The sequence below is a fragment of the Nicotiana tabacum genome, chromosome 3 (genome assembly GCF_000715075.1).
Source record: "Nicotiana tabacum cultivar K326 chromosome 3, ASM71507v2, whole genome shotgun sequence".
NCBI lineage: Eukaryota > Viridiplantae > Streptophyta > Magnoliopsida > Solanales > Solanaceae > Nicotiana > Nicotiana tabacum.
Window position 1 is genome coordinate 54,797,909 of NC_134082.1, and position 72,089 is coordinate 54,869,997.

General features: G+C 39.8%; 2 long non-coding RNA genes across 4 annotated transcripts; one reads left to right on the forward strand and one right to left on the reverse strand.

The window, feature by feature from the left end:
* Positions 1-7,291: 7,291 nt before the first annotated feature.
* On the forward strand, positions 7,292-37,759 carry LOC142179437 (uncharacterized). 3 transcript variants are annotated; one of them, XR_012707552.1, is made up of 4 exons: positions 7,305-7,979; positions 13,070-23,946; positions 36,402-36,469; positions 37,485-37,759. It is a non-coding gene; the product is annotated as an uncharacterized LOC142179437 (long non-coding RNA). The 3 variants fall into 3 exon arrangements; XR_012707551.1 differs by having other exon boundaries at positions 7,310-22,317; positions 22,450-23,946; XR_012707550.1 differs by lacking the exon at positions 36,402-36,469 and having other exon boundaries at positions 7,292-23,946.
* A 1,221-nt stretch (positions 37,760-38,980) lies between these two features.
* On the reverse strand, positions 38,981-40,648 carry LOC107767886 (uncharacterized). The gene is made up of 3 exons (XR_001644011.2): positions 40,501-40,648; positions 39,335-39,409; positions 38,981-39,123 (listed from the first exon to the last, which is right to left on the reverse strand). It is a non-coding gene; the product is annotated as an uncharacterized LOC107767886 (long non-coding RNA).
* Between the last annotated feature and the right edge of the window lie 31,441 nt (positions 40,649-72,089).

Genomic DNA, 72,089 nt, shown 5'->3' on the forward strand with positions numbered 1-72,089 from the left:
ATCACTATTGAAATAAAAATATGCGAAAGTTGTGAAATCCTTGATGTGATGAAATAATGTTGAAAGGGGAAAAGGAGAGATTTTGGAGTTTGTTTGACTTTGGTTGTTCCTTTCATGTGCATTTGATTGTTGATTCTATTACTGTTTGTTATCTGTGTATTTCTTGATTTTACTTGGGGTAAAGTTTGTTCATACATACCAGTACAATTCAAATGTACTGACATCCCTTTTGTCGGGGGCGCTACATTCGTGTTATGATTATAGGTGGTTCCATAACAGGTACTGCATCCCACCGACAGTAGCACTCTTTCACCTCCAGTCAGCTGAATTGGTGAGCCCCTTTCCTCTCGGGGCCTTGCGTGGCTCATGCCGCTTATCCTCCCAAAAATTTTATTTTGGTATTTGCGTAAGGTATAGCCGGAGCCTTGTTACCGGCAAGTATTGTAACACTCTTTTGTATCTCTAGAGGCTCCGTAGACAGGAAATGTGGGTTAGGTACTTATGTATTTTGGGCAGTATAACTTGTAAACCAAGCTAAGTAACTATGTATGTTATGTAAATCTCGTAAGAATATGTTTAAATTTATAAATGACTATTTCACTTGGTTAATGGGTAATGGAAACGCAGGGTATCACGCGGAATAGGAAAGGCACCCAGGTCTGCTTGGCTAGGGGCTACCCGGTCGAGTGTCGTTCGCGCCCCTCGGTTTTCGGAGTGTGACAGAACCTGACAATCCTAATTCTGCAATTAGTTCTAAGGCATATTTTCTTTGGCAAAGAAGGATTCCCATTTGTGATATGCACACCCCTATTCCTAGGAAGTATTTCAGAGTTCCTAGGTCCTTCATCTTGAAATTGTTCTATAGAGTGTTCTTGGCTTCCTGAATGAGACCACTACCATCACCTGTAATGAGAAGGTCATCCACATACACAAGTATTATAACCTGTCTGTTGTGCTTCATAAGGGTGAATAGAGAATGATCATGCTTTATTTGTATGAAATCAGCCTGTATGAGTGCATTAGTGAGCTTAAGATTCCACTGCCTAGATGCTTGTTTAAGGCCATATAAGGATTTGAGTAGTCTATATCTTGTGTTCCCATTGGCTACCAAATCCAAAAGGTAGTTGCATGTATACCTCTTCCTCACGGTCACCTTGAAGAAAGGCATTTTGAACAACCATCTGAAACAATGACCATTTATTCATAGCTGCTAATGAAATCACAGTCCTAATGGTTACCATTTTGACCACAGGAGAGAATATTTCTTGATAGTCCAACCCTTCTTGTTGGCTGTATCCTTTAGCAAACAATCTATCTTTGTATCTCTCTATTGTTCCATCTGACCTATGCTTGATTTTTTATACCCATTTGCAACCAATAGAACCTTCGCCTTTGGGAATAAGAACCATCTCTCATGTCTTGTTGGTTACTAGTGCATCTATTTCAGCTTGCATAGCATATATCCATTTCCGATCCTTTATTGCCTGATGATAGGATATAGGTTCAACATCTGTTGTCACTGCAGAAAGATACTCTAATAGGCAGTGCTCAATGTGTCATACCCTAGATAGTTGGACATAAGATATATGTAAGAAGAATAAGAAGGCTTCACAGTTTGGCAGATGTAATCCTTAGTCCAGACTAGTGGTTTAGATCCTCTCCTGGTTCTCTTGAGTTGCATATGTGACACTTCCTCATTTGTCACCTCTGTTGACTGGTCTGATTGCTGAACTAGAATCTCCCCATCACTATTGTTGGATAAGTCATCCAACTGAGGCATTGCATCTTTATTTTCAGCATGTAGTTGTCCTATTTCTTGAGCATGAGCTTACATTTCCTGAATAAGAGTATATTTTTGTTGAGATGTATGTTTTTTTATTGTGTACTATCTAGTTGTTTCAAAGAACAATTGAGGACTTCTTCCTTCTTCATCATCATGAATGTGCATACATCCTGTCTAAATGTAACATCCCTGCTGACAAAAAATTTCTTGTCCTTGAGATTGTATAACTTGTACCCTTTTTGGATGCTGAATATCCCATATGGACTGTTGTTATTGCCCTAGGTAGAAGTTTATCATTCTGGTTGGTGACTGTAGCAAAACAAAGATAGTCAATAACCCTTAGGTGAAGTAGTGAAGGTGATGATTTGTGGAAGACCCTATAGGATGACTTGCCACCTAGTATAGAGGATGGCAACCTATTTATCAAGTATATTAGGATATAATCTCCCTATAAATGTAGTGGTATACCTCCCTGAAACCTCAATGGTATTGCTTACTTCTAAGATATGCCTGTGTCTCCTCTCCACCATTCTATTCCGTTGTGGAGTGTGTGAGCAACTACTCTGATGTAATATGTTGTCACGACCCTAACCCGGAGCCGGTCGCAATGGGCGCCTCTCGTGAAGACAAGGCCAGCCGACACTTCCCATTTTACGATTATTAACAATTAAGCATTTAAGAAACGGTCTAAATATGATAAAATAAATTCGAAATAACAATGATAACATAAATACGCGGAAGAACACCCATACACAGCCCTAACCGGGGTGTCACTAGTCATGAACATCTATAAGTCATAATACAAATCCACTAAGTCAATAAACTAGTACAGATGTCTGAAAAGTGGTAGAAGTGATAAAGGAGTGGAGGCACGGGGCTGCGGACGCCAGCAACTACCTCGTGAACTCCGAATGTCCTCCTGAAGCTGGAGGGATCAGTACTCGAGAGTGGAACCAGCTACGCCTGAATCTGCATACATGGTACAAGGAGTAAAGTGAGTACTCCAACTCAGTGAGTAACAAATGTAAATAACGACTGAAAGTAAGAAAATACGTAAGGTACAAGGCATTCTATAATGAAGCATTAAAACCATTTAAAAGAAGTAAACCAGTGAAAAGTTAAGCAACAATCCTTTTTCAACAAGTAAATAGGTAATTGACAAGTAGTTAAGGTAAAGTAAACAAATAGAAATTCGCCCCTCGGGCACAGTATCAATAAATCCCCCCCTCGGGAAACATCTCAAAACAATACTAGCCCCGCGGGCTCAATCTCACATCACAATGGGTACCCGCGCTCACTGGGGGTGTACAGACTTCAGGAGGGGCCCCTTACGGCCCAAGCGCAATATCAAGCCAACTCGTGGCATCATCACTAGGCCCTCCGCCTCATATCAATCAAGCCACCTCGTGGCGTACATATCTCAGGCCATCGGCCTCGTAATTAGTATCAAAAGTTTCCTCACAATATAGGCCCTAGGCCTTACTCAGTCAAAAATCCTCAGCCACTCTGGCAGTAGTAAAACATGTTTCTCAGCCCCAAAATATCATTTAAAAGATCATTTAAGTGTTAAAACATAGTAAACATGGTTGAGTACGAAAACAGTAAAATATAACATGACTAAGTTCAAGTATAAAGTCAAAATAGTGAGAAAATACCAGTAAAAATCCCCGAAGGGTTCAAATAGTTGTCACAAGGCCCAAATATGGCATTCAACCCAAATAATAATGATAACAAATAGATTTCAGTCAAATACGCCGTAAAATTACCAATCGAGATGGACTAAGTCATAATCCCCAATAGTGCACGAAACCACGCTCGTCATCAAGCGTGTGACTCACCTCAATATAGCACTACGATGTGCAATCCGGGGTTTCAAACCCTCAGAGCATCATTTACAATCATTACTCACCTCGAACCGGTCAAATCTCTAGCTCGCGACGCCTTTTCCCCTTGAATCAGCCTCCACTCACATCGAATCTATCCAAAATCTGAACGAGAACGTCAAAATATGCTAATGGAACGAACCCCAAGCGAAAATAATCAATAAAAGGCACAAATCCCGAAATTACCAAAACTCGACCCCTGGGCCTACATCTAGGAATTCGAAAATTTCCACATCAACGGAATCCTTATCCTCTCACGAGTCTATACATATCAAGAACACTAAAATCGGAGTTCAAATGACCCCTCAAATCCCCATTTAGAAGCCTCTTAAACTCAAACCCTAATTTCCAATTTTTCTTCCTTAATCTCCACTAAAACCATGATTAAACAAATGGAAAAATGATCTTAAACCCAAGTAATTAAGCTTAGGGAACTTACCTAATTGATATCCTTTGATTCCTCTTGAAATCTTATTCCTTATCCTCTTTACCGTATTCAAAATTGATAACCTTAGCAAAATTTTGCGAAGAAGACAATTTATACCTTCTGCCTAGACCTTTTCGCATCTGCGGTCCCATACCCGCTTCTGCGGTACTGCAATTGCGGTTCAACGTCCGCTTCTGCGGAATCACTTAAGTTCCCATCCATCCGCATCTGCGGTTCCTCGCCCGCATCAGCGACATCGCAGATGCGGTTCTCCTAGCCGCTTCTACGGTCCCAGTCAAACATACCTCTGGTCGCTTATGAGGCCACTCTCTCGCATATGTGGCGCCGCACCTGCAGTCCCCAATCCGCAGGTGCGAAAATACCAGAAGCAGTAATTCAGCAACAACAACAACAATCCAAACTTCCCGTTAACCTTCCGAAATCACCCTGAGGCCCCCGAGACCTCAACCAAAAGCACAAACATATCCTAATACCTTATTCGAACTTGTTCCAATCATCATAACACCTCAAACAATATCAAATCACCCAAAACACACCGGATTTAAGACAAAATTTCAAAAATATTCTGAATCCTACTTTTGATCATAAACCCAACCAAACCACATCCGAATGACCTGAAATTTTGCAAACACATCCCAAATGACACGATGGAACTATTGCAACTCTCAGAATTCCATTCCAACCCCTATAGCAAAATCTTGCCTATCAATTGGAAATCGCCAAAATCTCAACTTCGCCAATTCAAGCCTAAATCAACTTCGAACATACAAAACTCATTCTGATTGCACTCCGAAGTCATAAATCACCTCCCGAAGCTAACTGGACCATCAGAACTCACATCCGAGCCCTCTAACACATAAGTCAACATTTGATTGACTTTTCCAACTTAAACTTCCTTAAAAGAGACTAAGTGTGTCAAACCTTACAAAAATCATTCCGAATTCGATCCAACTAACCTGATACCACAAAACACGGATAACGAAGCATAAATAAATAGAAATGGGAAAAACGGAGCTGTAACTCATGAGACGACTGGTCGGGTCGTCACATCTTCCCCAACTTAAACAAACGTTCGTCCGCGAACGAATCAAGAAACAACTTGAAGCCTCAAACATGTGAGGATATCTGTTCTGCATTCCTGCTCGGTCTCTCAGGCAGCCTCCTCCAAGGGCCGACCTCTCCACTGCACTTTCACTGAAGCTATATCCTTTGACCTCAAGTTTCGAACCTGACGACCCAAAATAGCTACTAGCTCCACATGGTAAGTCAAATCATCATCCAACTGAACCGTGCTAAAAACCAAAACATGAGATGGATCGCCGACATACTTTCGGAGCATAGAAATATAAAATACTGGATGCACACTGGACAAGCTGGATGGCAAAGCAAGCTCATAAGACACCTCCTCAATCCTCTGAAGCACCTCAAAAGGCCCAATGAACCGAGGACTCAATTTTCCTTTCTTCCCAAATCTCATAACACCTTTCATGGGCGAAACCATCAACAGAACCTTCTCACCAACAATGTAGGACACATCTCGAACCTTTCTGTCAGCATAACTCTTTGGTCTCGACTGCGCTGTACATAACCTCTCCTAAATCACCTTCACCTTCTCCAAAGCATCCTGCACCAAGTCTGTCCCCAATAGCCTAGCCTCACCGGGCTCGAACAAACCATCTGGAGATCTACACTGCCGCCCATACAAAGCCTCGTATGGAGCCATCTGAATACTCGAATGGTAGCTATTGTTATAAGCAAACTCTGCGAGCAGTAGAAAATGATCCCATGACCCTCCGAAATCAATGACACAAGCACGCAACATATCCTCCAATATCTGAATAGTGCGCTCGGACTGTCCGTCCGTTTGAGAGTGAAAAGTTGTGCTCAACTCAATATGAGTACCCAACTCTCGCTGCACAGAACTCCAAAACTGCAAAGTAAACTGAGTGCCCCTATCTGAAATGATGGAAACTGGGATACCATGCAAACAAACAATCTCCCGGATATAGATCTCTGCCAACTGCTTTGAAGAATAGATAGTACACATAGGAATGAAGTGCGCGGACTTGGTCAGCCGATCCACAATCACCCAAATAGCATCGAACTTTCTCAAAGTCTGTGGAAGTCCAACAACAAAGTCCATAGTGATCCTCTCCCACTTCCACACGGGAATATCCATCTACTGAAGCAAGACACCCGGTCTCTGATGCTCATATTTCACCTACTGACAATTGAGATGCCGAGCCACAAATCCCACAATATCTTTCTTCATTTTCTGCCACTAATAGTTCTGCCTCAAATCCTGATACATCTTCGTGGCACCCGGATGAATGGAATACCGCGAGCTATGGGCCTCCTCTAGGATCAATTCCCGAAGCCCATCCACATTGGGCACGCAAATCTGGCCCTGCATCCTCAACACCCCATCATCACCGATGGTCACATCTCTGGCATCATCATGCTGAACTCTGTCCTTAAGGACAAGCAAATGTGGATCATCATACTGGCGCTCTCTGATGCGAATTTATAAGGAAGACCTGTAGACATGTAATTTTTGACCCTCCCCGAAATTTTATACCTTTTAGCGCTTAGATATTAGTTTTAGGTCTAACAGTACTATTTTGAATATTTTAAACTTTTTTGCTTTATTTTGTCTTAAAAATAAACTTTATTTTCCAGACCCCACTTGTGGGATTTTACTGGGTCGTTGTTGTTGCTTGTCTTAAAAATAAAAACTACAAAACTATTTTCCTTTATTTTAGCTCATTGGTTTTGACTATCAACTTTTAATTTTTCTTATTTTTCATAAAATCGAAAAAAAACGATAGTAATCAAGTTTTTTTAAAAAAATAAATTACATATTTTTATTTATTTTGATTTTAAGTTGTACATATGCACTAAACATTGAGTAATATTTTATATTTTCTTTAATATAGTAATGTTAGTCTTTCTTTTAAAACATTAGATAATTAGTAGTGTTTTACTTAGCTATTTTGTCTAAAAATAAAAAGAGAAGGAAATGATCAATTAACCAACTCACATGGCATACTACAATCAAATCCTTTTTACCTTTCAATCTACAATGACACACTCCACTTACTTTATTTTTCCATAAATTATTTTTATTTTAGACATAATCAATACAGACGGTGCACTCTTAATTGTTTTATCTTTATTTGTCTCACTTCATCAACACTCTACACATTTTTATTTTTATAAAAGCATACTCCATTTTTATGAAAGGGGACCACACATCGTTTTGGATTTCTTGCAACTTCCTCCAAGCAAGAAGAATGGATAATGGGGACAAGACTTTGACAGGAAGGGGGGATTTTTGGTAAAAAGAGAGAGTGAGTGGAAGACAATAGAAAAATTAAGCATTATTTGGGGCACAATAAAGAGAGATCAACGACAGAGATGGGGGACGGGAGAGGAGGGGAAAAAATGGGACAGTCTTGGAGGGTCTTTTTGGAGAAAAGTAGAAGAAGAAATTGGGGTTTTGGGATTCCTGCACTTCTTTGGATTTTTATTCTAGTCATTTTTCATATATATATATATATATATATATATATATATATATAAAATCAGTCCTTCTTAGTTTGAATCTGATTCCTAGTTCGACAAAAACAAAAAAATTTATCGTTTTCAGTAGTATTTTGATTCTCTTTCATGGAGATCAACGGAGGCATCGTGGAGTTGAAGTTGTAGTTCGAGATTTTTGCCAAGGTCGTTTTGAAGTCATTCTTCGTTTGTCGTTCGGGTTCCTGTTCGAAGTTCTTGTTCTTGTTTGCGATTCACTTCAAGTCCTCGTCGCTGGACTTTCTTGTTCTCGCTTCTGGAATTAATTGAAATCGTGAACATCCAGGTTCATTTCTATTCTATTTCTCTTATTTGATCTTGCCTATTGTGAATTAAAACTGATTGGAAGAGCTATTTTAGGATGGGTTTAAATTATATGAACTATAAATGGATGTTGATTTCTTGCTCTGAGATTTTTAGACACTAGTATTAATTTTAGAAGTTATTTTAAGCTCATTAGGATCATTCTTGAATATTCTCCATATTGTTGAGTTCTTCCATGCTTTTGATTCCAACGTATGGATTCATGTGTTTGTTAGGAATTTGAACTATGAAAATGCATATGTTAAGTGTCATTAGATTAAATGTTAGTATTGCCTCAGACTTCTTCTTTTGAAAATGGAGTATGTGTGGAGAAATTTGACTTGCATTCTCTGTGATTACAAAAGAAAAATGAACAAAATTAATTTACTTATTCTCTCTTGATGCCATTTATTTGAGATGGAAATTATGCTAAGTTCGTGTGTTATCGTGCATTTAGTTGCTTCCTCCTTAGGGATTCTAGGTGCTAAGTGTCATTTAACTGACCCCATATGCTAATGAATCGTCAAGATTGTTGCACTTGGTTATAGGATTTAAGTGAGGTACTTTGAAATGATTGCTTTGAGCTATGTGAAATTATTTGTCTAGAGATAGTTGGAGAATTTTGGAGAATATAATGAGTTTTCTTTGTGAAAATTATTCATCCAGCTAAGCATCTAATGTATAAAGACTGTGATTGTGCGAGCTAAGGGAGCAATACGAGTGTCATGTAGTTGGCAGAAGAGGGATTAGTAGAATACTTGAATAGCTCTTACCATATTTTTATTTACTCTCCCTTTATTTTCCTTGTTTCGTTAATTTTCTTTCCTTCACGTTGCGTGTTGTTGTTTTCTAATGTTTTGGATGCAACATGTGTCTATTGATGATTGAAATGTACCGTGGAGTTGGGATTTTAAAGAAACAGAATTGAAATTTGAGAGCTACACATTAACTATTTCTTTTAATTGTTCTAATCGCTAGGAGCATGCTTAGGCCGACTACATCCGGGTAGGCAAACTTTAGGATTTTTGTTAATTTTGAGGCGAGAGGTCGTTCCCTTAGTTAAATTTATCCAGGGAATACCCCGAAGGATTTGTACATATTTTATTTTGAGGAATGCCCCGTAGTACTATGTAATTGGAGGTTATGGCGAACATCGTAGAAGAAGTAGCGTAGGATAATTCAGAACTTTAATTTTTCTTCTTTTGATTTTCTTTATTAGGTGGGGATGACCTCGAGCCTCTTGTGTGTTAATATTTTCATTTCTGTATTTATTACCTCAATTCGAATATTTTAAAAGCTAACTTGATCATGTACGCAACCGTGATTTTTACGGGACTTGGGAAGTGCCTAACACCTTCTCCCCGAGTCAAATGAACCCCCTTACCCAAGTCTCTGGTATAGACTTAGCTTTGGATTCCAAAGTGTTTTAAAGGAAAAATCATTTTTTTCTTGAAACGGTAACCTGACACACCGAAATTCAAAGTCAGGTGACGACTCTGAGTTATTCCCTTTTAAACACATATATTTGTTACTTTCGAATTTGAAAACCCTTTTAAGCTTTACAAATCTTTTTTATTATTTATTAAGAGGGTTAATGAGGTTGTGAAAAAAGGGGTGTAACATCTCTGGCGACTCTGCTGGGGAACTTTGCAGTTTCGAGCTGATACTATGATCTTGTTGGATTTTTAGAATATTTTGTTGAGGTTTTTATTTATTTTTTAGTATTTGTTGTATTTGATTTTTATTTTTGTGTTTTTTATTATTTACTAGTTGTTTGTGTGTTTACAGTTTTTTCTTTTTTTGTTACTGCTTTATAACTGTCATCAGTTACATAACCTCGAGTAAATTCTTTCTACAACAAGCATCAGAGTACGCGTCGCGTACACGAACTCTTTGTTGAGTCACCCTTAGGAGAGGGGTCGTCAGACGTATGGAGTGGGTGGAAAGCTTGAGCAACCACCATCAACCATACGCTCCCCCAAATTGCCTTGTTAGAAATCCCAAACATAGGCCAGCCTTTAGATCATGCTTATTTGCATCATGTCATTTACCTAGCAGGGCTCGGTCCCAGGCACTGTTTCCCTTTATAGGAGGCCTATCCAAATTATGTCAAAACTAGCCCATGGCCCAAAAGGACATTCAATCATCCCTATGTGATACATGTTGCATCTTTGAGGGTAGAAAGGCCATTTGGCGGACTGATATTTGGGAAAGATGGCGAGGTATAAAATGAAGCAAGTAGGACACAATTATTTTTCTTCTTATACAACTTTTTCAAGAAAAAAAAAGCCAAAATATGAAAAATAAAAAATCCAAAAAGATTTTGCACTTTCCCATCATTTTCCAAAAAAAAAAGGAAAAAAAAAGAAAATCCAAAAAGATTATACATTTTTCATCATTTTTTTTTTTCAAAAAGACAAAAATATAGTTTTTCCAAATTAATTGCATTTTTTTTAAAAAGCTTTCTCTCATGTCTCATCTTCCCGAACTACGCATACCTGATTCTCATCTTTCGGGGCATGATACGTAGTCAACCTACATAGGGTCCGGTCTTCCTAGTGAGTCTTAGTTCTTGGCTTCGGGGGTCGTAGCCAAATCTTGCATGTCTAGCCACTTTGGCCACATCGGCCATACTTGCAAAATGGGGTCATTTTCGCGAAAGTGGTTCAGTGATCCATATCTTAGAATTTTAGTATACAACTAAGTATCCCGTTCCTTTAAGGCTCATCCTTGTCGTGTTTGCGTCCCTAACCACATTTGGCCATATCGGTCGCTTTTGCAAAATGGGTCATTTCTGTAAAGTAATTCTTAAGGCAATAATTGTTGGGATTTTGAAGCTGTATAACCCGTAAATGGGGTATTTTTCATGCATTAGAGGGTCCACTTTGTCAAGTTTGCACTAATAACCACCCTCGGCCACTTAGGACATTTTGTAAAAAATAGTCTAATCGTATCTTCCATCTGTCCACTAGGAAGTATTGTGGCGTCGCATAGTGTCTTGAGTCACTAACTATGTTTTCTTCATTCTGGTATGGACCCACTAATTCGATCCAAAGTGTTGATGGTAGTAAAAATTCTGAGGAAGTTGGTCAGGTGGTGGAAAATATTTTCATTGTTAGAACAACACGAGCTAATGAATAAGTTGGGCACCCTCATTTCGCTTCTTGATATTACACGCCGCCCGGATTTAGTGGAGGCGATGTTGACCTATTGGGACTCGCAAAACATGTTTTTCAGATTTGGGGAGTGTGAGATGACTCCTACCTTGGCAGAAATGTCTGGTCTCACTCGCCTAAGCTACATAGGTAAAGACATGATACTTCCTCGAGATCACTCTAGGACAAGATTTCTCAGCGACTTGGGCTTGAAAGACAATAAGCATTTAGGATGCCTCGAGCAGTCCTGGATATCCTTGTATTATTTGTTTGCTAGATTTGGACCACGGGATAGTTTTGACGTCTTTTGGGATGAGTTTTGCACAACCAAGGCAAAATGGCAAAGACACCGACTCGAAGCTTTCAGCCTTGCTATGTTGGGATTATTGGTGTCCTTTAGATGAGAGGCACATTAGCACCTGTCTACAATTAGTGGTGATGGCACTATTTCATGAGAAGCAGCGCAGAACTATTACCGTTGTGCCAATGATCTTAGCAGAGTTGTATCGAGCCCTGAGTGAGGTTAGGGGAGGTGTCAGGTATTTTGATGGAAGTAACCTTTTGCTGCAATTGTGGATGATGGAGCATTTACACACCGCTTCCTTACTTTGTCCCATCGATCGTGCCTTGAGGGATCGAGTGGAATGCATTGAGCGTAGGATGAAGTCTCCTAAGTTTACATGCCCAGTAGGAGTCATAGCTTAGATTGAGTTCTTGGTTTGAGGACAAATGGGAATGTTTTGTGGGCTTACCTTTGGCTACCTTTAGATGAGATTTTGGTAGGATGTCGCATGCAGCCTTTCTTGGTGTTGATAGGACTTAAGTGTGTCAGGTCGTACACTCACATTAGGGTGATGCGACAGTTGGGCAGGAGACAAGAGGAGCAGCCAACTCTGAATCTTCAGAGGCACATCATGAATTTTAGTAGAAAGGCGCCCGACGAAATCAAGTACGTGCAATACTGGAACAATGCAAAGAGGATGAAGAAAAATACATTAGTATAGGACATTGGTTGGCCCGAGTGTACTTAGGAGTATTTGATTTGGTTGCAGTCCATCCTACCAGGGGTCAGCACCCCATTGCCGGCACAGCTTAGAGGTCGGGCAGTTTAGACAAATGATTTTTAGGAGACTTAGGATCAGGATCCTTAGGGTAAGCTTGAGTTGATAAAGTCTCAGCTAGCGGGATTGGCACCAAACATGGAGCAGCATAGCCAGTATTTATTTAGGGTCAGCTTTCAGGAGGCGGGGGCACACACCCGGGTCTTTATTCCCAGCATCGGTGTATCTTTACAACGCATGTTGTAGAGTTTGAGCATGACGGACATCCCAGGACCATCCCAAGCGGGGGCATCATATACAGGAGCTACTTGAGGATTCTTTTTATATGTTTTGTGTTTGTTTATGTTGTCGTTATCTTCTAGTCTTGTAGTACTGAGTCATGTAGATAGTGTCAAAGTCCGTCGTAGTGTAGTCGAGTCTGTTAGTCTTATATTATTGTACTTCCCATTTTGTATTTTGAAAACCAGAAAAACATTTAAATGAAAATTCCAAAAAAAAAAGATTTTTATTTAGTTTACCTTTTCACCAATTTTCTGGGACTACGCTTGGTCTGATTCATGTGGAACATGAATACATATGCAACCCACATCGGGTTCGATCGAATCATTTTTAAAGTTAAAGAAAAAGAGACGGATTTGTGGGGTGCGAGGAAAGAGTGATTAAGCAAAAGAAAAGGATTGAGAAAATTGAAATGAGCAAATTGGGATGATACCATATGACCTTATGACCCTCAAAGCCATTTTAGAATTGTTAATTGTTGCTATGTGAATTGCACACAATGTGATATTATTATGCCCTAACACTAATATGTTGGCTTTGTTTTGCTACTTTTGGCTTTGTTTCACTATCAACTCCAGGAAGGTGGTTAGTTTGTTGGCACTCTGGCAAGTCATCCATACAACACTAGGTCAAAGAGCAAGACAATCATGACTAGCAAAGAATTGGGTGCAGGTTTTGTTGATGCATCAAGAAAGATTATGGAATCAGAATCTGAGTTGAATGAAGAGGTTCAAAGGTTGAAACAGCAGATGTCAGATATGTATCAAGCTTGGATAGTGGGCATCCTCCATCCTAATTTCCCACTATCTGCACTGAAAACTCTGTTACCATCGCACCACTATCACAAGGCCAGATTCCCACCACTACTGATTTTTCCCCACAATATGCTCCAGGATTTACCCCTTATCACAACTACCCTAGCACCTTTTCCCAACCTTTCCCTGCTCCACTAGCCAAAACAACCTCATATCCCACTCCAAATTCCACTCCTATTTTTGTAGCCCCTCCACAAGCTGCTATCCATCGATCTTCTAGTGAACCCACATTCAAAATCCCTGATGCCCAATCCTATGCTCCTGAACCAACTTTCAAGGTATCGAATCCTTATAGCTATACCCATCACTTTGAGCCTCTTGTTGAAATTGAGAAGCCCACTAAGAATGTGGAGAAAGATGACATATTCAGGAAGGTGAAGAGTTTAGAGCAATCTTTAAGGAACATGCAAGGGATAGGAAACCAAGTAAGTGTGTCTTACAAGGACTTGTGCTTTTTCCCTGATGTCCAACTGCCCGCTAGGTTCAAGATGCCAATATTTGATTTGTATGATGGACATGGAGATCCCGTGGCCCATTTGAGAAGTTATTACAGTAAGATGAGAGGTGCTGGCAGGAAGGACAAGCTTTTAATGGCCTATTTCAGTCAGAGTTTGAATGGGGAAACCCTCGAATGGTATACATGTCAAGATGCTAGCAGGTGGTATACATGAGAAGATATGACTCAGTCCTTTGCTCGACATTTTCAGTATAATATCGATATTGTCCCGGATCGCCTATCTTTGAACAAGATAGAAAATAAGTTTAATGAAAGCTTTAGGGAATACAGACTTAGATGGAGAGAACAAGCTGCCCTGGTCAATCTTCTGATGGAAGAAGACGAAATGGTCAAGTACTTTCTTCAGGCACAAGAGCCTACTTACTTTGGCCACTTGATATCAGCCATGGGCAATCCTTTTAATGACGTGGTAAAAATGGGAGAGATGGTGGAAGAAGGACTAAAGTCAAGCAAGATCATGAGCTATTCCTCCATAAAAGCAACTACGCAGGCAATCCAAAATGACACAGGAAGTTTTTCGGGGAAGAAGAAAAAGGATGATATCGCTATGGTTGAATTTGAACCATGGCGTGGACCAAGGGTTTCACCTCACCAGTACACTCAGCCTCGATCCGAACCTCGAGCCTACACTCAAGCTCCATATAATGCACCCCAACATTATTTCCCACCACAAGAACCTCAATACTCAGTCAGACCACACCAATATCATGTCCACCATGCGCATTCATATGCTCAACCCCCTCTTTATCCGCAATGGCGTGCTCCAACTCCACAAAATCCTTATCCACCCTCACAACCATACCGAAACCATACTGGTAAAAGCTTTCAGCCAAGGCCAATCATCATGCCCCAGGGCACGACACAGAGAAGTGTTGGCATTTAAAGAGAGCAGTCCAAGAGCTTATTGCTACAAATCAAATTGTAGTCCAGAGCCCGGAAGCGCCAAATATCAACCAAAATCCTTTGCCAGCCCATGTAGAGACACATATGATCAAAATAATTCGTAAAGATTGAGAACCCAAGAATTCTTCTAAGTCCATCATGATGATTCATGCTAGTGAAAGTAATCCAGTTAAGGCTCTAGATTCTACAAAAGTGACTCCCTTGACAGGTGAAGGGGTGACAGAAAAGCTAATCACGCTCAACGTGAAGCCACATGTGTTGGTAGTGAAAGGGATTCCGAATGATGTGGGATCAAGTCAAGAAAAGCTGAAGGTGGTCATGCCAAGAATCCAAAAAAAGCCTATCATAGTCGTGGAAAGGGCCCGTATTACCCCTATTGTTATTAAACCAGTGACCCGGTTGCTGATGGTTGATATAAAGGTTGTCCCATGGAATTACAAATGGGTGATAGTGACATATAAAGGGAAAGAAGAAGGGGAAGACATCAATGAAACTGAAGGACTGACTCGTTCTGGGAGGTGTTTTACCATGGAAGAATGAAGGAAGGCCAAGCCGTTCAAAGATAGTCAAATTCCAGTGAAGAATCCAGTCACCGAAGAAGAGGTTGAAGAGTTCCTGAAAAAGATAAAAGTGCAAGACTATTCCATTGTGGAGCAATTAAGAAAAACACCAGCTCAGATATCTCTTTTGTCTTTACTGATACATTCAGATGAACACTTCAAAGCCCTAATGAAGATTTTGAATGAGGCACATGTTCCTGATAAGATCACAGTGAATCACTTGGAAAAGATTGCTAACAAGATCTTCGAAGCAAATAGATGACCTTCTCAGATGATGAGCTTCCTATGGAGGGTACAGAACACAATCGAGCTCTTTATCTGACGGTGAAGTGCGAGGAGTCAGTTGTCTCGAGGGTACTGGTTGATAACAGTTCTAGTGCAAATATATGTCCTTTGTCTACTTTACAAAAGTTAAAAATTAGTATAGAAAGAATCCACATGAATAGTGTATGTGTTCGAGGCTTTGATGGGGGAGGCAAAGATTATGTCGGTGATATAATGATCGAATTGTTGATAGGGCCAGTCAAGTTCACTATGGAGTTTCAAGTGTTAGATGTGTTTGTCTCCTACAATTTGTTATTGGGCAGACCTTGGATACACACGACTAAGGCAATCCCATCTTCTCTGCATTAAATGGTAAAGTTCGAATGGGACGGGCAAGAAATAGTAGTGCATGATGACGAGGACATATCTGCTTATAATGACCTGTTTGTTCCCTTTATTGAAGCTGAAGATGATAAAGGACCTTGGGCCTACAAAACTTTCGAAACAATGTCTGTTGAGAAGATTTCTGAGGGTGAATGCATTCCAGGTCTGGGGCTATCCTCAACATCCGTCATGGTTGCAAATGAAATGTTGAAGAATGGTTTTATGCCGGGTAAAGGTTTGGGTTCATCTCTACAGGGTATCGTGCATCCAGTGTCCCCACGTGAAAATTTTGGCACATTTGGTTTTGGATTCACACCAAAGGAGAGGGATGTCAAAATGGCTAAAAACAGAAACAGAAGGTATGGTCACTACCCAAACCTATTCCACACATCTCCAAGTCTTTTGTCAAGCCAGGGGCCACAAAACGTCCAATATCATCAGTTCCGAAACCTATAGTTGATGTTGATGAAGAGATTATCAAGAGGTTCCAGCGTCTGTCTGATGAGGTTAATATGGTAGAAATTGAGGAAAGTTCTAGTAATGCAGATGTGTAGCTCGTTGGGCCAAATGTGAAGCTTAGTAATTGGGAAGCTACTCCACTCTCCACCCGGAAGGAGTTTTGGTATTTTGCTTTGTTTTCTTTTATGTTATTTGGGTTATTCCAGGGTTGTAATTCAAATTTTTATTTTTCACTTGTTTTGATGTTCAAACCCTTCTATCTTTTTATTTTCAATGAAAAACAACTTTTTGTTCTCCGCTATTCCTAATAGGGTTTCATTTTGTCGTGTACAGTTCTTTTTATGCTGGTTCTAATGACATGACATGCATGAGGATTTTTCAGCCAAGTCTTAAAAGCCAATCTAATTCTAAAATAATAATCCAAGAAGTGGAGTATGCTGATGAAACAGAATATGATGGAGAAGCAACATTTGAGGAAATCAGTAAAGAGCTAAAACATTTTGAAGAAAAACTAAGCATAATTTGAATGAAACTAATTAAGACTGACATGAGTGTGAAGATCAAAGAAGAAATCATAAAACAGCTTGATGCAAAGGTCATTCGGGTCACTTGATATCTCACTTGGTTAGCTAATGTTGTGCCAGTATCAAAGAAGGATGGTAAGACCAGGGTATGTGTCGATTACCGTGATCTTAACAAAGAGAGCCCAAAGGATGATTTTCCATTGCCGAACATTTACATTCTGATCGATAATTGTGCCAAGCATGAGATTGGGTCTTTTCTGGATTGCTACATGGGATATCACCAGATCTTGATGGATGAGGAATATGCAGAAAAGATAGCGTTTATCACGCCATGGGGAACCTATTGCTATCGGTTAATGCCATTTGGTTTGCAGAATGCTGGGCAACTTATATGAGGACGATGACTACCATGTTTCATGATATGATACATAAGGAGATTGAGGTTTATGTAGATGATATGATCATATAGTCAAAGAAGCAGTCTGACCATGTCAAGGACTTGAGGAAGTTTTTCCAAAGGCTCCGCAAATACATCCTCAAGCTTAATCCAACGAAATATGCATTTGGTGTACCCTCTGGGAAACTACTGGGATTTGTGGTTAGTAGATGTGGTATTGAGCTGGATCCGTCAAAGATCAAAGCCATCTAAGAGTTACCGCCGCCAAAGAACAAAACTGAAGTGATGAGTTTGCTTGGAAGGTTAAATTACATCAGCAGGTTTATTGCTCAGCTCACGACAACCTGTGGACCCATCTTTAAGCTGCTAAAGAAGAATGTTGCAGTCAAGTGGACTGACGAGTGTCAAGAAGCATTTGATAAGATTAAGAGGTACCTGTCAAACCCACCTGTGTTGGTCCCACCAAAGCCTCGGAGACCTTTAATTATGTACTTGACAGTCTTGGATAATTCTTTTGGCTGTGTATTGGGTCAACATGACATCACGGGAAAGAAGGAGCAATAAATCTATTATCTCAGTAAGAAGTTCACTCCCTATGAGGTTAAGTACACTCTGCTTGAGAGGATATGTTGCGCCCTGACTTGGGTGGCACAAAAGTTGAAGCATTATCTTTCGTCCTACACTACTTACCTCATTTCTCATATGGATCCTCTAAAGTATATCTTTCAGAAAACTATGCACACAGGAAAACTTGCAAAGTGGCAAATTTTACTCACACAATTTGACATCATCTATGTGACTCGGACCGCGATGAAAGCTCAAGACTTGGCCTACCATTTGGCCGAGAATCTAGTAAATGAAGAATATGAGCCATTAAGAACTTATTTTCCTGATGAAGAATTAATGTATGTTGATGAGGTTGACCATGATGAAAAGCCAGGTTGGAAGCTCTTCTTTGATGGAGCTGCTAACATGAAAGGTGTCGGAATAGGGGCGACACTCATTTCTGAAACAGGGCAACACTACCTTGTGATAGCCCAGCTTCGATTTTATTGCACCAACAACATGGTTGAGTACGAAGCATACATTCTGGGTTTGAGGTTAGCTGTAGACATGGGAGTCCAGGAAGTACTAGTTCTGGGAGATTCAGATTTGTTGGTTTACCAGATTCAAGGAGAATGGGAGACTCGGGACTTGAAGCTCATACTGTACCGACAGTGTCTGCATGATCTTTGTCAACAATTCAAGTCAGTAGAATTTAGACATATTCCCAGGATTCATAATGAGATTGATGATGCTTTGGCTACCCTGTCATCAATGTTACATCATCCGTACAAAGCTTATGGCGACCCCGTGCATATCCAAGTTCGTGATCAACATGCTTATTATAATATGGTTGAAGAGGGAATTGATGGCGAACATTGGTTCCATGATATCAAGGAATACATCAAGTCGGGGGTATATCCAGTACATGCCACAGGTGATCAAAAGAGAACCATCCGACGTCTGGCTAGTGGATTTTTCTTGAGTGGAGGAATCTTGTACAAGAGGACTCCAGATTTGGGACTGCTGAGGTGCATAGATGCAAAAGAAGCTTCAACTATCATGGCCGAAGTGCATTCTGGAGTTTGCGGGCCGTACATGAATCGGTATGTCTTGGCAAAGAAGATACTTCGAGCATGTTATTACTAGTTCACCGAGGAACGAGATTGCATCAGCTTTGTTCGCAAATGTCATCAATGTCAGGTGCACGGTGATTTGATTAATTCTTCACCATCTGAGTTGCATACAATGTCTGCACCTTGGCCATTTGTTGCTTTGTGCATGGATGTCATTGGACCAATTGAGTCGGCAGCACCGAACGGGCATAGGTTTATTCTGGTGGCCGTTGATTACTTTACCAAGTGGGTCGAAGCTATAACTTTCAAGTCCGTGACCAATAAGGTAGTGGTGGATTTTGTTCATTCAAATATCATTTGTCAGTTCAGAATTCTCAAGGTGATCATCACAGATAATGCTGCCAACCTCAATAGTCATTTGATGAAAAAGGTATGCAAACAGTTCAAGATTATGCATCGAAACTCCACTTCGTACCGTCCCAAGGTGAATGGAGCTGTTGAGGCTACTAACAAGAACATAAAAAAGATACTTCGTAAAATGGTGCAAGGTTCTAGGAAATGGCATGAAAAGTTGACTTTTGCCTTACTGGGTTATCGCACCACTGCTCACACTTCAGTGGGTGCAACTCCTTTTTTGCTGGTCTATGGAACTGAGGCAGTTATACCTACTGGAATTTGAGATTCTATCCCTTCGGATCATTGTAGAAGCTAAAATTGATGTTGATGATTTGGTCAAAACCCGGCTAGAGTAGTTGAGTTTGATTGATGAGAAAAGGTTGGCTGCAGTAGGTCATGGTCAATTGTATCAGAAGAGAATGACAAGAGCATACAACAAGAAGGTGCATCCTCGAAAATTCGAAGTGGGTCAGCAGGTATTAAAATGCATCCTTCCTCATCAGGCTGAAGCTAAAGTCAAGTTTTCCCCAAATTGGCAGGGGTCGTTCATGGTGACAAGAGTGTTGCCCAATGGTACTTTGTATTTAACATATAAAGAAGGAAAATGTGTAGATATGGATATCAATTGTGATGTAGTCAAGAGGTACTATGTATGAGTTCTTCGCTTATTTTCATTCGCATTTTGTACTTGGCATGTTCAAAGTTGAAATGACGAAGGCATTTTGTTCTGCTACCCAAACACTTTTATTCTTTGTTATCCCTTTTGAGCCTTATTTATTTTCTTTCATACCCCTGTTTCGGAATCAGGAGTAGAATTAGAAAAAAAGTGAAAAAAATGAAAAATAGAAAAATGAAAAAAAGGGAAAGGAAAAAATAGAAAAGAAATAAAGAAAAAAAGAGAAAAAAATAAATAAAAGAAAAGCAACAAAAACAAACAACTTTTGTTTGAACTACGTTCGCCCTGATTCCTTTCAAGGATACGTAGGCAATCTTACACGGTTCGGTCCCTTCAAAATAATAATCTAAAATTCCCCAGACCAAAATAAACTGGGGCAGAAGTTTTGGTTTTCCAAAAGATCTGATTCCGAAAGTTGTAATTTTGAACCCTTTTCATTTTAAATTATTTTGAGCCTTCATGTTACCCTTTCTTTCTAGCCTTGTCCAAAAGCCTACATTACAGTCCAAAGAAAGACCTTCCGATCTATCTTTGAGGATGCCAAGTCAGGCGAGATAGAGGTATGATTTACATCATTGGTAACACTTTGTTCATGGGCACAAATGAAAAATGAATAAAATGAGAGAGTCTTATTGGTGAAAACTCTTACGAGCACCGTAAGGCGATGGTGAGCTGAGAAAAAGTTTAAAATGAGAGAGTCTTATTAGTGAAAACCCTCGCGGGCAGTGTAAGGCGATGGTAAGTTGAGAGATGAAGAAATGAGAGAGGCTTGTTGGTGAAAACCTTTCGGGGCACTACAAGTCGAATGAAGCTCATGACGTTACAGAGAAATTGGATCATTGAAAGCTCGATTTTGAAATATGAAGAGATGATATGAACTGAAAATATGATTGGTTGGACGGATTAGGCTGATCAATCCGAAATGCATGTCATGATCATTGGAGTCAGCCACTTCACTCAGATAAGTCTTTTTCTCCCATTCTTCTTCACACAATCATCTTTGTTCAAAATTTTCCTTCATTCCTTTTGTCAAAAATAACTTCACTATGCCTTACGGTGACATGATGAGTCTTTATGAGTCTCTTTCGAGTCAGCCCTTGTTGAACAAGCAGGAAAAGATCCCAAAGCCTACTACCAGCTTTTAAATTGCACAAAGCGGAGTTTGACCAAGTACATCACAAGTGACATGATTTAGAATGAGCAGTATGGTAATAACTGAAGTTCATGTGGTAAGGTGATTCTGGAAATTTGAGAAAATACAAAGGTTTAGCAACTTTCAGAATGAAAACACAATGCAACAAGAGAGTATAAGTGATTCAGGCTATTCAGAGATTTTGTGGTCCAGTTTCAATCAAAAGGTCAAAAATTCTTTGTTAGCCCGAAGCAGCTAATCAGAATGAAGCATGGTAGTGGCAGAAGCAACCTTCAGCAAGGATGCCACAAACTATCCGCCACATTTTTAAACTAACAAGATTTTCTTTGTTTGGAAACAGGGACAAGAACTTTTGTTTGTTTTACATGAATCCTCCATGAGGAAAGCCTGTTCCAGGTAAGTTTAGTTTTAAGTTTTCAGGACCCTACTGGATAATGGGATTTAGTTTCAAGTTTTTAGGACCCTCCTGTATAATGGGATTTAGGTTTTATGTTCTCAGGACCCTCCTGGATAATGGGATCAGGCTTTAAGTTTTCAGGACCCTCATGAATAATAGGATTTGATTTAAATTTTCAGGACCCTCCCGGAAAATGGGATTCAACTAACACTCACAAATGTTCCTGGTACAAACTGGGGCAGAAAATTTTCTTTATTTTGTCTATTTTGTTGTGATTGCAGGCGCCACCTGGAGAATGAGAGAATTTATTTCAGTTTTAAATTAGTGGCAGGTGCCCATCTAGAGAACGAGGGAATTCTTTTCAGAGTTACTTTCAATTATCAAATTCAAGAAGCATTAGGAGCCCGCTTGAAGAATAGGGTCAACTTTTAATTTTCAAGTTCAAGTCAGAGAAGCATCAAGCGCCCACCTGCAGAACGAGAGAATTCATTTCAAAGTTTTATGTCAGTAGCAGGTGCTCACCTGGAGAACGAGGGAATTCATTACAAGTTTAAGTCGGTCGCAGGCACCCACCTAGAGAATGAAGGAATTCATTTCAGTTTTAAGTCAGCCGCAGGCGCCCACCTGGAGAACGAGGGAATTCATTTCAAATTTACTTTCAATTCTCAAATACAAGAGGCATTAGGAGCCCGCCTAAAGAACAGGGTCAACTTCCAGTTTTCTTCAAATTCAAGTCAGCATGATGCTCACCTGAAGAATAAGGTGAATTTTCAATTTCATGTTTAAGGATCAAATGGGGATTCAAGGAAGATTCGAGACAAGAAGTTGATAGGACCTTGTATTTATCTTTTATTTTTGCTGTATATTTTTCTTTTAATTTTGATGCAATGGCAGGAACCGCGGACCGAAACTTCGACGGCACCTCAACCGGCCCTCCACCTTGGTAGTCCATCGCTCTTCTCACTTCTAAACTACACATGACCTGATTCCTCTATAGCCAAGGATATGTAGACAGCTCAAATACTAGGGCTCGGTCACATTATCCTTTCTTTTAGTTTTTGGTCTCTCCTAATAAGGATCGGGTCAAAAACCTGTCTCGTCGTTCTTTGTCTGAAATCTCTTCGTGTTTCCAATCTAAGAGGGGCAGCTATAGACATGTAATTTTTGACTCTCCCCGAAATTTTATACCTTTTAGTGCTTAGATAATAGTTTTAGGTCTAACAGTACTATTTTGAATATTTTAGACTTTTTTGCTTTATTTTGTCTTAAAAATAAAAACTACAAAACTATTTTCCTTTATTTTAGCTAATTGGTTTTGACTATTAACTTTTAATTTTTCTTACTTTTCATAAAATTGAAAAAAAAAACGATAGTAAGCAAGTTTTTAAAAAAAAAAATTACATATTTTTATTTGTTTTGATTTTAAGTTGTACATATGCAGTAAACATTGAGTAATATTTTATATTTTCTTTAATATACTAATGTTAATCTTTCTTTTAAAACTTTAGATAAGTAGTAGTATTTTACTTAGCTATTTTGTCTAAAAATAAATAGAGAAGGAAATGATCAATTAACCAACTCACATGGCATACTACAATCAAATCCTTTTTACCTTTCAATCTACAATGACACACTCCACTTACTTTATTTTTCCATAAATTATTTTTATTTTAGACATACACAATACACACGGTGCAATCTTAATTATTTTATCTTCATTTGTCTCACTTCATCAACACTCTACACATTTTTATTTTTATAAAGCATATTCCATTTTTATGAAAGGGGACCACACATCTTTTTGGATTTCTTGCAACTTCCTCCAAGCAAGAAGAATAGATAATGGGAACAAGACTTTGAGAGGAAGGGACAATTTTTGGGAAAAAGAGAGAGTGAGTGGAAGATAATAGAAAAGTTAAGCATTATTTGGGGCACAATAAAGAGAGGTCACGAACAGAGATAGGAGACGAGAGAGGAGGGGGAAAAATCGGACAGTCTTGGAAGGTCTTTTTGGAGAAAAGTAGAAGAAGAAATTGGGGTTTTGGGATTCCTACACTTCTTTGGATTTTTTTATTCTAGTCGTTTTCATATATATATATATATATATAATTCAATCCTTCTTAGTTTGAATCTGATTCCAAGTTCGACAAATACAAAAAAAATTATCGTTTTCAGTAGTGATTTAATTCTCTTTCATGGATATCAACGGAGGCATCGTGGAGTTGAAGTTGTAGTTCGAGATTTTTGCCAAGGCCATTTTGAAGTCGTTCTTCTTTTGCCGTTCGGGTTCCTGTTCGAAGTTCTTGTTCTTGTTTGCGATTCACTTCAAGTCCTCGTCGCTGGACTTTCTTGTTCTCGCTTCTGGATTTAATTGAAATCCCGAACATCCAGGTTCACTTCTATTCTATTTCTCTTATTTGATCTTGCCTATTGTGAATTAAAATTGATTGGAACAGCTATTTTAGGATGGGTTAAAATTATATGAACTATAAATGGATGTTGATTTCTTGCTCTGAGATGTTTAGATACTAGTATTAATTTTAGAAGTTATTTTCAGCTCATTAGGATCATTCTTGAATATTCTACATATTGTTGAGTTCTTCCACGCTTTTGATTCCAACGTATGGATTCGTGTGTTTGTTAGGAATTTGAACTATGAAAATGCATCCGCTAAGTGTCATTAGATTAAATGTTAGTATTTGCCTCAGACTTCTTCTTTTAAAAATGGAGTATGTGTGGAGAAATTTGACTTGCATTCTCTATGATTACAAAAGAAAAATGAACAAAAATTATTTACTTATTCTCTCTTGATGCCATTTATTTGAGATGGAAATAATGCTAAGTTCTTGTGTTATCGTGCATTTAGTTACTTCCTCCTTAGGGATTCTAGGTGCTAAGTGTTATTTAACTGACCCCATATGCTAATGAATCGTCAAGGTTGTTGCACTTGTTGATACCCAATTTTTTCCTGTATATATTTTTAATAGGTCAAATACATTCAAAATAGTATATGTAAACATATATAAGTTTGCTCAAAATGTTTTATTATGTTTTCCTTAAGTTTTAAAAGATTTTAAATCAATTTATTGCCCATTTTATCCAGAAAAATCCAATAAGTATTCCCAAAATTATCATTTTGGTGATTCACTTATTGGATTCTCATATTTATGCTAAAATATAGCTAATATAAGTTTTTGCATATTTTTACAAATCTATTTAGTATTTTTAAAGCTAAATTGCATATAATTAAAATATTAGACTCTTTTAGATTTAATTAAGTCTATATCTAAAAAAAAATTAAGTCCAGTATTTTTAATTTGTTAATTATGTACTATTAATCATTTTAGTACCTTTAATTTATTTCCAGAAATTATTTTACTATTTTTTATAAATCAAATAGGGAAAAGTGGCTATTTAAATGTTAGCCCCATTTTATTTCAATTTTAGCCTGATTTTGCACCCCAATTAAACCTAATATGTGGCACAATTACCCTGACCCAATCCCCATTTAATCCGACCCAAACCCGTCTTCATAACACACCCACTCGCCCGTTTTAATCCAGGTCGTTGATCATTCAGATCAACGGCCAACAACAATCCTTACCTCTTTTAATTCGAATGATCCCTAACCCTAACCCCATTTCACACACTCCGCTGCCTGTGAATCCCCTTCTCTCTCAATCCTCTCTCAAACCCTAGCTGCCGCCCTCAACTACAACCCTAAAACCTCCCAAATCCATGGCTTCCAAGGTCATCGGAGACTTGTATCCACCTTCCATGGCTTCTACGTATTCGATTATTATGGTTTCAAGGCTAGATCTTGAAGGAGCTTGGTCCAGACCTTGGTCGATTTCAGTTTACGGTTGTTCTCCAGTCATCTCTGACCTTTCTCCGGCCAGCCATGGCTATTGGAGTCTGACTCTTGACTCTCCTGCTTAGATCGATGGTTTTCAAAGCCTTTCTCACCACTTGGGTTCTTCTGAAACCCTAACTTTTAAGGTTCTCTCGATTTCTCTTAGATATGTTTCAGATCTATGTCTGCTCTGAACTTTTAAGCACTTTTCTCGAAGTTTCTTTTAAATCTCGTCTTTCAAAACTCCTTATCTTTCTGATTAAGTTTTTGTTAAGTTATTTCGAAACCTTTCTTTGATTTTTGATATGTTTTGCTGTGTTTGCTCGTATTATCCTTCTGCCTGAGTTTGCATGTTAAAATAACCTAATTTCTTTTAACTGTTTATTAAATGAATGTTTGTTTGCCTGAGTTTTGTCTGATCTGCCTGTTTATCCTCTTTTTAAAACCCTTCTATTGTTGAAAATCTTATGGTTTTGGGGTCCGAGACTATTCGTTTAAGTGTAGAAATTCTTTTCGAAATCTCTTGTTCCCTTTGTGTGATTCTTCTGATTTTGGGTTTCTATCTTCTCTTTAACTTGTCTATGTTGAAAGCCCTAATTTTTATGGGGTTCTTTGTTTAGTTTTGTTTATCAGCATGACTAGCCAGTTCTCGTTTTTAAGTTTCTATGATTCTTCGTAACTATCTTGTCTTGATTTGTTTCTACTCAATTTCTTAGCCTAAAAACTTACACTGACTCTACGTGCTTGTGTTCATCTTGACTATTCAAAACTTGCCTCTTTCTCATCAAATCAGTATTATTTGACTCTCATGTTTGCTAGGTTTGTATGTCTACTCTTGACCATCTGTGTCTTACTTTATTTATATGCAAAATATTGACACTTGACTTTCTCTTTGATTGATTCTGATTCCCCGTTTCTTGGTCTAATTTGAACACTTTCCTTTAGACCTTCGATCCCTACTTTCTACTCAATCTGATTGATTCCCTTACCTTGACTGTTTGATTCTTACTGATTATTTCCCTAATTAGAGTTTTTCTGAACCTAGCTCTAATAGTTTACTCTATGCCTAATATGTTCGAATTATTTCCTTGTCTACACATTGATTTCTTTCCTTATTTGTTACTTGTTTTACCATTTGAACTAATTCCCTTAAATTAAGGGAGTACTTGTACTAATTTTGGTTCTAATTGGTTCTGAGTTCCATAATTACTATACAATTGTAATTCTTGCCTTATTTTACATGGTTTCGAACTAATATATATACATACTCTCTCATTAACACAAACAGGAACACTTTTAGTTCTGAACTCACACTTACACTAAAAACACTCTCTCTTGCTTTACTACTTGTACTGTGGCATGTTTAGCTGGTTGAAAGCCAAAGCTATATTTCAAAGTCATGCTACTTTTATTTACTGCATTTTTTGCTTGTTTAACTAGTATGTTCTAGTTAAGTTTTCAGCATCAACAACAACATGGTTACTTAATATTCTTGCCTTCTTGTCTGCCTATTGCTTGTATCTAATTCAGTACCTTATTTAGCATGCTGTAATTTCTTTTCTCCTATTTTGAATCAATGTATTATGAATCCTAAACCCCTACCCCAATGTGTTTGATACTTATGGTTTGTTTGGCGCATGACATCATTGAATATTACGGAACATGACTCAAACTTGGTCCTCCTAGGATCATAACCTCTATGTTACCCATATATGTTATGTGTTCTGGTTGATTTTACAAGCATGACAGCACTCTCTACTACTGCACATGCCCAGAATTAACTTATGCCTAAGTATATAGGCTTATTGCAATGGATTCCCAAACCCCTGCCCCCTTTGATGTAAAATTATCAACTTGTTTGAAGTGTTAATGGTTGTTTCTCAGCACCTCTTTCCCTCTTATTTACTTCCTTAGTTATTAAAGGTTTGTTTCTGCACTTGCACTCTCCTCTTAGACTTAAGTTCTTCCCCCCTCATGTGAGCCTTGCCTTGGGACTCATGAGCTCCCTCTGAAGTTGGATACATGAGGGCTGTCATTTCCACACTGCACTTGTCCCTATTCTGGTTATGAAACTTGGGTGTGAGCACTTCCTGGGTTCCTATTAAGGCCCTTAGGGAATTCTGACACATTCACATCCGATAAAGGCTTTGGATCAGGGTCTTTGAGTTGGTTTATCTCATAACTCAGATAGAAAGTCAAGAATCAGTCTTCCTCTGGTTGTAATTCTTTTCTTTGTATTTTCTTGATGTATTTAGTATTTAGTATTCCTGATTTGTAATGAGTTGTAATAAACATTTGGGGCTGGCTAGTGAAAAGGGTTGGGTATTTTATGCATGTCAAGGGTAGAAACCATGCCTATAAAACTATTTTAAATTTCTGCATATTCAAACTGCATTTAGAAACCATGTCTATAGGACTTCTTGTTCAACTTCACATCTAGATAACCTGCCTATAGGGATCATCTAAAATCCTGCGCATTTTTCACCGTTTAGATACCATGTTTTAGGGCCCAAGTGGTTATAATCCAGTAACGCGTTAAAATCAGTAACATATAGAAATCATGCCTATAGGGGTTCATAAGTAAAATCCTGTTCGTTTCTACTCACATGCAATGTTAGGTATCATGTCTATAAGGATTTAAAATCAGTAACGCATAGAAATCATGCCTATAGGGATTCTTAAATAATTCTGATTGGCTTCATTCACATTCGATGTTAGATATCATGTTCATAGGGATTAAAATCCGTAATAGCCGATACTATCACATGCAGAATCTGTAATCAGTCTAATTTAATTTTATACATTCTGCATCTCTTTTAATAATCTAATTCCCTTACTTAACAAGGTTTTGCAAGCATGCCTATAGGATCTCAAACACTTCGTTTTGAGTTATTACTATCTCATCACCTTCTAAACTCAGTAGATATTATGTCTATAGGACCCCGTCTAAACACTTAGACAAGCCTTGGAGTAATAATTTTAAACTGCATCTGCTTCTGTTAATCGCTACAACCAACAGGAAGGCTTGATTCAAACTTCTTATCTGAGTTATGTAATAAACTAATCTGCCTCAATAATTAATTTCCCTCGCCTTTATGTGCTTTAATCAGACCCAAAAAGTATGTGCAAGTCATGCTAGTTATGTGCTTTTGTTTGAAGAGGTATACTTGAGCCTTATGTGTTATGTGTTTCCTCTTTAATGTGTAGTCTTCTATATGTTTTGTATGCCGCCTTAGATTTTTACCTTTGAAATCTCAAGTCAGCCTAATATCCCTCCCTTTTAGGATTAGTAGTCTTAAGTGCCTCCGGGACTGATGGGAATAGGATGGGTAATAGCATGTAATAAGTAATCTAGACCAATCCGCGCTTTAAATACCTTAACGGGGTAGGAAGGGTAGATATGAATATGATTACCACGCGATAATGTCACGTGTAGACCCTCATTGAGGAGTGATTACCGGACATTGTGTGGGGTGATCCATATTAAATATAAACCTAGGACCCCTTTCCTTTATTTGCAAACTCTTTCTTTTTTACCTAGGACCCCTTTCCTATAAACCTAGGACCCCCAAGAAAGCCACTAAACTGAGCCAAAACTCACACTTGGAGAATTTTGCATAGAGCTTCTCCTCTCACAATCTCTACAACACAACTCTCAAATGCTACACGTGCTCCTCCTGGCTACGCGAATATACCATAATGTCATCAATAAAGATTATAACAAATGAGTCAAGATAAGGCCGAAACACATTGTTCATCAAATGCATGAACGTTGCCGGGGAATTGGTCAGCCCAAAAGACATCACTAAGAACTCATAATGACCATATCGGGTCCTGAAAGCTGTATTAAGGATATCCGAGTCCCTGATCTTCAACTGGTGATAACCTGAACGGAGATCAATCTTGGAGAACACTCTCTCTCCCTGAAGCTGGTCGAATAAATTACCAATGCGAGGTAAATGACACTTGTTCTTAATTGTTACCTTGTTCAATTGCTATAATCAATGCGCATCCTCATAGTGTTATCCTTTTTCTTCACAAATAGAACCGGTGCACCCCAAGGTGACACACTAGGCCGAATGAACCCTTTATCAAGGAGTTCATGAAGCTACTCCTTTAATTCCTTCAACTCCGTTGGTGCCATACGATACGGAAGAATAGAAATGGGCTGAGTGCTAGGCACCAGGTCAATACCAAAATCAATATCCTTATCCGGTGGCATGCCCGACAGGTCTGCGGGAAACACATCGGAAAAATCCCTCACAACTGGAACAGAATCAATAGTGGAAGTCTCTGCATCGACATCCCTCACAAAGGCTAAGTATGAAAGACAACCTTTACCAACCATCCGTTGGGCTTTCAAGAATGAGATTAGTCTACTAGGAACATAATCGATCACACCTCGCCACTCGATCCGTGGCACACCCGGTATAGCTAATGTGACTGTCTTAGCATGACAGTCTAGAATAGCACGACACAGAGATAACTAATCCATGCCCAAAATGACATCAAAATCCACCATGCTTAGTCATAATAGATCCACTCGGGTCTCCAGACCCCCAATAGTCACCATACATGACCGGTACACACAGTGTACAGCAACAGTATAGTCCACCGAGGTAGTACATGAATAAGTAAAGCAAGAAACTCACGAGGCATACCTAAATAACGAGAAAAGTATGATAACACATAAGAAAAGGTGGAACTGGGATCAAATAATACAGAGGCATCTCTATGGCAGACTAAAACAATACCTGTAATGACAACATCTGAGGCAATAGCATCGAGTCTTCTTGGAAGTGCATAAAAATGGGCTTGACCACCCCCTGATCGACCTCTCCTTTTGGGACGGCCTCTAGCTGACTGACCTCCACATCTAGCTGGCTGGGCGGGTGGTGATGAAGTAACTGGCGCTGAAACCTATGACTGACCCCTCTGCTGAGATGAACTGGAAAGACGATGAGGACATTGCCTCCACATGTGGCCCATCTCTTCACACTCATAACAACTCCCAGGTGCTGGAGAAAGGGACTGAAGGGAACCCCTCGCACCGGAGTGACTAGCAGATGCACTTAGCATAGAAGAGCCCTGAACTGATGGAGCACGGAACAAACTCTAAGCTGGAAGGCACTAAGTGATGACTGGCCCTGATGAGAACTATGAGAACCATGACCCGATGATGCCCCACGATAACCTGGGCGAGCTGACTGAGCATTCCTGAATGGACGTCCTCTGTCGTGCTGAAACTGACCTCTCGAAGGAGTACCACTATAACTACCAAATCCTCGAGGCCTCTTGGCCTCCCTCTTCTCGCGATCCTAGCGACGAACAGAATCAATCTCATGGGCAATATCCACAACCTCCTCAAACGTAGCACCAATCACCCTCCTGGTCATGAGAATATGAAGCTGATAAGTGAGGCCATCAACAAACCTCTTAATCCTCTCTCTGTCTGTCAGAACCATCCAAATAGCATGACGAGCTAACTCGGAGAACCTCATCTCGTACTGCGTCACAGTCATCTCTCCCTAACGCAACCATTCAAACCCCCTATGCATCTCCTCTCTGCGGGACTGCGGCACATACTTCTCCAGAAACTATTAAGCATGGTGGATTTTGATGTCATTTTGGGCATGGATTGGCTATCTCCGTGTCGTGCTATTCTAGACTGTCATGCTAAGACAGTCACTGTGGCTATGCCGGGTGTACCGCGGATCGAGTGGCGTGGTGTGACTGATTATATCCCTAGTAGAGTGATCTCTTTCTTGAAGGCCCGGCGTATGGTTGGGAAGGGTTGCCTTTCATATCTAGCATTTGTGATGGATGTTGGAGCTGAGACTCCTAGTATTGATTCTGTCCCAGTTGTGAGGGAGTTTCCCGATGTTTTTCCTGCAGACCTGCCGGGCATGCCACCAGACAGGGATATTGATTTTGGTATTGACCTGGTGCCGGGCACTCAGCCCATTTCTATTCCGCCATATCGTATGGCACCAGCAGAGTTGAAGGAATTGAAAGAACAACTTCAGGAACTCCTAGATAAGGGGTTCATTCGGCCTAGTGTGTCCCCTTGGGGTGCACCGGTTTTGTTTGTGAAGAAGAAGGATGGCATGATGAGAATGTGCATTGATTATAGGCAATTGAACAAAGTAACAATCAAGAACAAGTATCCTTTGCCTCGCATTGATGATTTATTTGATCAGCTTTAGGGAGCGAGGGTGTTCTCCAAGATTGATCTCCGTTCGGGTTATCACCAATTGAAGATCAGGGATTCAGATATTCTTAAGACTGCTTTCAGGACCAGATATGGTCATTATGAGTTTCTTGTTATGTCCTTCGGGCTAACCAATGCCCCAGCAACATTCATGCATTTGATGAACAGTGTATTTCGGCCTTATCTGGATTCGTTCATTATTGTATTCATTGATGATATTCTGGTGTACTCGCATAATCTGGAGGAGCACGCGGAACATTTGAGAGTTGTATTGCAGAGACTGAGGGAGGAGAAGCTTTATGCAAAATTCTCATGGCTCAGTTTAGTGGTTTTCTTGGGGCACGTGGTGTCTAGCGAGGGTATACAGGTTGATCCGAAGAAGATAGAGGCGGTGTAGAGTTGGCCCAGACCGTCCTCAGCCATAGAGATTCGTAGCTTTCTTGGGTTAGCAGGCTATTAACGCCGGTTTGTTCAGGGATTTTCATCCATTGCATCGCCCTTGACCAAGTTGACTCAGAAGGGTGCTCCATTCGTATGGTCGGACGAGTGTGAGGAGAGCTTTCAGAAGCTCAAGACAGCCTTGACCACAGCTCCAGTGTTGGTTTTGCCATCAGCTTCAGGTTCATATACCGTGTATTGTGATGCTTCAAGAGTTGGGATTGGTTGTGTGTTGATGCAGGAGGGTAGAGTTATTGCTTATGCTTCTCGGCAGTTGAAGCCCCATGAGAAGAACTACCCCGTTCATGATTTGGAGTTGGCTCCCAAGGGTCACGCATTGAAGATTTGGAGGCATTACTTGTATGGCGTATCTTGTGAGGTGTTCACTGATCATCGCAGTCTTCAGCATTTGTTCAAGCAAAAGGATCTTAATTTGAGGCAACGGAGATTGTTGGAGTTGCTTAAGGATTATGATATCACTATATTGTACCATCCGGGAAAGGCCAATGTGGTGGCTGATGCTTTGAGCCGAAAGGCAGTGAGTATGGGAATTTTTGCATATATTCCAGTTGGGGAGAGACCTCTTGCAGTTGATGTTCAAGCCTTGGCCAATCGGTTCATGAGGTTGGATATTTCGTAGCCCAATCGGTGTTGGCTTGTGTGGTTTATCGGTCTTCTTTATATGATCGCATCAGAGAGCGCCAGTATGATGATCCGCATTTCCTTGTCCTTAGGGACAGAGTCCAGCATGATGATGCCAGAGATGTGACCGTCGGTGATGATGGTGTGTTGAGGATGTAGGGCCGGATTTGTGTGCCCAAGGTGGATGGGTTTAGAGAGTTGATTCTGGAGGAGGCCCATAGCTCGCGGTATTCTATTCATCCGGGTGTCGCGAAAAATGTATCAGGATTTAAGGCAACACTATTGGTGGAGAAGAATGAAGAAAGATATTGTGGGATTTGTAGCTCGGTGTCTCATTTGTCAGTAGGTGAAGTATGAGCATCAGAGACAGGGTGGCTTGTTTCAACAGATGGTTATTCCCGAGTGGAAGTGGGAGAGAATTACTATGGACTTTGTGGTTGGAATTCCTCGGACTTTGAAGAAGTTCGATGTTGTTTGGGTGATTGTGGATCGGCTGACCAAGTCTGTGCACTTCATTCCTGTGTGTACTACCTATTCTTCTGAGCGGTTGGCAGGAATTTATATCCGGGAGATTGTTCGGTTGCATGGCGTTCCTGTTTCCATCATCTCAAATAGAGGTACTCAGTTTACTTCGCAGTTTTGGAGAGCCGTGCAGAGAGAGTTAGGTACTTAGGTAGAGTTGAGCACAACGTTTCATCCTTAGACGGACGGACAGTCCGAGCGTACTATTCAAATATTAGAGGACATGTTGCGTGCTTGTGTTATTGACTTTGGAGGTTCATGGGATAGGTTTCTACCACTTGCAGAGTTTGCTTACAACAACAGCTACCAGTCGAGTATTCAGATGGCTCCATATGAGGCTTTGTACGGGAGGCGGAGTAGATCTCTGGTTGGTTGGTTTGAGCCCGGCGAGGCTAGACTATTGGGGACAGATTTGGTTCAGGAAGCCTTAGAGAAGGTTAATGTGATTCAGGAGAGGCTTCGTACAGTGCAGTCACGTCAGAAGAGTTATGCAGACCGGAAGGTTCGAGATGTGTCCTACATGGTCGGTGAGAAGGTCTTGCTGAAGGTTTCGCCCATGAAGGGTGTTATGAGATTTGGGAAGAAAGGCAAGTTGAGTCCTCGGTTCATTGGGCCTTTTGAGGTGCTTCGGAGGATTGGGGAGGTGGCTTATGAGCTTGCTTTGCCACCCAGCCTGTCGAGTGTGCATCCGGTATTTCATGTTTCTATGCTCCGGAAGTATAGTGGGGATCCGTCTCATGTTTTGGACTATAGCACGGTTCAGTTGGATGATGATTTGACCTTTGATGTGGAGCCAGTAGCTATTTTGGGTCGCCAGGTTCGAAAGTTGAGGTCAAAGGATATAGCTTCAGTGAAGGTGCAGTGGAGAGGTCGACCCATGGAGGAGGCTACCTGGGAGACCGAGCGGGAGATACAGAGCATATATCCTCATCTATTTGAGGCTTCGGGTATGTTTCTTGAATCGTTTGAGGACGAACATTTGTTTAAGTTGGGGAGGATGTGACGACACGGCCAGTCGTCTCATGAGTTACCACTCCATTTCCCCCATTTCAGCTTCTTTACGCTTCGTTATCCATGTTTTATGTGATCGAGTTTATTAGTTCGAGTTCAGAGAGGATTTGGTAAGAAATGAGACACTTAGTCTCATTTAAGAAGGCTTAAGTTGGAAAAGTTAACCGAATGTTGACTTCTATGTTAGAAGGCTCGGAAGTGAGTTCTGATGGTTCGGTTAGCTTCGGGAGGTGATTTGTGACTTAGGAGCGCGATCGGAATGGGTTTTGGAGTTGTAGAGAAGATTTAGGCTTGAATTGGCGAAATTGATATTTTGGCAAATTCCGGTTGATAGGCGAGATTTTGATATAGGGGTCGGAATGGAATTTCGAGAGTTGCAGTAGCTTCATTGTGTCATTTGGGATGTGTGTGCAAAATTTCAGGTCATTCGGACGAGATTTGATAGACCTTTTGATCGAAAGCATAATTTAAGAGTTCTTGGAGTTCTTAGGCCTGGATCCTTTGTTAAATTGGTTATTTGATGTTGTTGTGAGCGTTCCGAAGTTTTGAGCAAGTTTGAACGATGTCATGAGATGTGTTGGTACAATTGGTTTGAAGTTCCGGGAGTTCAGAGTAGGTTCCAGGTTGTTTTAGTGCAAAAATCATAGTTGTAGCAGGCCTACAGGGGTTGCAGGCCCCAGAACTTAAGGTTGTGCATTTGGATCGGATATCCGAAATCCGATCCGATCCACTCTATTTCGGATTTTCGGATTTTCGGATTGGATACGGATTGTGTTTTTTGAAATTTCGGATTTTCGGATTGGATTCGGATTGGTATGATTTTAATCCGATCCGATATCCGAAATTATATGTACCTATATAAATACACACTAAAATTTTAGGGTTATGCTTATTCATTTTTCACACACCCCTCACTCACTTAGATTTTTCCGTCTCTCTTGCACCTCTCTTCTCTTCAGTGAAGACTAATAGAGTCTCAATGACTCAAACTTCCGATTTTACTTTGATTTTATGTCTCTTTCTTCTGCCTCTCTTCTCTTCTCTTCTGTCTTTTATGTCTATTTCATGTTCTATTCTTCAACTTTTGATTTTATTTTGATTTTTTTGTTTGTTTTGGTAGATGGAAGATGAGATAGAGACACCGAATGAACTTTAAATTGATGAAATATTTTGTGACAATCCGATCCGACAATCCGAAAAATTATCCGATCCAAAGTTTAAAATCTGATCCAATCCAATGTTAATTCGGATCAAATTCGGATTGCCCTTTTCAGAATCCGAAATCCGAATCCGAAATATGCTAAATCCGATCCAATCTGATCCGTGCACAGCCCTACCAGAACTTACCCATGCGGTCCGCACAAAAATAGGTGCGCCCGCGTTGAGTGTTGTGCAGACCGCACAAAGTGGTGTGCGGCCGCGGTAGGTGTCATGCGGACCGCACAAAGTGGTGTGAGGCCGCGGTGGGGAACGATCCTCTAGTCCTACTTCGTAAGCTCATATCTTTTAATATACAAGGAATTTTGAGGTGATTTAAAAAACAAAGTTGTAGCCTTTCGTATCTATTTTCCAGAAAGGGAAAGATATCGTAATTTGGACATCTGTAGCAAAAGGTATGGCCAAAATACTAAGCCTATCACTGCAGAGGGAGGCCTGTGCAGCCGCGCGTTACCTTTGTGCGGACCGCGTGAGTTTTTGTGCAGCCCGCGTGAGCTGAAACCTGAGGGGTACCTATAAATACGAGGTTTTGGGTTTTATTTAATATTTTGACCTAGAGAGCTCAGATATTTGTGATTTTTCGAAGGTTTTTCAAGAAATTCATCAGGGTAAGTGATTTTAACTCAGATTTAGCTAGAATACATGAATTTATCACTGAATTCATCATTTAATTCGTGATTTGAGATGGAATTTGGGAAGAAAATTGTGAAACCTTTCAAAAATATAAAATGATGATTTGAAGGACCAAATGGTATCGGAATTGGATAATTTTGGTATGGTTAGACTCGTGAGGGTATGAGGATTCTGAAAATGTAAATTTTACCCGATTTCTAGACGTGGGCCCGGGGCTCGGATTTTGCTAATTTCGAGATTTTTGATATTTTTCGAATGTTTTCGCTTGGGCTTTGTTACCTTAGCATATTGTGACGTATTCGTTCTGATTTTGGATAGATTCGACGCGCGTGGAGGCAAATTCGAGGGGCAAAGGCGTCGCGAGCTAGAGAATTAGCCAGTTCGAGGTGAGTAATGGTTGTAAATGATGTCCCGAGGGTTTGAAACCCCGGATTGCACATCGTAGTACTATATTGAGGCAAGATACGCGCTGGATGATGAGCGTAAGGTCTTTCACTACTGGGGATTTTGACTTAGTCCATCCCGATTGATGACTTTACTGAATATTTGACTGAAATTCATTTGTTATCATCATGATTTGGGCTGATTGCCATATTTGGGCTTCGTGCCAACTATTTGAACCTTCCGAGGATTTTTATCACTGTTTCCTTACTACTTGACTTATTATTTGAATTCAGTCGAGTTGATATCTACTTTTTTACAAACTTAGCCACTTTTACTCAGATTTGAAACTTAAATGATATTTCTACATCATATTTTGGGCTGAGAACTACTGTTTTACTAATGCCCAAGGGGCTTATGATGATTTCTGGACTGAGTGAGGTCGAGGGCCATATGTGAGGATATGCTGAGTGATATGAGGCCGAGGGCCTGAGATACTATTTATGCCATACGGTGGCTTGAGTGATGTGAGGATATGCTGAGTGATGATGCTACGAGGTGGCTTGATATAGCGCTTGGGCCGTAAGGGCCCCCCGGAGTCTGCACACCCACAGTGAGCGCGGGTACCCATGTGATTTGAAACAGTGGTCACAATGACACTGTATGATGCAATTTGGTCAGGTAACAATGGCTGACCATTATACTGAGTGATTGTGAGGTAGCCCGAGGGGCTGATACTGTACAGAGAGTGAGTCCGAGGGGTTGATACTATGCTGAGCGATTGATACTGTGCCCGAGGGGCGGATTTCTAATTGTTAATTACCTGTTAAATTACCTGTTTTACTTGTTGTAAAGAGGAATATCATTTGATTTCTTCACTGATTTTTTGCTTTAAGTGATTTTACTGCTTGATATGGAATTGCTTTGTGCCTTTATGTGTTTTCATACTTTCAACCATTATTTGTAATTATTACTCACTGAGTCGGAGTACTCACACTACTCCATGCACCGTGTGTGCAGACTCAGGTATAGCAGAGTCCGCACCTGAATGCTGATTCCTTCCAGGCTAGGCAGTGATTTGGAGTTACGAGGTAGTTGTTGACGTCTGCAGCCCCTTGTCTCTCTTATCCTCTATCATTTATGTTTTCTTCAAACTGTTGTATCGGATTCCATACTTGTATACCTATAGCAGATTCTATAGTTTCTCATGACTTGTGACACCCCGGTTTGGGCTGTGTCGGGATGGTTCCTGCTGTTATTATCGTTAAATTCCGCAATTTATGAGCATTATAATATATGTTATTACTGTTTATGATGATTAACTGTTTAAAAGAGGTGTTCCGTTTTGGTCTGGCTGGCCTTGTCTTCACGAGAGGCGGCATCACGATCGGGTTTGGGGATTGGGTCGTGACACCATTTTTTCTCCTGATAAAGTATAACAAATAAATCGTCAATCTATTTCAATATTTCCATCACCTATCTTGTATGTTAGCAAAATAACCATTCAAAAGAGAATACATATCCAAGTACCATCCTAAAAGCAAAGAGACCGGAAAAAAAAGTAGGAGAAAAATATTCCTTGCACACATTTATCATAAAAATGAGAGGTTCCTTCTTGTTCTTTTTCTATTGTACAAACATATTATACATTATTTTTTTTCCTTTTGCATAATTGGTCGAGTAAAATATTTCTAATAAATAATTTCAAAACTCATGATTTTGCGATTCTTTTAAGTAGTTATAGCTTAAATTTATCATCACATTTATCTGCTCAATTATAGAAAAATAATTAAAATAAAAATATTCGAGGACAACAATGTATGAGAATACTTTGAGGATAGTTTACCATATTTCTTTTATGTTAATAATTATATTATAAAGAAAGTTATGTTTAAGCAATAAAATTTAATTTTTTACACGAAGAAAATAAAAAGGATGGTAACAATACTTTTTATTAAAAATCATGTACTCTTTTCGTCAGCCTTGGCAAGTGCATAAAAAACTTGATTTTTATAACTTTTGGTTATTTTCGCTTCATGTTCTCCCCCAAAATCAGTATTTTACATTTATCACCGGAAATGTATAAGCAATAAAATTTAATTTTAACACGAAGAAAGTAAAAAGGGACGGTAATAATGATTTTTATCAAAAACATATTCTTTTCGTCAGCCTTGGCAAGTGCATAGAAAACATAATTTTTACCTTTGGTTATTTCTGCTTCATGTTCTCGTCCCCCAAAATCTTTTTTACATTCATCACCATAAATTTCTAGCATCTCCAAGAGCAAGTTGGAATACATTTGAATTTGCAAAACGTGATAGTACTCTATAGTATTTTTATATTTTAATGAAAATTGTCTTCAGCCAACTCTTAAAATTGTCTTCAGCCAACTCTTATGCAAAATGAACTTGTAATATCTGAAGTCTGATATGACTTTATAAAGAATTATTTTCACTACTGAAAAATGTAATACTACCAATAAGAATAATATAATTTATTATCTTAATTTCCCAATACACAAAAAGGTACTACAAGAAGAAGAAATCATTACGTCCATACTATTATACTGTTACCTCTGCAGCTAGGACATTTACAGTAAAAACATCATGTCCTATGGAAACCTTGGTGGGATTCATCTTGTATTCTCTGACAGCCTAAACTTTTCAAGGAAAAGAAACAAAAATTAAAAATTTGTTTTAGTGTAGAAAAGGGAAATAAAAGAACACTTATGGTGAAATGAAAACCTTTCGAGGAGAAATTTTTGTAATTGTTAACCAATAATAATATTGCTGGGCGTTGAATAAGTTTTATTGGGGGCGAAAATCCTTTAATGCACAAAATAAAAGATACCGGCATAAATCTAGTCTTACTACTTGACAATGAAAATGAAAGTCGTTATCCGCCTCCCCTTCTTCCAAATCCCCTAACATTGAAACCCTGTTAAACTTTAGAATAGAAAAATGTGTGAGAAAGAGTAATATAATGATACCAATTTAAGCACAATAAATACAGAAGACATACATAGTTACGAACGGAAGAGCAGAAGGTGCAATTAAAAGGATTAAGAAAAAGTCTTTTGGAATATGTGTGATTAAGAGGATTAATAACGTACCTTTTGAATTTTTTAATATTGCAAATGAAAGAAAGGCAAAAAGAATGAGGAAAAAAGAAAAATAGCATTTCTTGGTTGAGACTAAGAGGGTGTTTGGCTAAGCTTATAAGCTGGTCAAACTGGTTTATAAACAGTTTTTGGCTTATCTACGTGTTTGGTAAAATTAAAAGTGCTTATAAGTTAAGTGCTTATAAGTCAAAAGTCATAAGTTGGTCTCCCCCAACTTATCAAATTTTAGCTTACACTTTAGGTTTGACCAAAATATTTACTATTCTATCCATAAAATACTTCTTTTTAAAGCAAAACTCTTCGTATACCCAGTTCTTCAACTGCTTATAATTAATTTCACCACTTTTATTCAAACACATAACTGCTTATTTTTTAAACTAGCTTAAACACTTAAAAGTGCTTTTCAGCACTTAATGCTTATCAGCTACTCTAAATCAGCTAAGCTAAACGGGCCCTAATACTTATAATGGATGGAAAAAAATCCTCATCAGTTCTTGACTGCTGCTAAATAAGAAGTTACTGATTGTTAATATGCCCTTCCAGAATGTCAAGTTGGAACTGTTGGAGTTGTAATCGAATGGTTTAATTTTTTTTTCTTTTTAAAGAAAAATGAGCTAAAGCCCCCAAAACATAAGAAATTAGATAAATCCATTTTCCAGTCAATGAAAATATCATATCACCTTGCCAAGTCCCAGCATTACATAGATATATATATAAATTATTAATCTTGGAAAGAGAAGAGAAAATACTTTATACTGTTAGTCATTTTAGGAGGACGTAAATCAAAAAATGATAGGAAAAATAAAAATAAAAATAACTTGATAAAAAAAAATAAAAATAGAAGTGATCCGATTAAACACCAAGAGAACATGAAAGAGAACTGATTAATTTCAAAACCAAAAGGAAGGAATTTACCTCTAGCAATTGGAGAAATAAGATGAAGAGAACGTTACCACAAAGAAAAAACACACCACACTGACGGGCCTCTAACGTGGAAGGAAGAAAGGGAAAAGGATGAGGCATATTTAAAATGACTGTTGAAAGTGGCTTTTCAGTAAAGAAGGGCTTTAAAAGTGACGTTCCAAATTTTTAACAGAACACTTAAAAAAGGAGAAGGGCAAAAATTCAAGGAAGAAGATAAATAGTAATCCTAGTTTCTAAGAGGTGTCACATCATCTTCTTTTGTCCCTCTTTTATATAGATATATAGATAGATATAGATCGATAAAGAAATGAACCTTGAACCCAAATTAACTAGCTAGATATAATATTGCCAACCAGAGCATGAATAATATAATATGGGGCTCAATATCGAATAAATTAAGAATTGGGATGGATCTGAAATCTTGAACCTAATTTAACCTCAAAAATTATTTTAGTAACTAGCAGAGAATTATCCAAGATAATATAAGAAGATCTATTCCACATCTCAATGCTAGACTACTTTAACTTATTCGATCCTCTACTTTTTGCAAGTCTCTCCATGCAACTCACTTCTCTAACTTGTAAAAAAAGTGAACGACCAAGTCATGAATTTTGCGGTGAAAATTGAAACTCCAAGTGGTAAGCCGTAACGATAACTGCATCAACTTAGTGCAGAGAGAGAGAGAATCAATACCATATTAGTCTAACCTCAAAGCACATGTATGAGTATGAATGTATGATGTACGTTACCTTCTTCAAGCTCACGATACGACTATTTCACTTCTAATATTCTTTTTTCGTATTTCTTTAATAATGGTCAGCTCTAACTAAAAAGGTCTAGGTCCTTTGTACGTACATCACATTTCTCGTTAATCATGAAGTGGCACCCCTAGGAAATGTCACTTGTATATAAACAATATAGACGACTATGAAGCAAATTTGTAAAATATCAAAATGTCAAAACAAAGAAGAAATGTGGGGAAGTTGAGTACCAATACCCAAATTCTAAGTCAGTGTTGAAGTGCTAGGATATGACAGCTGTGCAACGTGAAAAGCTGAGGTAGAGGACTGAGTGACATGCAGTCACTTTAGCATAGTGTTAGTTGGGTATTAAAAGTTAATTGTAACAGATTTAGTTGTAGGTTTGGAGCTAATTAAGTGAGTTGGTTTTATGTTTATATATACAAATGTATATAGCAGTAGTGGAAATTAATTTTAATAGATTTTCTTTTCTCTCAATACACAGAAGATACAACTTCCCAGAAGCTTCTCTCCCTAGCCTTCGTCTTCATTCTTGGTTGAGCTTAATATCCACTCAATAATGGTGGATTTAACATGGTATTAGTGCTCAAGAGAATCTATCGAAGTTGAGACTTTGGCTTGAGAGTTGTTCTATGAAATTGTTGAGAGAATTTTCAATCGGTTCTTTGCTTATCCTCAAATCCCCAATTTCTGAGTAAATCTTTAATGACTACTTTGGACATTGATAATCCGCGACATTCATTGTGCGTAAAACCTTCATATGCGCTAGGAAATGTAATAATTTCAGTCTGATTGACTAGCAGCGAGAATTATTCAGTCTGGGGCAGAGCAATGAAGATCGCGTTGTGAGCCAAACAAAAATTAGGGTTTATAAATGATACATGCACTAAAGATCAATTCACTATTGATCTAGGCGAGGATTGGGAACGCGTCACCACCACAGTTTTGACTTGGATAATGAACACTATGTCGCCGGAATTAGTGAATGGGATAGTCTATGCCAGTAATGCTCATGAGGTGTGGAGTGATTTATAGGTTCGTTTTGAGAAAATCAATGGATCAAGGATCTACAATCTTCATCGCGAAATTGCTACAACTTCTCAAGATACCTCCAGTATTTCTGTTTATCATTCTAGACTTAAACTGTTGTGGGATGAATATAATGCTCTAATTCCAACTCTGCATGTAACTCCTGAAACAAGAGAATTCATAACACACCTAGAACAACAAAAGCTTTTTCAGTTTTTAATGGGATTAAATGATAGCTTTAGTGCCATTAGAAGTTAGATGCTACTCTTGTCCCCTCACCAAGTGTGAGTCATGCATATACTATGCTAATTCATGAGGAGAGCCAAAGGAAAGTTTGTATGACCAATACACCTATGAATGAGGTGAATGAATCTACTGCTTTAATAAATTCAAGAGATAACCCACAGAAGTTCAAGAGATATAAAAATCTATATTGTGAGTACTGTAGAACCAAAGGCCACACCAAAGATACTTGTTATAAGTTAGTGAGCTACCCACCTGGTTTCAAAGGAAAGAGGAAGCAAGAGTATCTACAAGCCAATGAAGCCATGAGTGATGGATTTCATACAAAGGATGACATGTTTCAGGTAGCCACAACTGCAGATTCTAATGTAGCAAGACAAGGAATGCACAATTATTTCACTGATGAGCAGTACAACCAGATAATGAAGCTATTTAATCAGGACAAAGGAGAAGAGTTTGAAGCAAATATGGTCGGTAACATTGATTCACAATTGACTCAACCATGTGACATTCCTTGGATCATTGATACATGGGTAACAAATCAATATGACTTCAAATATTAACTTGCTGACTGATATAACTAAATTACCTAACTCCAAAGGAGGTAATGTTCATCTGCCACATGGAAAATCAGTACTAGTTGTGTACCACAGAAAGTGTAGTATCATAGGTGGTGAATTAATTCACAATATGTTGTGTGTGACGACTCAGCCAATCGTCTTAAGAATTAATGCCCCGATCCCCTATTAACTACTTTTCCCAAGTTTATTTCTGCTAATGTGATTTGCCGGGATGCTCAGTTTTGAGTTTTGAGGAGTTTTGGGACGCTTAGTCCCTAAATGAGAGTTTAAGTGTTAGAAAGTTGACCGAAGTCGGAACAGTGGGGAGACATCCTAGGAATGGAAATCTGACGGTTTCGTTAGCTCTGTTAGGTGAATTTGGGGCTGGGAGCGTGTTCGGAATGTGTTTTGGAGGTCTGTAGCTAATTTAGGCTTGAAATGCCGAAGTTTGAATTTTTGAAGTTTCCGGTCCGATAGTGAGATTTTGATCTGAGGGTAGGAATGGAATTACGGAAGTTTCAATAGCTCCGTCATGTCATTTGGGATGTGTGTGCAAAATTTCAGGTCATTCGGGCGAGATTTGATACAGTTTTTGATCGAAAACATAATTTAAGAGTTCTTGGAGGCTTGAATCCTATGTGAAATTGGTGATTTGATGTTGTTATAAGCATTCCGAAGTGTTGATCAAGTTTGAACGATATCATGGGATGTGTTGGTATAATTGGTTTGAAGTTCCGGGATGTTTTAGTGCAAAAATCATAGCTGTAGCAGGTCTACAGGGGTTGCAGGCCCCAGAACTCACTCACGCGGTCCGCACAAAAATTAGTGCGCCCGCGTTGAGTGCTGTGCGGACCGCACGAAAGCGGGCGCGGCCGTGGTAGGCGTCGCGCGGACCGCACAAAGTGGGGCACAACCGCGGTGAAGGGCCCTCCCGCTGGTCCTACTTCGGAAGCTCATATCTTTTGATCTACAAGGAATTTTGAGGTGATTCAAAAATAAAAGTTGTAGCCCTTCGTGTCTTTTTTCCAGAAAGCGAAAGATAATGTAATTTGGACATCTTTAACAAAAGGTATGGACAAAATACTAAAGCCTGTCACTACAGAGGTGCGGCCCGCATGAGTTTTGGTGCGGCCAAAATAATTTGGACCGCATGAGTTTTGGTGCGGCCCGCGTGAGCTAAAACCTGAGGGGTACCTATAAATACGAGGTTTTGGGTTTTATTTAATATTTTGACCTAGAGAGCTCGGATTTTGGCGATTTTTCGAAGGTTTTTCAAGAAATTCATCGGGGTAAGTGATTTTAACTCAGATTTGGCTAGAATAAATGAATCTAACAATGAATTCATCATTTAATTCGTGATTTGAGAGGGAATTTGGGAAGAAAATTGTGAAAACCTTTCAAAAATGTAAAATGATGATTTAAAAGGCCAAATAGTGTTGGAATTGTATAATTTTTGTATGGTTAGACTCGTGAGAGTGCGAGGTTTCTGGGAATATAAATTTTTACCGATTCCGAGACATGGGCCTGAGGGGCGTTTTGGTCATTTTCCATAATTTCGCGTATTAGCTTTGAATTAAAACATAGGATCATTTGTTTGAGATGATATTTACGATATGCAATTGAATTGATTAGATTTGGGTCATTTGGAGTCGGATACTCGTGGCAAAAGCATGGTTTCTAGTTGATTTTGAGCCGGTTCGAGGTAAATGGCTTGTCTAACCTTGTGTGGGGGACCTTTCCCCTTAGGATGTGCTATATTTGATATTTGAAATGCCGTGTACGTGAGGTGACGAGCGCGTACTTGAGCTAATTATTGAAAATCCGGTTTTTCCTTAAGTATTTCAATTGAGTTCTTTTCTTGTTTTATTCTACTTGTGAATTTAGCATGTTGCTAGTCTAGAAAGGCATGTTTAGTTGACTTATGCCTATTTGCTTAAATTGCCTGAATTGTATTACGTGAAGCATGTTAGGCTAGAAGTAAACGTTTACTTGGTACGAAATTAGCATTTAATTTAATATTCTTGTGTTGCTGCTCTGTGTTTTAAATTGGGACTACGGGTTAGATTCCCCCTGCACATTTACTTTGGGACTACGAGTTAGATTCTCGGGAGATTCCCCCTGAACATTTACTTTGGGACTACGGGTTAGATTCCCGGGAGATTCCCCCTGCACATTTACTTTGGGACTACGGGTTAGATTCCCGGGAGATCCCCCGCACATATATTGAGGATACCGAGAGATCCTCGGGATACCAAGAGATCCCTAGTACATATTGAGGATACCAAGAGATCCTCGGGATACCAAGAGATCCCTGGCTTATATTGAGGATACCGAGAGATCCTCGGGATACCAAGAGATCCCTAGTACATGTCGAGGATACTAAGAGATCCTCGGGATACTTAGAGATCCCCGGTTACTTTCCTTATGGTTTGCTTTCATCATTGTTTCCGTTATTGTACTCTTATTATCCTGCATAGATTCTTACTGTAGGTTCTCAATTGAACTGCTTATCTTATCCTGCCATCTTTATATTTTATATAACCTCAGTAGGGCCCTGACCTTCCTCGTCACTACCCAACCGAGGTTAGGCTTGGCACTTACTGAGTACCGTTGTGGTGTACTCACGCCTCTTCTGTGCATGTTTTTCATGTGCAGATCCAGGTACCTCTACTCAGGCGCACTATCAGTGAGGCAGGAGGACTACGGAGACTTCGAGGTATATCTGCTGCGTCCGCAGACCGACGAGTCTCCCTCTTTATTCTATCTTTAGTACTTAGTTCTCTTTCCTTCCATTTGTTAGATATTCTGGAGTTTGGAGCCTCACTATACATTTCTGTAGCCTGTGTTTTCCCGTGAGTTTCTGGGTTTTGGGGTTGTTTTAGTCTTGAGATATTGAGTCGTATATGCCGAGCGACATTCAGTACAATTTCCTTTTTAGATAATTAAATATGGTATTCTATTTTCCGCAATTATTATGTTTCCGCAATTGTTAGGCTTACCTGGTCACGGAGACTAGGTGTCGTCATGACATGTTCACGGTTAGTGAACTAGGGTCGTGACAGTTACTCACTGAGTTGGAGTACTCACTTTACTCCCTGCACTCGGTGTGCAAATTCAGGCATAGCTGGTTCCGTTCCCAATTGTTGATCCCTCCAGCTTCAGGCGGACATTCGGAGTTCACGAGGTAGTTGTTGGCATCCGCAGCCCTGTGTCCCCACTTTTTTATCACTTCTATCTCTTTTCAGACAGTTGTACTAGTTTATTGACTTAGCGGATTTGTATTATGACTTATAGATGCTCATGACTAGTGACACCCCGGTTAGGGTTGTGCATGGGTGTTTTTCCGCATATTTATGTTATCATTGTTATTTCAGATTTATTTTATCATGTTTAGACCGTTTCTTAAATGCTTAGCTCTTAATAATTGAAAAATGGGAAGTGTCGGCTGGCCTTGTCTTCACGAGAGGTGCAATCGCGACCGGGTCTTGGTTAGGGTCGTGACAAGTTGGTATCAGAGCCTAGGTTATATAGGTCTCACGAGTCATGAGCAGGTTTAGTAGAGTCTCGAGGATCAGTATGGAGACGTTTGTATTTATCCTCGAGAGGCTGTAGAACCTTTAGGAAAAACTTCATATTCTTGAAATCCTTGTCGTGCGAATTTGTTGATCCGAGTACTAAACTTCTATTGTTCTATTCTCTCACAGATAGTGAGGACACATGCTACCGATAAGGACGGACAACTACCAGTACCACTAGATGTGGCCACCAGAGGCCGAGGACGCTGCCGTGGTCATGGTAGGGGCAGAGCAGCTAGGGCAGCAACTCTAGACCCACCAGCTGCCCCAGTTCAGGATCAGGTCCCAGTTATGGACGCTCTTGTAGCACCAGCTCAGGCACCAGCTGTGCCCATTGTGTTTCCGGGTCTTCAGGAGGCCTTGGCTCAGATCTTATCAGTTTGCACTGCCCTAGATCAGGAGGTTTTAGCCACTACAGTCGCAGCTACTTCACAGACCAGGGGAGACAATCAGACTCCCGCCGCTCGCACACCTAAGCAGGTCGTGCAGGGACTTTAGACGCCGGGGGAACATCCAGTCCAGTCAGTTGCAGCTGCTAGGGGTGTTCATAAAAATCTGAAAAACCTAACCAAACCGACCAAAAAATCCGATACTTTTGGTTTGGTTTGGTTTTGGTTTTGAATTTTAAAAATCGATAAAATTTGGTTTGGTTTTGGTTTTAATCAAAAAATAACCTAAATATTCGAACCAAACCGACTATAGGAGTAGCTATTTTAAATTTATTATTACACCTATATATATGTATATTTTATACAAAGTTTCAAAAATTTTATGGTGAATGTTAATCGTTTGCACTTATAGTACAGTTTTTTACCTTAATATTCTAGTTTGATTGGTAGTTTTCTTTTGTTAGGTGTAAGAATCCATTTCATATTAAAAATATGTAGTTTTAATTGTGTCCTTATATTATTCATCACTATTTGATTCAATTATCATCAATATATTTTTGTAAATAATAGATTTCTCAAAGGGCAATTGATTTGATACTGTTACGTTGAAAATGTGGTCGCCGGAACATGTGTTTGTTAGTGCATGTCTTATATTTAAGAAAAAACGAACAAATAACCGAAAAAATCGAAAACCCGACATAAACCGAATCAGAAAAAAACCGACTTAATTGGTTTGGCTTGGTTCTACTATTTGAAAAATCAACTTACTTGGTTTGGTTTCTTTTGAAGGAAAAACCGATCCAAACCGAACCATGAACACCCCTAGCAGCTGCTCAGGACTATGTAGTTCCTGCTATGCCGGAGGATGAGCAGCCTAGATTGGAGAGGTTTGGTAGCCTTCAGCCTCCGACCTTCAGTAGTGCATAGGGTGAGAATGCCTAGGGTTTCTTAGATAAGTGCCAGAGGATGCTTCGTAAAACGGGTATTCTGGAGATCAGCGGGTTTGCTTTCACTACTTATCAGTTTTCTGGAGCTGCCATTACTTGGTGGGAGGCTTTTGAGAGGCGTAGGACTGTTGGTGCAGCACCCCTTACCTGGCAGTAGTTCTTTGTTCTACTTGGGTCTCCAGACCCCTAATAGTCACCACACATGACCGGTACACATGGTCTACAACAACAGTATCACCCACTGGGGTAGATACATGAACAAGTAAAGCAAGAAACTCACGGGGCGTACCCAAATAATGAGAAAAGTATGATGACACATAAGAAAAGGTGGAACCGGGATCAAAAATTACAGAGGCATCTCTGTGGCAGACTGAAACAATACCTGTAATGACAGCATCTGAAGCAATAGCATTTGGCCTGCGAGAAAGTGCATAGAAATGGGCCTGACCGCCCCCTGATCGACCTCCCCCTCTGGGGCGACCCCTAGCTGCATGACCTTCACCCCTAGTTAGTTGGGCAGGTGGTGAGGTAACTGGAGTAGTAGTCGAGGGCTGACCCCTCTATTGAGATGAACTAGCCATACGACGAGGACACTGCCTCCACACATGTCCAAACTCTCCACACTCATAACAACTCCCAGGTGCTGGAGAAGGGGACTGAAGGTAACCCCTCACACCGGAGTGACCAGCTGATGCACTCGGCATAAAAGAACCCTGAGCTGATGGGGCACGAGATGAACTCTGACTGGAAGGGCACTTAGTGATGACTGGCCCCACTGAGATCCATGATGACCATGACCCGAAGATGCCCCACGATACTCTGAGCGGGCTGACTAAGCATGCCTGAAAGGACGGCCTCTACCATGCTGAAACTGACCCCTCGAAGAAGCACCACTATAACTGCTAGATCCTCGAGGCTTCTTGGCCTCCCTCTCTTCTCGATCCTGACGGCGAACCATCTCAATCTCGCGAGCGATATCGACCACCTCCTCAAACGTAGCACCTAACACACTCTCTCAGGTCATAAGAATACGGAGGTAATAGTTAAGGCCATCAACAAATCTCCTGATCCTCTCACAATCTGTCGGAACCATCCAAATGGCATGACGAGCCAACTCAGAAAACCTCGACTCATACTGTGACACAGTCATATCCCCCTATAGCAACCACTCAAACTGTCTACGCAGCTCCTCTCTGTGGGACTGCGCCACATACTTCTCCAAGAAGAGAGTGGAGAACTGCTGCCAAGTAAGGGGCGCTGCTCCAACCGGCCTACGCCTCTCATACGCCTCCCACCATGTGAAGGCAGCCCCAGTAAACTGAAAGGTGGTAAATGTCACACCATTAGTCTCAAGAATCCCTGCTGTATGGAGTATCTGCTGACACTAATCAAGAAAACCCTGGGCATCCTCGCCCTCGATACCACTGAATGATGGAGGTTGGAGTCTACAAAACCTCTCAAGACGACGGTGCTCATCATCCGGCATAACTGGCACAATAAACTCCTGAGCTGGTGCAACCGGCTGAGCTGGAGGTGCCCCCGGTGTCTGTAGTCCCTGCACTACCTGCTCAGGTGTGCAAGTAGCGGGGGTTTGATTGCCTCCCCTGGCCAGTGAAGTAGCTGCTGCTGTAGTGGCTGAAACTTCTTGAGCCAGGCCAGTGCAAACTGATAAGATCTGTGCCAAGGACTCCTGAAGACCCAGAACTTCCTCAAACGTAGCACCCAACACCCTCTCTCGGGTCATAAGAATACGGAGGTGATAGTTAAGGACATTAACTAATCTCCTGATCCTCTCACGATCTGTCGGAACCATCCAAATGGCATGACGAGCCAACTCAGAAAACCTCGACTCATACTATGACACAGTCATATCCCCCTGTCGCAACCACTCAAACTGTCTACGCAGCTCCTCTCTGCGGGACTGTGGCACATACTTCTCCAAGAAGAGAGTGGATAACTACTGCCAAGTAAGGGGCGCTGCTCCAACTGGCCTGCGCCTCTCATACGCCTCCCACCATGTGAAGGCAGCCCCAGTAAACGGAAAGGTGGTAAATGTCACACCACTAGTCTCAAGAATCCCTGCTGTACGGAGCATCCGCTAACACTTATCAAGAAAACCCTGGGCATCCTCGCCCTCGGTACCACTGAATGACGGAGGTTGAAGTCTACCAAACCTCTCAAGACGACGCTGCTCATCATCCGGTAACTAGCACAATAAACTCCTAAGCTGGTGCAACCGGCTGAGCTGGAGGTACCACCGGTGTCTGTAGTCCCTACACTACCTGCTCAGGTGTGCGAGCAACGGGGGTTTGATTGCCTCCCCCGGCCTGTGAAGTAGCTGCTGCTGTAGTGGCTAAAACTGCCTGAGCCAAGCCAGTACAAACTGATAAGATCAGTGCCAAGGCCTCCTGAAGTCCTGGAACCACGATAGGCACAACTGGTGCCTGAACTGGTGCTGCTGGAGCATCCATAGCGGGATCCTGATCCGGAGCCGGGGCAACTGGTGTATCAAAAGGTGCTGCCCTCGCTGCTCTGCCTCTGCCACGTCCACGACCTTGTCCACGACCCCTGGTGGCCTCGGTGGGTGACATTGGTGGTCGTCCACCTTGTTCGGTAGCTCGCGTCCTCACCATATGTGAGAGAAGGGAATATCAGAAGTTTAGTACTCGGACCAACAAGTTCACACGACAAGAGTTTCAAGAATATGAAATTTTTCCTAAAGGTTTGCAGCCTCTCGAGGATAAATACAGACGTCTCCATACCGATCTGCGAGACTCTACTAAACCTGCTCATGACTCGTGAGACCTAAGTAACCTAGGCTCTGATACCAATTTGTCACGACCCAATCCCCTAACACGGTCGTGATGGCGCCTCTCGTGAAGACAAGGCCAGCCAGACCAAAACAGAACACCTCTTTTAAATAGTTAATCATCATAAACAGTAATAACATATATTATAATGCTCATAAATTGCGGAATTTAACGATAATAACAGTAGGAACCATCCCGACACAGCCCAAACCGGGGTGTCACAAGTCATGAGCTACTATAGAATCTGCTATAGGTCTACAAAGTACGGAATCCGATACAACAGTCTAAAGAAAACATAAATGATAGAGGATAAGAGAGACAAGGGGCTGCGGATGTCAACAGCTACCTCGTAACTCCAAATCACTGCCTAGTCTGGAAGGAATCAACGTTCAGGTGCGGACTCTACTCTACCTTGAATCTGCACACACGGTGCAGGGAGTAATGTGAGTACTCCGACTCAGTAAGTAATAATTACAAATAATGGTTGAAAGTATGAAAACACGTAAAGGCACAAAGCAATTCCATATCAAGCAGTAAAATCACTTAAAGCAGTAAATCAGTGAAGAAATCAAATGATATTCCTTTTTAAAACAAGTAAAACAGGTAATTTAACAGGTAATTAACAAGTAGAAATCCGCCCCTCGGGCACAGTATCAATCGATCAGCATAGTATCAGCCCCTCGGGCTACCTCACAATCACTCAGCATAATGGTCAGCCATTATTACCTAACCAAATTGCATCATACAGTGTCATTGTTACCACTGTTTCAAATCACATGGGTACCCGCGCTCCCTGTGGGTGTGTAGACTCCGGAGGGGCCCCTTACAGCTCAAGTGCTATATCAAGCCACCTCGTGGCATCATCACTCAGCATATCCTCACATCACTCAAGCCACCGTATGGCAAAAATAGTATCTCAGGCCCTCGGCCTCATATCACTCAGCATATCCTCACATATGGCCCTCGGCCTCACATAGTCTAGAAATCATCATAAGCCCCTTGGACATTAGTAAAACAGTAGTTCTCAGCCCAAAACATGATGTAGAAATATCATTTATGTTTCAAATCTGATTAAAAGTGGCTGAGTTTGTAAAACAGTAGATATCAACAGGACTGAGTTCAAATAATAAGTCAAGCAGTAAGGAAACAGTGATAAAAATCCCTAGAGGGTTCAAATAGTTGGCACGAAGCCCAAATATGGCAATCAGTCCAAACCATGATGATAACAAATGAATTTCAGTCAAATATTCAGTAAAGTCATTAATCGAGATGAACCAAGTAAAAATCCCCAGTAGTGAAAGACCCCACGCTCATCATCCAGCGCGTATCTTGCCTCAATATAGCACTACGATGTGCAATCCGGGGTTTCAAACCCTCAGGACATCATTTACAACCATTACTCACCTCGACTGGCTAATTCTCTAGCTCGCGATGCCTTTTCCCCTCGAATTGGCCTCAACGTGCGTCGAACCTATCCAAAATTAGAACAAATATGTCACAATATGCTAAGGTAACAAAGCCCAAGCGAAAACATTCGAAAAATATCAAAAATCTGGAAATTAGCAAAACTCGAGCCCTGGGCCCACGTCTCGAAATCGGGTAAAATTTACATTTTCAGAATCCTCATACCCTCACGAGTCTAACCATACCATAATTATCCAATTCTGATACCATTTGGTCCTTCAAATCATCATTTTATATTTTTGAAAGGTTTCACAATTTTCTTCCTAAATTCCATCTCAAATAACGAATTAAATGATGAATTCAGTGATAGATTCATGTATTCTAGCCAAATCTGAGTTAAAATCACTTACCCCGATGAATTTCTTGAAAAACCTTCGGAAAATCACCAAATTCCGAGCTCTCTAGGTCAAAATATTAAATAAAACCCAAAACCTTGTATTTATAGGGACCCCTCAGGTTTCAGTTCGCGCGGGCCGCACCAAAACTCACGCGGCCCGCACAAGCCAGTGTGGTCCGCGCAAAGGCAACGCACGGCCGCACAAGCCTCCCTCTGCAGTGACAGGCTTTAGTATTTTGGCCATACCTTTTGCTACAGATTTCCAAATTATGATATCTTTCCCTTTGTGGAAACTAGACATGAAGGGCTACAACTTGTGTTTTTAAATCTCCTCAAAATTCCTTGTAGATTAAAAGATATGAGCTTCCGAAGTAGGACCAGCGGATCGTTCCCCACCGCGGCCGCGCACCACTTTGTGCGGTCCACATGACACTTACCGCGGCCGCACACCACTTTGTGTGGTCCGCACAGCACTCAACGCAGGCGCACCTATTTTTGTGCGGACCACATGGGTAAGTTCTGGGGCCTGCAACCCCTATAGGCCTGCTACAGCTATGATTTTTGCACTAAAACATCCCGGAACCTACCCGGAACTCGCAGAACTTCAAACCAATTGTACCAACACATCTCATGACATCATTCAAACTTGCTCAAAACTTCGGAACGCTCACAACAATATCAAATCACCAATTTAACATAGGATTCAGGCCTAAGAACTCCAAGAACTCTTAAATTATGCTTTCGATCAAAAGGTCTATCAAATCTCGTCCGAATGACCTGAAATTTTGCACACACATCCCAAATGACACAATGAAGCTACTGCAACTCTCGGAATTCCATTCCGACCCTATATCAAAATCTCGCCTATCAACCGGAATTTGCCAAAATATCAATTTCGCCAATTCAAGCCTAAATCTTCTCTACAACTCCAAAACTCATTCCGATTACGCTCCTAAGTCACAAATCACCTCCCGAAGCTAACCGAACCATTAGAACTCACTTCTGAGCCTTCTAACATATAAGTCAACATCCGATTGACTTTTCCAACTTAAGCCTTCTTAAAAGAGACTAAGTGTCTCATTTCTTACCAAATCCTCTCAGAACTCGAACTAATAAACTCGATCACATAAAACACGGATAACGAAGTGTAAAGAAGCTAAAATAGGGAAAATGGAGCGGTAACTCATGAGACGACTGGTCGGGTCGTCACAAATGAAGAATTGCAGTTTACAAGCATTAAAAGGAGAGTTAAGTTTTGGATTAGGAGGAAAGTGGGAGAAAAGGGAAAGAAATAACCAAAAAAAAAAGGAAAAAAGAGGTTGGAAGTAGCGGTAGAAAAGAGAGGAGTTTTTAACCGTTTCATTTCATGAAGTTTTTGAAAGACAAAAGGACAATTATATAATGAAAGAATAAAAAATCAAATACCTTGCATGTATTCAATGTATATTGGACTAAGAGATCATGTATTAAAACTCCCTACATAAATATTTAAAAGCATAAAAAATTAAAGTCCTTTTTATTCTTAAATTTTTAAAGAAAATCTAAATAATAAAAACACAATTCATCTAAAGAAAATACAATTTTTTTTGTTTCATAAAAAGAACTATTATTAAATCTTTTGATGTCTTATTTCGCGCAAGAAATTCACTAGTATTTATATAAAAGAGAGAAATGAAAGAGTGATGTGGCACCTCTTATATACAAGAAAGTCTATTTATCTTTTTTCACAATTTTTTGCTTTTTATCCTTATTTTCATCTAAAACAGTAAAAATTTAAAGTTACCTGATTTATCTCTTTCATTATTAATACTACTCATTTATTCCACTTCACTGGAATCTCTCTATTTTCCTTTGCATTGCTTCCATTTCTCTTCTTTTACGGAGACACCTAAAGTTGGCACGATCTTTCACCTAGATACTTAAACTAGACCTCTTTCCAATTAGACACGTTTCTTAGGCAATTCTCATACCAATTAGACACGTTTTTTGCTGGTGGCATATAGCGTGACTTCAAACCTATTTAGGCGCGTGAAGGATTCCAAAAAGTGACTTTTCCTTTCCCAATTAGACACATAATGGTAACATGGATTGTTAATTATTATTTAAACCATATTCCTTTCCCAATTCTTAAAAACCTATTTGTTCTCTTCTCTTCTTCTCAGATTTCTCCAGCAATTCTCCTTCTATACTTGTCAAATCTTTTCTTCTCTTCTCTTCTTTCTCTCGTTTCTGTTCTCTTCTTGGTATCAATTAATTTCTTCTCTTCTCTTCTTCCTCTCATTTCTGTTGTTGTCGTGTTTATTAATGTCGAACTTCTCGGAATTGATGAACTCGTCAATGTCACCTTGCATTGCTGCTCGAATCTGTAAGTGTGGTGTTTCTCCAAAGTTCAATACTTCTTGGACCCAATTAAACCCAGGTCGTAGGTTTTTTGCTTGCAAAATCGGAAAGGTAAATTGTTTGTTCATAATTTGTAAATTCTGTTTTATGAATTATTTTCTTTGATAAAAATTAATTAAAAGTGTTTTGTGATATTTGTAGAAAAAGGGTGGATGTGATTATTTTTGTTGGTATGACGATGAGATGCCTACTCAAGCGAAGAATATAATTTGGGGTTTATTATAGAGAGTCAAAGCTTTTGAAGAGGAGAAAGTTCGAGCAAAAGAAAGATGGATCCTTTTGACGATTGTTGTTGTATTGTTGGTCGTTTTATGAAAACTGTATGACTGATAAATTTTGGTTGACTGGTGAGCAAAAAGAAGAAGGATTTATGTTGTTGCTTTAAATTTCTGTTTTGAAACTGTTGTTGCAATATTCAGATGTTGTATAAATACAACTGAATTTTATTATAAACTTATGTTTATATTCAGATGTTGAAACCGTTGTTTTAATTTACAGTTGCTGAATTTTGAAAGTGCTATAATATACAACTTGTGTACAAGGCATAGAACCATAAAATGCAGTTTCAAAATGCAGAACATATAGACTGAAGTTGCTGCATTATAGAGTAATTGTTCAGAACATAGAGTAACTATTCTGCCAAAACAAGCAAAATAAGGTTGAAGTTGCAGCTGCATAACATATATCCAAAAAAGAACAGTAAGATTACACGACTAAATACAACTTAAAGTTTAGTTCCTTCAAAAACTAGATCCCAAAATATAATAGGTTGCTGCTACATAACATATAGACAAAATAAGTTCCTAAGATACTACTTCTTGCTAAAGTTTGCCTTCATCTGCTGCAACTGGGAAGTTGTGACAACATTTTGACCCTTCCACCTCAAGTCTCTAGCCTTAAAACCAAGGTCAATTCCTGTTGGAGCTGCACTCTTATAAGTTGAACCACTTACCATAACTCGTTGGCTTGATGTTCCGGGCTGCAGTTTGCCAAATAATGAACCATGCTATAGGAAACATTTGCTGATTTCCATTCTTGCCAACAACAACTAGAAGCTTACCTTTACAAGTACCCTTTAAGAAACAACCATCAAAACCTATGATTCTTCTACATCCTTCTAACCAACCTTTCTTCAATGCATCAAAGCACACATAAGAGTAAACAAAGATATTTTTTCCTGGCTCAGTTTCACTGTCCATCCTTACCCAACATGAGCTACCAGGATTGGTCTGTTTTATCATATCAGCATAATCACATAACCTTGCAAACTCCATATTCCAATCACCCATGGACTCTCTGAGAACACGCAGTTTAGCCCTATAACAAATTGTCTTGCCAACATACAATCCTAGCTTGTCCCTACACAACTCCTCTATTTCCCATATCCTTATGTGGGGCTGCTTAGTTATTTCATCTTTGAATTTCTTTGCAACAAAATTTGAAGTGCACAACTTATTCTTGTTTGAAGTATCACATTTGTGTACTGGGTAGTAGTTCTTTACTTTAAAATCACCTGAATCTCTATCAATACAAGCACAACACACCCATTTGCATCTCTTTATTTTACACTTAGCCCTCATCCTATGTGGTTCATTTGGTCTCAATTTAATCTGCACCTTGTACTCAATTGCATAATTTGCTAATGCTTTCCGAAACTCTATAGCATTCTCAAAAATCATCCCAAGTTCAAATATAGCAACTTCACAATTAGGATCATACCTGACTTTTGTACTCCTCCTTCTTGCTGGTATATCAATACCAGGAATAGCTTCAGGATCTAACCCTTCTGTGCTATCTTCACTATCAGCCTCTGAACTATCAATAAACTGCTCATCACCACCTAATTTACCTACATATTTTGAAGTCTTGTTTCTTCCAATATCCTCAAATCCTCTGTCAATACCTGCTTCTCCTAGTGGTATCTCATCTGTTGCAATTGTTTTTTTTTCTCTGCTTACCCTGCCTCTTGCTCCTCCTTTCAACCCTTAGAGATCTCAATTCATCATCAACATCTGAATCATCTTCTTCAGGAAGAACATCTTCTTCTGATTCACTACTCTCAACATCTGATTCCACTTCATCTTCATTAACATTATGCTCTGGTGGTTCATCTCCATCAGCAACATTTACAGTTGGTTCAGAAGAATTATGAGTTGGTTCAGCATCATTCAAAGTTGATTCAATAGGAGGCTCAATAGGTGGTTCAGCAGCATTGTGAGTTGGTTCAGTAGGCGGCTCAATAGGTTCTTCAGTATTTGTATTACTCCAAGGTGTTGCCCTATCTTTAAATTGGTCATTACCACCCCACCTACTTCTGCCCCACATAAAAGAACAACATTTTCTTTGACTACTTCAGGATGACTCACCCCATGACGCAAATAAACATCCAAAATATCACCATGTTTTAAATCTTTCACAAATTCATATAACTGAAAATCAGAAAAGACTTTGATAAAATCACCATCTTTTTTCTTTTGACAATAAAACCCTTCGACAACTGCATACCCAAGGTCTTTAGCATAAGCAGACAACTCTACAACACTAAAATGGTCTTTATCGATAGCAACAACAAAAGCATCTAATTCCCCTTTGTATATTGGGACAGGTTGCTCGATAAATGTACCCCCGTGGTGAAAGCGAGTTAAAATATAGTCATCCTTCATAATATTCCCTTACATAAGACGATAAGGGACCAACACAAAGGAAAACCCCAAAAAAACCCTAGCTTGAGAAATAACTTACAAATTACTTAGCCCTAGCTGTAGCAATAGAAAATAAGGAGAGATTGGACCTTGAAGCGTTGTAAATACGGTGAGAAATCAGTTGAAATACTAGATTCCAACACCATTGACCAAAAAAAGAAGAAGATTAACAGTGGTAGGACCTTTCTTCGTTTTCATCGAAGGTAAAAGGAACAATGGTAGTATGTTTAGATGTTTGTTTAGGGCTAGTTATCTGTATTTTAGTGGAAATAACACTATATAGCTGAGGTGGACAGTGAGGTGGAAAAATAAAATGATGTGACACGATTTATAATGGTTACTTTTGTCACGTAGACGAAGATTGCAGAACACGCGCTTGGTTAATTAATAAGCCAGCAAAAAACGTGTCTAATTGGTATGAGAATTGCCTAAGAAACGTGTCTAATTGGAAAGAGGTCTAGTTTAAGTATCTAGGTGAAAGATCGTGCCAACTTTAGGTGTCTTCGTATGTATTACGTCTTAAATGAATTAAATACCACAGTTATGAGTGAGTATATATTAATGCATGGGCCTTTTTCTTCCAATTCTTGCTTACAAATGCAGACAGTATATGCCCTTTTCCTTTCAATAGGCATTGGTTCCTCTTCTAATGTAATATCCCTCATTGAAAACAATAATTGCTTGCAGAGGCGAACCTAGATGGATAGTAGAGGGGTCACCGGAACCCGTTAGCCTCGACAAAAACCATGTACATATATTTGTATATACGACAAGGACCCTTTAAATAATTTTGATGTGCCCCCTAAACTCAAAAGATGGATTGGCTCCGCTGGTTTATTACGCTGCATTTGTCTCCACTTTACCAGGTTCGAGACCCACCTTGGTATTTTTTTCCCTTTATCTTTTCTAAGTTCATGAATAATTATTTAGCACTAGTACATAATAGTCAACTTCTACACAAAATAGTCTCAAATGCTTTTTGAGAAATATCCTTCTAGACATCAAAAAAGAAATAAAGAGAAATAAAAAAATATTAAAGGAAATTAGAAGTGTGGGATCCAGCCCATAAATTAAGGAAGACAACTTTCTTCCTTTATCTTCTTTTTCTAAAATGGCAACCACCATTGTTTTTGAATTGCTTAAAAGTCATCATTTGAAATCTTTTTTTCCTTTCTTTTGATGTCACTGATGACATTTGTAGGGGTATAGAATCTCTATAAATAGAGAATTTCTAAGCGATTTGAATTACACCAACAAAAAGAGAAAGAAAGAGTGGGGTTTCACAGACAGGGTATAAGAAAATAGTCTGTGAGAAAAATAGAGAGTGAGTAATATTGTAGTGAGGTGGGAATATAAAAAGAGAGTTATTTCTTTTGAGTATTGTAGTGGTCTTTGGAGTATTTTACTCGGACCTACAAAGTGTAAAATTCCTTACTATACTGATATCAGTTGCTCCTCTCGGGGTCGTGTTTTTTCCCTTATTAAAAGTGTTTTTCCACGTAAAAATCTTGGTATCGATTTTACTCTTTTATTCTTGTTAATTACCGTATCTCGGTGCTACATTATTATTCCGTTTTTATTACCGTGAATATTATTTCTATGAGATTTATTCCAAACAAGAAGTGGATAAGATATTCCATTAGCAAGAAGCCAATCATCTTTTTTATCATGATAACTAAGTTTATAAGCATTACCAGGTTCTTTACATGTATAAAAATAAGTAATTAAAAAACTCCAAAAAAGCTTCTGCCTTCAAGGATCATTTCGGCAAAGTAGCAGACCTCCATCGATTGAACGACAACGACTGAGACTTCTGCTTTACAAACTTTCAATTGTGATCTTATTAGACTAAATTTTTGATATTTTTTAACATACTTTCGATCATTGACTCAAAGTCACTAAGTTGTTAAGGAGTTAACACGTCAGATTTTGTCGTTACTAGCTAACATATTATCACGACCCGAAATTCCCACCTTCGGGAGTCGTGATGGAGCCTACTCGTAGAAGCTAGGCAAGCCATGAACTTTGAAACCATTAATTCTTTCGTTTTAATTTATTTTTAACCAATTAAATTCACAATGAATAAGCATTTAAATGACAGCGGAAAAATAAAATTTAGAGTAAGTCTTAAATAAATATGAAACCAAAATATCTAGAAACCAATACATGTCTCTACCAAGAACCTGGTGTCACAACATCTACGGACTACTAAGAGTGCTACATACAACAGTTTGAAAGAAAGATAATACTGTTTGTCTCGAATAATGAGATAACAGAATACAAAATAGGATAGAGGAGACGTCGGACCAGTGGACGCCTGCAAGGCTATCTCGATAACAGAATACCAAATGCTGCTCCGGTATTTGCACATAAGTGCAGAGTGTAGCTATGAGCACATGATTTTTGCCTCACATGAATTACTCTAAAAGAATTCCCAAAATTAGGTATTTTCTCTAATTATTTGCTAAAATTAGGAATTACTGTGCAATTTGCCTGAGTGTTTGCATATTTTGTGTATATTTAATTTTATTAATGCATTGAAAATACAAAAAAATATAGCATCTGCATTTAGAATTTAGTTTTACATTTTTAGATTAATTAAGTAAATTGTTGTTTTACAAAAATGAAAAATCCCAAAAAATATCGTATTTTGCATTTTTAGTGTTTGATGTCAAAATTGTGTGATTTTCTTGGTATTCAATCATTGGTGATAATTATTATTTAGAGATAATTAAGTTAATTTGATAGAATGATTTGGCTTGGGTATTAATTAAGTTTTTATTTTAATTCTGAGAGGAGAAAATAGTTTAGAAATAAATAGGAAAAGGAAAGAATAAAAGAGAAATTGGAATTTTTGGGCCATGTTTAATTAATTCAAAGCCCAAATCAAATTACCCCAAAACCCGTCTGGTCTAGGCCCAAAAACATGCCTCATACCCGGTCCAAACTTCCAGTCTCTAAGACCATCGAAACGACGTAGTATAGGGACAAAAATACGTCGTTTCGATTTCAACAGATCTCAACCGTCCATTCATCTACATCCAACGACCAGTACTTCGCCCCATTTCCCATTACCCAACTCCGACCAGCATTCCTCATGCCCGACCCAACCTCAATCAACCAAAATGACCTCGTTTCCTTTAATGATTTAATCAGAGCCGTTGGATTCCAATCATCCAACGGTCCTAATTAAATCAATGATTTAATATACCTAAACCCCAAACCCCCTTACCCCCTCAGAACCCGCCTCCTTCATCTCTCGTCTCTCATACCGCTACTGACCGCCTACCGGAAATCACCCACGGCGGCGAACGGTGGCCAACCAGCCCCAAATTTACATCGTAGAACCCCCTCACTCACCTCTTCCCAAACCCGTAACATGTTACCTTCGAACATCCCTGGAGCCCTTCGAATATCGATTCGAAGGGATGAACCCTAGCGCCGTCCTAACTTTCTCCAGTGGCGGCGCCACCTCCAATCGACCCCAAACTAACACCCCTTGACCACTACAACTCCTCTTCCCTAATTCATAACCAGTTTCCTTCGAATGGGGCCCAATCTGCTCGAATCTTAAATCCAAGGGTTCAAATTCTAAAAGCCAAACCTAAACTCGATACTGATGATCATTTTAGAGCAGATTTCGCTATGAAATAGTGTTACACACTTGTTTTGACAAAGAACAAGTGACTAACATTATTTGGCGATGGAATCGGAAAGTCAGGGTACTAAGTTTTTCTAGTTTAGTCGGTGAGTTTCCCTGTATCATTTCTTTTTATTTCAATGCCTATTTCACCTCTGCCTCTTCTTCTTCTCTTCTTTGAGCAATTTAATTAAGTTTTGAATTAGGTTTAAAATTGTGAACTGTCCATTCGTTGTCTTTAGTTCATGTTCATGTATGTTGTTAATCAATTTAATAGCTGATTTTGATTTTTCAATCCAGTTGAAGGTTTAGTCTTTTGTTTACTATAACTGTGATAATTTAGAACTTAGGAGTGATAAATAACAGAAGCTTTGAGGTCAATTTGGGTAGTCTAGCCTGAGGAAACCTGTCAATAATTGAATTAGGAAGCTTCTCAATAGTGGTAGGGTAGAAATTGCATTACTGAATTAACTAAAAAGCACTAAGCTAGTATAGATAATTTAAAAAATAAAGAAAATCTGAAATTGATAATGGGAATGGCATTAATTGATTAATTTAGAGAAAATAAGTTAGTGGAGATAATTAAAATAAGGGAAGGGACACTCGTAATGGGGATGACATTAATTGAATGCCTATAAAAGGCTGAAGAATACAGGGAGGAAAAAAGAGAACATTCTGATAGACAGAGGGATAGGCACTGATGTTCATAGATACACAAGAGAGTCAAAAGAGAGAGACAAGAATACTCTGAAATACTAAAAAGATAGAGTACACACACACATACAATGAGTTCAAAGACAAGGAGACTCTGAAAAATACTAAAAAGATAGAGAGTGATAGACATTGATAGAGAAGAGTATATACTGAAAATACTGGGATAAGAATATAGATCTTGAAGAACTAAGAAATCCTGAAAAAATCAAAAACGGTTGAGAACTCTAATGAAAAACACTGTTTCATTGAGTTTCTGGTGATTTCTGAAGTTTCCTTAGTGCTGAAACAATTTCTGGATAGCTGATAGTTGAAATGAGTTGAAATCAAGTCAGGTTAAGGTCTTATAGTTCATTTGCTTGGATTGAAACTGTTTTCCTGGGCTGTTATTTCATTTTTCTGGGTTTGAAACTGGGTGAAAACTGTTGTTGATTGTTGTTCTTTGGGCTGTTGATTCCTCACCCTTCTTCTTCTGTTTTTCTGCATCCAGGTACTTCCTTAGTTCACGATTGAGGCCTGATTGTTAAGCATGTAAAAGGTTTGAAGTTTTGTTAAATGAAGACTCCACTTGAAACTGACTTCCCCATTTCTTTTTACTATTTCTATGTTCCATAATTAGATCTCAAGTTATATATGTTAGTTAGGGTCTTTTCCTTTGAAATTGGGTATGTGAAAGTGACTTGATGTGGTATTTTGCATCTGTATGATGAGTAAACAATGGACTCTAATTATTTATTCTCATGTTTGATGTCGTATGTCATTTTTATTTGGAGTCGAACCTGTTTAAGTGTAATAACTTAGGTTGTTTGGACTATTAAATGGATCACCTGATTAGGAAATCGTTTGACAGATCTGTTCTTTCATGGTCTGAAGTATAGTATTTGGAGATTATGTGTTACTATGCTTTGTGAAAAATCATTGATGGTTTTGAGGTCATGTGTTAATTTACAGTCACTTGATTAAAATAGCTTGGCTAATGATCTTAATGGTCCAGCCATGTACAGAAATTACTTTGGCATAGTTGTGAGAATTGTTTAGGTTAATTTTAATGTTAAATTGTCCACTTGAAAATCCCTAAAGTTTGGTTCTACTGTTGTATGCATGGAAAAGGGAATGTAACTGAATTTGGAGACTCATGCAAATACTAGTTGAATTGTTTCAAATTTGATGGGATGTATAACTGGCCTTGTTGCAATTAGCCAGTTTGATGTTGGCATCCCTCTTAATGTTTCTACAAAAAAATGTGCGCCTGGACTCGAACGTGAGTCTCGTCTTTGTGTTCCCTTTGGTTCGCCAAAGGTGAAGGCCAGCTTTGGGCCTGGGACTTGTAAATTGCTTTTTCTGGTCTGCAGGGGTTCGATCCCTGGGCAAGACCCGTTGCTTCTTTCATTCTACCCCGATTGGGCCTAATACAGGCCTAAAACATTGAAAGCCTTGCCCTGTTCGTTGTTTTCCTTTTGTTTAATAGTTTAAAAATGAAATGTGAGCGACTGACTTCCGAATTGAGTTGTGGATTTGAGCTAAGGACCTCTTCATTGTTTGAAACAATCCTTGTTTGAGTTTGGACTTGACATTGGGCTCAGGCATGACTGTTCCCCTTTAAATGAGACTGGGGTCATTTCCTCTCTCGTTGGACCCAAAATTCATTTTGATTGCTATGACCAATTGGGTTAAAAAAACAAACTTGGCTCAAGGAAATTAAAATGCAAGAAAGAGCTCAGTTATTGATTTGTACTCATTCAGTTAAGACTCAGATTTGAGAATATTGATTTGATGTTATGCTTCTTGAGCCTTAGCTGATTTGGTGTTTTAATTGATTTTATATAGCTTATTTGTTCAATGAATTGGTTTGACTTGGGCCTAGTCAGTGGGAGGTTTTTAAAATCTTGGGTTGTCGTCACTCAATATTTCTCTCGAGCTTATTCTAGTCCAGAAGCCCAGCAATTTTTTTTAAATAACAGTCATGCGATCAACAGCTTTTAGTGAAGGATCTAGAAAGGCTATTTTGTTCATTTAGATGAAAGTGAGTCATGTTAGTAACACAAGTAGTTTATGGCCCTCCGGGTTTTACTTTTTAATACCCTTTTAAAATGGAATTGAGGTGCTCCACGCCAAACAAGAAATAACAATTGCATGGCCCTCGTTTTAATTAATATCATATTGATCCTTAGAATTCGAAGTACGCCATTTTGCAAATTTTCATGGCCCTCGCAAACTTGAAAGCGCATAGGTGTTTCAGGCACGTAATGTTAAATTAACTTCCTTAAACTCGGGTGCGCATTTATGTGACCCAAATCCAAATCTCAACAATGTTAAAATATGCCGAAGACCAAGGGTGCATTTATGTGACATGGTTCAAGGTGTGTTTTAGGTGACGTTGAATCTTTCTTAAAAAATAATTAAATAAAAGCGGTTTAAAAAGGATAAAATGCACATAGGCTAGAACATGTATTAAAATCAAGTAAATAGGCCAAATATAACAATTGAGCGACCGTGCTAGAACCACGGAATGCCTAACACCTTCTCCCGGGTTAACAGAATTCCTTACTAGGATTTCTGTGTTCGCGGACTATAAAACAGAGTCAATATTTCCTCGATTCGAGATTTGAACCGGTGACTTGGGACACCATATTATCCCAAGTGGCGACTCTGAATCTTTTAATAAACTATTCCGTTTCGATTGTCCTTTAATTGGAAAAACTCTCTTATACCTTTCGGGGTATAGGAAAAAAGGAGGTGTGATAGTAGTATTAGCACAACTGACCCCATGTGTTGGTAAGTGTCTGGCTTAACCCCGACGAGGTAGTGACGAGGCAAGAACCAGACTCCAGATAAACCTGTGCAGATATATAATATATGGCGGAAAAATAAACAGGAAATAACAGTTTAAAAGGGAGGGGGTACATGCTTCGGGCAAATGTATCAACCTAACAGAAACCGAACAGATATATGAAAGAATAGTACAGTATCTACAACAATGTAATAATACTACCGTTGTGGCACGCAACCCGATCCCTTATCATTTAACACTGTTGCGGTGTGCAACCCGATCCATATATACATATAGCTGTTGCGGCGTGCAACCCGATCCAAATATAATAATTGTTGCGGCGTGCAACCCGATCCAATATAATATCTGTTGCGGCGTGCAACCCGATCCAAATATATATATATATATATATATATTAATAAAAATATTGCGGTGCGCAATCCGTTCCAAATATACAGCTTACAATGTTCATAACAACAGTCCCGGCAAGGGATCAAAATAAACTATGCTATTCCGGCAAGGTAACTCAACAGTACAAGTATATACGTCTCGGCAAGGGAGAATCAGCTATAACCAATCTCAACGCAACTTCTAATCATCTCAATTATCACCATTTCTAAATCATATATAACTTCCACGAAATCAACTAAGTCTTTGCTCAATGCCATGGATTTACTCACTATTGCAACCATAGTATCATTCAAGAATACAAACAAGTATCAATTTAAGACTCACGTCATGCTAGACACCAATGTATAGATACTCGTCATCATACCTATATGTCGTACTCAACAAGAAACAAATAGCAAATAGGACTCAACTACTAATCCCTCAAGCTAAGGTTAGACCGAACACTTACCTCAGACTTCCACGGGCAACTCAATCCTCAATTACCGCTTTTCCTCTCGAATTTGGCTCCAAATCAATTGTATCTATATATAAATGACTTCATAATGTCAATAAATGCTAAACAATTCGAATCCAATGCCTAATTATAGCTTTCCAATCATTCTTCCAAAAACTCAAAAATCGTCCCCGGGCCCGCTTGGTCAAAATACGAGGTTCGAACCAAAATCAAATCACCCATTCATTCATGAGCCCAAATATATAATTATTTCTAGAATTCGACCCCAAAACGAGGTCTAAATCACAATTAATTAAAAAGCCCTAACTCTACCCAAATCCCTAATTTTCTACCCTTAATCACATGTTTTAGGCCTAGAAATCCAATAAATGTTGATGAAAATGGAAGAAAATAAGTTAAAGATTACTTACCCAAGATATTATGGTGAATGATTGCTTTAAAAATCGCCTAAGAGCTTTGGAGAAGAAGAGGTTTTGTGAAATTTTAAGAAATCTCGAAAGTGTTCTGTTTTTGGCTTTTAAAAGTCACTGGGCGATTTAACTCTATGCGATCGCGACAGACCCCTCGCGTTCGCAATGGGTCAGGCTGGTTAGGCCTTCGCGTTCGCGTTAACGGGCTCGCGTTCGCTAAGCTTTAGCTTTTCGAGCCCTCGCGTTCACGTCCAACTGTTCGCGTTCGGGTAAGGTAACTACCCCTCCCACTGCCCAGGCGCGTTCGCGTGGCTAGTACCGCGTTCGCGAAGGTATAGCCCCCCACTGCCTCGTGTTCGCGACCTGGGCTACGCGTTCGTGTAGAAGGAAATTCCTTCAGCAATACATTACACATCTTGTTCGCGTGGGTACTCCCGCGAATGCGAAGAAGGATGCATCAGAAATTCAACAGCTGAAAACCTGCAACATTTTCTAAGTCCGAAACCTTTCGAAAAACACCCGAGCCATCGGGGCTCCTAACCAAACATAGGTACTAACTCAACAACATCATACGAACTTATCCGTGCGATCAACTCGCCAAATAAACCTCAAAAACAATGAATCAAACCTCAAAATCAAGAATTTTTCTCAAACTTCTTCAAGTATCAAATTTAGCAATTCAAGTCCGAATCACGTCAAACGACGTTCATTTTTAACCAAATTTTACAGGAAGGACTTAAACCATATATAAGACCTGTACCGGGTGTCGGAACTAAACTACGGGCCCGATACCATCGCTTTCTAATCAGATTTAATTTCAAATTTTCTTAAACATTTTCAAAAAACAATTTTACTTAAAAATTCATTTCTTGGGCTTGGGACCTCGGAATTCGATTTCGGGCATACGCCCAAGTCCCACATTTTCCTACGGACCCTCCGAGACCGTCAAATCATGGGTCCGGGTCCGTTTACCCAAAATTTAGACCAAAGTCAAATTTACTCATTTTAACATCAAATTTTATCATTTTTCACAGAATTTCAGATTTAAGCTTTCCGGCTACGTACCCGGACTGTGCACACATATCAAAGTGAGTCTAAATGAGGTTTTTAAGTCCTCAGAGACATAAAATTTAATTAAAAGCAAGTGATAACCCTTTGGGTCGTCACATTCTCCACCTCTAAAACATCATTCTTCCTCGAACGGACAGAAGAAAGAAGTACCTGAGTCGGGGAAAAGATGAGGATAACGGCTCCGCATATCGGACTCGGACTCCCAGGTCGATGCCCTAGGAGGCTGACCTCTCCACTAAATACGAACAGAAGGAAAACTCTTCGACCTCAACTGACGAACCTGCCAGTCTAGTATAGCCATCGGCTCCACCTTATACGACAAATCCTTCTCCAACTGGACAGTGCTGAAATCTAACACGTGGGATGGATCGCCGTGATACTTACGAAACATGGACACATGAAACACTGGATGCACGACTGATAAGCCCGGTGGCAATGCAAGTCTATAAGCTACCTCTTCCACTCGATCAAGAATCTCAAACGGACCAATGAACCTAGGGCTAAGCTTGCCCTTCTTCTCAAATCTCATCACGCCCTTCATAGGCGACACTCGGAGTAACACCCGCTCACCAACCATAAAAGCCACATCTCGAACCTTGCGGTCTGCATAACTCTTTTGCCTAGACTGAGCTGTACAAAGCCTATCCTAAATGATCCTGACCTTGTCCAAGGCCTCCTGAACCAGATCCGTACCCAACAACCGAGCCTCCGTCGGCTCAAACCATCCAACCGGAGACCGACACTGCCTACCATATAAAGCCTCATAAGGAGCCATCTGGATACTCAACTGGTAGCTGTTGTTGTAGGCAAACTCTGCTAAAGGCAAGAACTAATCCTACGAACCTCCAAAGTCGATGACACGGGCTCGGAGCATATCCTCCAAAATCTGAATAGTTCGCTCAGACTGCCCGTCCATCTGCGAATGAAATGTTGTACTCAACTCAACCTATATGTCGTACTCAACAAGAAACAAATAGCAAATAGGACTCAACTACTAATCCCTCAAGCTAAGGTTAGACCGAACACTTACCTCAGACTTCCACGGGCAACTCAATCCTCAATTACCGCTTTTCCTCTCGAATTTGGCTCCAAATCAATTGTATCTATATATAAATGACTTCATAATGTCAATAAATGCTAAACAATTCGAATCCAATGCCTAATTATAGCTTTCCAATCATTCTTCCAAAAACTCAAAAATCGTCCCCGGGCCCGCTTGGTCAAAATACGAGGTTCGAACCAAAATCAAATCACCCATTTATTCATGAGCCCAAATATATAATTATTTCTAGAATTCGACCCCAAAACGAGGTCTAAATCACAATTAATTAAAAAGCCCTAACTCTACCCAAATCCCTAATTTTCTACCCTTAATCACATGTTTTAGGCCTAGAAATCCAATAAATGTTGATGAAAATGGAAGAAAATAAGTTAAAGATTACTTACCCAAGATATTATGGTGAATGATTGCTTTAAAAATCGCCTAAGAGCTTTGGAGAAGAAGAGGTTTTGTGAAATTTTAAGAAATCTCGAAAGTGTTCTGTTTTTGGCTTTTAAAAGTCACTGGGCGATTTAACTCTATGCGATCGCGACAGACCCCTCGCGTTCGCAATGGGTCAGGCTGGTTAGGCCTTCGCGTTCGCGTTAACGGGCTCGCGTTCGCTAAGCTTTAGCTTTTCGAGCCCTCGCGTTCACGTCCAACTGTTCGCGTTCGGGTAAGGTAACTACCCCTCCCACTGCCCAGGCGCGTTCGCGTGGCTAGTACCGCGTTCGCGAAGGTATAGCCCCCCACTGCCTCGTGTTCGCGACCTGGGCTACGCGTTCGTGTAGAAGGAAATTCCTTCAGCAATACATTACACATCTTGTTCGCGTGGGTACTCCCGCGAATGCGAAGAAGGATGCATCAGAAATTCAACAGCTGAAAACCTGCAATATTTTCTAAGTCCGAAACCTTTCGAAAAACACCCGAGCCATCGGGGCTCCTAACCAAACATAGGTACTAACTCAACAACATCATACGAACTTATCCGTGCGATCAACTCGCCAAATAAACCTCAAAAACAATGAATCAAACCTCAAAATCAAGAATTTTTCTCAAACTTCTTCAAGTATCAAATTTAGCAATTCAAGTCCGAATCACGTCAAACGACGTTCATTTTTAACCAAATTTTACAGGAAGGACTTAAACCATATATAAGACCTGTACCGGGTGTCGGAACTAAACTACGGGCCCGATACCATCGCTTTCTAATCAGATTTAATTTCAAATTTTCTTAAACATTTTCAAAAAACAATTTTACTTAAAAATTCATTTCTTGGGCTTGGGACCTCGGAATTCGATTTCGGGCATACGCCCAAGTCCCACATTTTCCTACGGACCCTCCGAGACCGTCAAATCATGGGTCCGGGTCCGTTTACCCAAAATTTAGACCAAAGTCAAATTTACTCATTTTAACATCAAATTTTATCATTTTTCACAGAATTTCAGATTTAAGCTTTCCGGCTACGTACCCGGACTGTGCACACATATCAAAGTGAGTCTAAATGAGGTTTTTAAGTCCTCAGAGACATAAAATTTAATTAAAAGCAAGTGATAACCCTTTGGGTCGTCACATTCTCCACCTCTAAAACATCGTTCTTCCTCGAACGGACAGAAGAAAGAAGTACCTGAGTCGGGGAAAAGATGAGGATAACGGCTCCGCATATCGGACTCGGACTCCCAGGTCGATGCCCTAGGAGGCTGACCTCTCCACTAAATACGAACAGAAGGAAAACTCTTCGACCTCAACTGACGAACCTGCCAGTCTAGTATAGCCATCGGCTCCACCTTATATGACAAATCCTTCTCCAACTGGACAGTGCTGAAATCTAACACGTGGGATGGATCGCCGTGATACTTACGAAACATGGACACATGAAACACTGGATGCACGACTGATAAGCCCGGTGGCAATGCAAGTCTATAAGCTACCTCTTCCACTCGATCAAGAATCTCAAACGGACCAATGAACCTAGGGCTAAGCTTGCCCTTCTTCTCAAATCTCATCACGCCCTTCATAGGCGACACTCGGAGTAACACCCGCTCACCAACCATAAAAGCCACATCTCGAACCTTGCGGTCTGCATAACTCTTTTGCCTAGACTAAGCTGTACAAAGCCTATCCTAAATGATCCTGACCTTGTCCAAGTCCTCCTGAACCAGATCCGTACCCAACAACCGAGCCTCCCTCGGCTCAAACCATCCAACCGGAGACCGACACTGCCTACCATATAAAGCCTCATAAGGAGCCATCTGGATACTCAACTGGTAGATGTTGTTGTAGGCAAACTCTGCTAAAGGCAAGAACTAATCCTACGAACCTCCAAAGTCGATGACACGGGCTCGGAGCATATCCTCCAAAATCTGAATAGTTCGCTCAGACTGCCCGTCCATCTGCGAATGAAATGTTGTACTCAACTCAACCTGGGTGCCTAACTCTCGATGAACTGCTCTGCAGAAATGCGAGGTAAACTGCGTACCTCGGTCCAAAATGATAGATACAGGCACACCATGAAGACAAACAATCTCCCGAATATAGATCTCAGCTAACCTCTCGGAAGAATAGGAGACTGCCACAGGAATGAAATGCGCTGATTTGGTTAGCCTATCAATAATGACCCAAACTGCGTTTAATTCCCTCCGAGTCTGCGGGATTACAACAAAGAAATCCATAGTGATCTGCTCCCACTTTCACTCGGGAAGCTCAATCCTCTGAAACAATCCACCAGGCCTCTGATGCTCATACTTAACCTACTGACAATTCAAACATCGAGCCACATATGCAACAATATCCTTCTTCATTCTACGCCACCAATAATGCTGCCGCAAATCCTGATACATCTTTGCGGCGCGCGGATGAATAAATGGGGATCATCTAAGGTAACCTGCTTGGCACCTTCACACTGCACCATGTCTCTAAGGACACATAAATGGGGATCATCAAACTGCCGATCACGGATACGCTCCAATAAGGAAGAACGGGCGACCGTGCAAGCTAATACATGACTAGGCTCAGAAATATCCAATCTCACGAACCGATTGGCCAAAGCCTGAACATCCAAAGCAAGCGGTCTCTCACCGACTAGAATATAAGCAAGACTGCCCATACTGGCTGACTTTCTACACAAAGCATCGGCCACCACATTGGCCTTTCCCGGGTGATATAAGATAGTAATATCATAATCCATCAACAACTCCAACCACCTCCTCTACCTCAAATTCAACTCCTTTTGCTTGAACAAATACTGAAGACTTTTGTGATCCGTGAACACCTCATATGCCATGCCATGCAGATAATACCTCCAAATCTTCAATGCGTGAACAATGGCTGCCAACTCTAAGTCATGAACCGGATAGTTCTTCTCATGAATCTTCAACTGCCTCGAAGCATAGACAATGACCTTGTCATCCTGCATCAACACTGCACTAAGCTCAATACGGGAAGCATCACAATAAACTGTATAAGGCCCTGAACCTGTGGGTAAAACCAACACCGATGTCGTAATTCGAGCTGTCTTGAGCTTCTGAAAGCTCGTCTTACACTCGTCCGACCATCTAAACTGGGCATCCTTTTGGGTCAACCTGGTCATCGAGGCTGCGATAGATGAGAACCCCTCCACGAACCGATGATAGTAGCATGCCAATCCCAAGACATTCCGAATCTCTGTAGCTGATGCTAGCCTAGGCCAGTTCTTGACTGCCTCAATATTCTTCGGATCAACCTGAATACCCTCTGTTGATACAACATGACCCAGGAATGCAACTGAACTCAACCAAAACTCACACTTTGAGAACTTAGCATATAACTGACTATCCTTCAGAGTCTGAAGAACCACTTTGAGATGCTGCTCATGCTC